At 35.3% G+C, this 70,546-nt stretch overlaps 3 protein-coding genes across 3 annotated transcripts; 2 read left to right on the top strand and 1 right to left on the bottom strand.

The window, feature by feature from the left end:
- Positions 1-19,654: 19,654 nt before the first annotated feature.
- LOC130612495 (hydroxyacyl-coenzyme A dehydrogenase, mitochondrial-like) lies at positions 19,655-20,791 on the top strand. The gene has a single exon (XM_057433819.1). The coding sequence runs from the start codon at positions 19,726-19,728 to the stop codon at positions 20,722-20,724; it is 999 nt and encodes a 332-aa protein (XP_057289802.1). The 5' UTR covers positions 19,655-19,725; the 3' UTR covers positions 20,725-20,791.
- Positions 20,792-36,373: 15,582 nt separating this feature from the next.
- On the bottom strand, positions 36,374-53,601 carry LOC130612920 (protein FAM166B-like). Its single transcript, XM_057434252.1, has 7 exons — positions 53,598-53,601; positions 53,245-53,308; positions 53,084-53,090; positions 52,744-53,002; positions 48,066-48,365; positions 36,957-37,139; positions 36,374-36,493 (listed from the first exon to the last, which is right to left on the bottom strand). The coding sequence occupies exons 1-7, from the start codon at positions 53,599-53,601 to the stop codon at positions 36,414-36,416; spliced, it is 897 nt and encodes a 298-aa protein (XP_057290235.1). The 3' UTR covers positions 36,374-36,413.
- A 2,044-nt stretch (positions 53,602-55,645) lies between these two features.
- On the top strand, positions 55,646-69,467 carry LOC130662390 (putative ammonium transporter 1). The gene is made up of 9 exons (XM_057461250.1): positions 55,646-55,869; positions 65,140-65,229; positions 65,437-65,679; positions 65,898-65,992; positions 66,107-66,235; positions 66,638-66,835; positions 67,100-67,238; positions 68,428-68,640; positions 68,792-69,467. The coding sequence occupies exons 1-9, from the start codon at positions 55,851-55,853 to the stop codon at positions 69,019-69,021; spliced, it is 1,356 nt and encodes a 451-aa protein (XP_057317233.1). The 5' UTR covers positions 55,646-55,850; the 3' UTR covers positions 69,022-69,467.
- The last annotated feature ends 1,079 nt before the right edge of the window (positions 69,468-70,546 follow it).

The raw sequence follows: 70,546 nt of genomic DNA, 5'->3' as shown, positions 1-70,546 counted from the left end.
TCTACAGATCTCGATCTTCTACGTTTTATCTTTGGTGCCAAGCAAGAGCTTTGTTTATTTCTTTTCCCAAGTTATTGTTATCTTCTTCGATATCTGACAATTCGGATGTGTCAAAATGTTTAGAGACGAATCTGTTGGCTCTATCAATTTGAGACTTCCATGTCAATTTTCTAATTCTAAACCACTAGGTTCAAAACCTCTGCTATTTTCGCCACTCAGACGGTTAAACCATTTAGCGCCTAATCGAGCTGAGTCTGATGCATCAGCAATACTACAGGAGCCGAGAGTAGTCTTGTATAAAGTTTGTTGAAGAGAGGTTTTGAATCTGGATTTGACCAGATAAGTGACCAAAGGATAAAAAAAAATTACTACCCTTTTTTGGTTCATGGTCATATTTCTGCCATTATTGGTCAAAGGTCAATGTAATTTTATTTTTTTCAAAAAGTATTGTGTCCGAAGTAGCTTTATATAAAACAATTTGATAAAATATTTCCGTAGCGAGTTCTATTGACTATTTGAATGTTTTTAATCGTTTGAGTTATCCATTATAATGGGAGGTACGCGTGCGGTGGTCGTAAACAAGTGTTAAAAAAAGGTTTCGATTCATTTACACTTTATGTAAACGCTTAGTTACTTGTTTAGTCAACATGAATTGAGAAAGCATTAGTTCACATATTATTAAAGATAGAAATATTGACTTAAGGAAACGTATTGTATCTCAGTAACAGAAAGACAGTAAGGGTGATAGTAAGCTAACCAGTACTGAAAATGGAAGAAAAAGAATTATTGAAGCAAGTGGAAATGAATGACGGTGAATTAAATGGAGTAATAGAACGGTCATTACCAAGTGTAAAATAAAACTTGAACGGTGGTTTTAGAAAAGGCTATAGTTCACAGCATGTGTTATTACACATGCTGCACGATTGGCATAGGGGATTTAGGGATTAAATCAGGGAAAATATGTGGCAGCCGTTTTAATGGATTTGAGTAAAGCATTGACCAGGAATTACTTCTTGCAAAGATGCATGCCTATGGTTTCTCAAATCAAGCTCTAAATGTCATTCGTAGTTACCTCACTAGTCGTAAGCAAAGGGTAGGATTAGGTGGCAAATATAGCTCATGGCTTGATCTGTTCATTGGTGTGCCTCAGGGCTCAACTATTGGGCCTTTGCTTTTTAATATTTATTTGAACGACCTCGTGCTAGATTTTAGTGATAATGACGTGAGCATATGCAACTATGCTGATGACAATACACTTTATGCATCGTTATGAGTATGCTAATGTAAGGATTTATCAAACTGATGTTGACATGTAAAAATGCGTGTTTGGCGCCACCTGCTTCTTATATCGCAATTCTGTATATAAAGGAGGTTATTTACCTTAGTGAATTGAAATATCAAGTAACGATATTGCGAGCATTGTTTATACCGCTGACGGAAAAGTATTTAATTATATGCTTTTCACATTGGCTGCTCACTTCTTCATGGTTATGCAAACTGAAGAATTTATCAAACTGTAATTTATCTTGCAAAATGTCTGATCTATCTCTCCTAGATCTATCTTAAAACGTTAATTCATCAGATCTAGAGGATGCTTGCATAGTTAATACTGACTCCATAAATGCAAAGTATTTCATCTTACTTTATCCCCATTTTTCTCATAGGTTTTGTTAAATATGTGATTGGTAGCTTAAATTTGTGAACTCCTTGCATTTCTTACAAAATTCTTTGTTTGTCTGCATCTGTTTGTCAACTTGAAATTCTGCACTAAATGTTCTGTCGCATATTTTAGATTATGAAAAAGTCAAGTAAAAGAATTAATTTTCCCGGAAAATTAATTTACGCAAATTTCTCAAATTTCTGTCAAATTGTTAGAAAATAGTTGACACTAAAGATATGATGGTCGTTATTCTGTTTACACTAAACCTTCGCATTGGAGAGGGCATGCAAGTACAGGTAAATTAAAGTCGTAAAGAAAGGCAACCTAGAAATCGATATAATTAATATTTAAATTGTAACTATCTTTTTTTATGCCTCTTACATAAAAACTGTTAGAAAATGGTATAAATTGAGAATGTCATGAAATTTCCTTTTTCGTAAAATTTACAAAATTCAATTCTTGCGACATATCAGGACTTGCGAAATCTAACTCCCGTGGAAATTAATTCCCTTAAGTTAGTGATGAAAATACCAATGTTGGAAGTGCTTGGTCTTCCGCAAAGGTATTGAAAAACTATCGAGATTTGTATCGTTTAAATTAAATTATGACAAGATATTAAGCTATGACAAGATTTCTTTTTGTTTTTTTAGGACAATGTGTTGTCGGATAGATAACTCCATTTATGAACAATTCAGTATCACTGACTAATAAATTAAACTCAAATCTACAAAACTGTGTTCATTCCATTCTAATGTCATTGATTTTTTAACAGGATAAAGAATTTCAAACATTCCATTATGGACTAGTTATTTCATGTATTTACAAAGAAATTTGTTCAATTATACATACATTTACAACGTGCAACTTGTACAACGCCCCTCCAACAGCTAATTCAATTCGCAGTAATCTAGACTAATTTTAACGCATTTACTCTACGGAAACAAAAGTCAATGGATGAACATTGACGAAAGTTCCAAAGTTCCGTAGCAAAATAATGACTGACAATAAAAGTAAAGACGACAAAATAGTAGTGTGTAGTAAGTTTACCTAGAAGGATAATAAATAAGGCGTCAAGGTATTTATTATCCATTTTATGTAAATATTGGTTTATTAAGGCACGTAGTCTAAAGCAGCTAACAGCAAAACTTTTGTAAATTAGCACATGTTAATTAACGCAATTTAGCCTATTTTTGTATGTAGCATGTATAGCTCTCAGAATTTCAATTTTTTATTACACAGGCAAACAACATTTTATATAAAGTATAGTAGATTATATTCCAACCTGCACATATTCAAAATTTTAAGTTATATGAAAAGATTGTATTTCCCGCTAAATTTATTAACAGAATTTAACGTAAATGTCCCTCGGTTATTTGAAGTTTCAGTTACTCAAGGCTGTTATCTTATGTCCCTGGACCCAATACTCACCCAGTTATTGAAAATTTAAAGCAAAAATAAGGTTTTTTAATTTCAAAAAGATGAAAATATTCGTCCTGTTCATCAAAATATAACTATGTACAAAGCAACCTTTTCAACACTTAATAATTTCTTCATTTCTAGAAAAATAGAGAAAACAAGGAATTCTTATTCTTTGTCATGACCAAGATTTATAGCTTTTTCTGTGACTTTCACTATGCAAATATTCAGGGGATCTAATTTGACAATGTAAAATATAGTCTCTGCGTATTTTCCACTTGTTACTTTTGGTAAGTGCCCCACTACATTCTCTTTCTCATCTATAACAACCCCGGCGGTAAACACTACTGTGAAACAAAAAAAGCCAGCTTTAATAAAAGATTTTTTAAGCCTTCATAAGTTGTTTTTGATATTATTATTAGTTAAAACAGTACAGTAGTATCTAAATATGTCTTTTTTTTATAAACACCTCCAATTTCAGTTATTCGAAGCAAATTCTTATCGCCCGTGGGGCTTTGATTAACCTCGAGTCTACTGCGCGATATTGTAAAAGTGTTTCACTTGTAGTTTTAATTTTACAGATGGAAAGTGACGATGTCAAGTTTCTGCAGTGCTTTAATAAAGAATAACAGAAAAAAAACAGAAAAAGTGTTCCCTGACATAACTGTGTAAAAATATTATGTATAAAACTTTAAGAACAGGAAAAGTTTTTTTTAAGAAATACATTGCTATTTCTGAGCCAATCTTTCAGGTTCATGAAAGCCTTTTTGGCATCGTATGACTTTTTATGGCATATAATACATTTGGAATAACTAAAATGTAGACGCTAAAGCCTTTAAGATCACTAACTTTAACGATAAAAGGCTTGTCCTTCCGCCGAAACTAATACTTACTTTTTATTTTGAGGCAACGAGTATTAATTACTGCTACTTTTTGGGAAAGTGTAGCTGATTTTTGCCTTTTACTCACGCAAGCATCGGCTTAGATTCTGAACGCTTTTTTAAACACTTGAATGCGGGCGCCGATATAAAGATAAGGTTTGGTTGTACCATACTGATATAACTTCTCTTTCGTAACCTGTCCGTAAACAGTTTTTTAGTTTTGGTAATAATCACTGCAGTTCGCGGTGTTGTCCCTTGCCATCGCTTGTCCTGTTCAATTTTTTTGGTCCCCCTTTAACTGTTTGGTTAAGAGCTATTTTTATGTATAAATTTGACAAAAAAAGATCAAATTAGGAAAATTGTTATTCGAAGGTATTTCTATCGTGGGAATTTGTTGTGTTCCCATCCATAATTTCATTTTGCACTTTTTTGTGATTCAGAAAGAGGGCACCAGCCACTTGTAAGCTACACGTTTGTGAATTAATTTATTTTTGCATAAAAATCCAACTCTTGAATTAGCCAGGACTAGGAGTTTCTTTAATTTTTTCAGCAAATGTATACTTAATAAAATATTTTAGTGAAACGTATAAAAAACCTCACTGATATTATAAAGCAAATCAACAATACTTATTAAACCAACCAAAAGCCTTTTATTCATTCGCCATATATGGGCTACACATAGAGACAAAATAAATTTTCTCCATGGCCTACAATACTATTGCATGCTGATTGCATTCACGTATTCTTTACCATTTAGATTTTACACTTTACGGTATTATAAGTCAAGTAAAATAAATCTGCAGTGAAACCGTTGCGAACACAAAGAACACGTTAGCGGCTAATAAAAAAACCACGTGTTTGGTCGTCTTTTAATTCTACAATTTCCGTCACAACAAAGTTTTTTCATGTGTTTTCAGAATTACATTTTTCTTGCGGCCAAAGATCTAAAATAAAAACTGCAAAACCTCCAAAATAAGTTTTAACGGAATATTTTAGTTAGTAGTTACTCAGAAGTATATGTTAACAAAAAACAAAACATAAAAAAGAAAAAGAAAATGTAAAGTTTTTTTTTCAGGTTCCGCTAAACCCACGTTTTAACACACGTAGAAATTTATAGTGTTTATGGCTAAAATAAAGCAAAAGAAAGCAAAGTAAGGAAGTTTGTTGGCCTTGTAGTAGATGTGATGAATATATGACAGACTAAAAACACTTTTATTTTTCAAAACTTTCGGTTCCGCTAAAGCCACAATTTTACAAGTGTGTTTGTTAAAAATTTGTGGTTTAGCGGCACCAAAATAAATCACTTTTAAATACTTTGAAACGCTATTTTAAGGTCATAGCAGCAATAAATTTACCGGCACCAAATTTGGTGCCGATAAAATGGTTGGTGCCGCTAAGGCGGTGTTTATACACACTTTGGTGCCGGTAAATACACGTTGGTGAAAACAAACAAACAAACAAACAAACAAACAAACAAACAAACAAACAAACAAACAAACAAACAAACAATAGTAATCGACTTAATATTCAAGATAACCTATCGTGGAAGTTGTGAAAAACACTACTACTTCAAATATCATCATTAAATTGGAGAAAATATATTCATTATTTGGAGAAAGTTTGTATGGAAACTGGGCCTTGAAATATACACTATCAAAGCCAAACATATTACACCCAATTATCCACAAGCAAATAGTGTAGTAGAAAGATTCATGAGAGTTATCAAGAAAACCATCAGAACAGCATTTTACGACAACAAAATCTGGGTAAAAGAATTAAACAGAATGTTATTAAATTACAGAACAGCAACACACATGGTAACTGGTCAAGCGCCTTCCAGTTTACTGTTCAACAGATCCATCAATAACAATCTACTATTCATCGATCAGCCAAAACATCCATCAGATCCAGCAGTGAGAAATCGACAGAAAGCTCTCGACAAAAAAAACGAAAAAATGGTTCGATGAGAAAAAGAAAGCAATCGAATGTGACGTAGCTATCGACGACGAGAAGAGAGAGAAGAATGCTGATAAAACCAAGTTGAAATTACAAAACAATTTTTAAAGTTATTGACACCAATTATACCATGGTCACAGTGATAAGTGTGAGAGAAAATAAATATACAAGAAATATTACGTACGTATGTGAAAAAAGTACAATCACCTAACCAGAAAAACCAGCAGAATTACCTCTCACAAATGACAAACTAGAAAGAAAGAAGCATCCATTACGGAACAGCCAGAAAATTTATGGGCACAACTGAAATTAAGATAACAGTTACACATTTTTACATGATTTTGTGTGGACATTATTATATGTACATATTACTGGACAAGTCGATTTATGTTTTTAAGTAGCACATGGGAGGTGTTATTCTCTATGTTTAGTAATGTGGTTCGTGAGTCTGTTTTTTTATATTGTGTGTCACGTGTTAGTAAACCTGTATCTTTGTATGTAGAGTTAGTTTATATTTAGCATATGATACGTAAGACAGCACTAAGTATTCTCTGTGTGAAGTTCCATAATAGTGTCCAGGCAGCGTTGTAATAGTGAAGATGAGTCGATGTTCACAAGTTTGCACGGATACTCCAGATGGAGTGTCAAAAGGAGCAGGTCTAAGGCGAGAGATTGGTCACGAATGTTCCCAGATCTGTCTCAGAACATACAAACATATATTCAGAAATTAGTCTGCCCTTCTCTTTACTTCCTTGTTTTTTTCCATAGGATACAAACGTCAAAAAATAAAAACTGGGTTTGAATTCTAACAATAGTATCCCCTCCCCCCAATTTAAGGTTGAGGGTAGTAGCTGCCTGTGCTGAGCGAGTCTCCAGTAAGGCAACATTGATACAGGGGAGAGGGGATGGAGAACCCTTATTTTGACTTATTTTTGGAGTTGTCTCAACATATTTTGTGGAGGGTTGTAGCTAAACTAACTTGTAATAAATTATAATGTAACCAGCTAATTAAACAGCACATCTTCTTTACCAAACTTTAAAGACGCTTACTTTCCTGCAGCAAGATAGTTTTTCTTCTGAATTTAACGCGTGAGACTGTTCCGTACGATGTCATTCACTGTACGAAGTGGGGTTTTTTTGCCGTAGCGCCGCGCTTTTTGAGATCAAGGAGGATATAGAAAAAAATCACAAATTGAATTGATTTTGTTTTTTTCCTAACAGAATGTAGTTAGTTTTAAAATTAAAAATAACAAAATAATAGCAGTTAGTTTATACTTAATGCGAGGCTGAGAAGTCTGAGACTCGTTAGGTGATATTTTACATAGAATTACGATCGCTACAAATGGATTGTTGGTTTTTTTTCCAGGCTTTTCTTAGGATTTTTGACGCTTCTTTTTCGACACTATACCGAATCATTTTTCGCCTGCATAAAAAAATATTTTGCAACATTAAACAAAAGACAATGCGAAAATATAACATAACATAGAAATAATAAACCATGAAGTCTGTGAATGACAAACCTTAAAGTCTGAGGAATAAACTATATCTCGTATTATAACGGATGCCTCGCATCCAGTTTTCTTAGTACTCTGAATAAGTGTTCTCGTCCGTTCGAATACGTACAATGGGGTTCCGTTAAATGTCAGCTGTTTATATTTTCCGTTGTCTATGTCTTCATATTGGATCTTGTGATTTGCGATGTTTATTTTTTCTAAGATAAATTTGAAACAATATACCTAATACCTATACCTAAAATATACATAATAAAGTAAAAGGTTTTATTGTTCTCAGGAATATACTTAAAGTATAGACGTTGTACTCACCCGTGTCGAATAGCTTATCTTTTTATAGATGGTTGATAGTGGCACTCGGTGTTAATTTCTTGTTTTGAAATGATTTCCTCTGCTTTTGCAAGTGAGTTATTGTAAATGACAGTGGTTGTTGAGAAGAGCAATCCCCATTAGACTTTTGATCTTCAGTGGAGCCTGTTAAGCATATACAAACAAAAATATGATACTGGGATAAGGGAGTCAGATTCAATTCCCGAATTTATCAATGTAGTAGAAATATTCGCGCCATGCGTTTAGGAGAAAGTAACTTTCATTTCATTAATTAATTCTTTCGCGATAGCTATTTAAAATTTTTCATCACTCAAAAAAAGAAGTTTTATAGGACCATTTTTTTCCTAATGTAACATAAGAGGACGCAATTTTTTTACAGTTCTAAACTTACCTAACGAGATTGAATTATGATTAACCTCCGTTATCTGGAAAAGAAAAACATTTAGTTGGTAAAAAACATTCAATCAGTGAAAATGGAAACCAGAACAAGTACTGACAATAACAGATAATAACAAAAACTGTACTCTCATTAAGATGGCAGTAACCCTTTCTTAGTTTAGCATAATGAAGATCGTCTTAAATTTCTACATAATGCGCCATCTTTGTTGTTATTAACGTTTCTCTTTAATAATTACGTAATTTCTTTCTGTACAATTTCGCAAGCGCGTAGACTTAGGGGGGATTTTCACGAAGCGAATTGACCGGCGAATTCGACGGCGAATTGTGTCTGAGCATGCGCAGTTTTGTTTGTTATGATTTTGCATCGAAATATTAGCTTCGCTGAAAAGTAGAAACAGTTCCTACTTTTTCGCGGCTAAAGGTTTCGCTGCAAGTTTTAGACCAATCAGAACGCGGTTAACCAATGTAAACAATGAATTCGGCGTCTAATTTATTTTGTCGTGAAAATTTAAAAGCGAATTCGCATCGAATTCGCCGTGTTCAATTCGCTTCGTGAAAATCTCCTTTAAGGCGGTGATACACGATCCGATTAATCGAATTCGATTTGTCGAAATTATATTGAGCATTAGAATAAAATTGAAACTTAACATGTGGCAAGGAGATGATACACGATCCAATTAATCGAATTCGATTTATCCGGTTCCGCTAAAGCCACAATTTTACAAGTGTGTTTGTTAAAAATTTGTGGTTTAGCGGCACCAAAATAAATCACTTTTAAATACTTTGAAACGCTATTTTAAGGTCATAGCAGCAATAAATTTACCGGCACCAAATTTGGTGCCGATAAAATGGTTGGTGCCGCTAAGGCGGTGTTTATACACACTTTGGTGCCGGTAAATACACGTTGGTGAAAACAAACAAACAAACAAACAAACAAACAAACAAACAAACAAACAAACAAACAAACAATAGTAATCGACTTAATATTCAAGATAACCTATCGTGGAAGTTGTGAAAAACACTACTACTTCAAATATCATCATTAAATTGGAGAAAATATATTCATTATTTGGAGAAAGTTTGTATGGAAACTGGGCCTTGAAATATACAGTATCAAAGCCAAACATATTACACCCAATTATCCACAAGCAAATAGTGTAGTAGAAAGATTCATGAGAGTTATCAAGAAAACCATCAGAACAGCATTTTACGACAACAAAATCTGGGTAAAAGAATTAAACAGAATGTTATTAAATTACAGAACAGCAACACACATGGTAACTGGTCAAGCGCCTTCCAGTTTACTGTTCAACAGATCCATCAATAACAATCTACTATTCATCGATCAGCCAAAACATCCATCAGATCCAGCAGTGAGAAATCGACAGAAAGCTCTCGACAAAAAAAACGAAAAAATGGTTCGATGAGAAAAAGAAAGCAATCGAATGTGACGTAGCTATCGACGACGAGAAGAGAGAGAAGAATGCTGATAAAACCAAGTTGAAATTACAAAACAATTTTTAAAGTTATTGACACCAATTATACCATGGTCACAGTGATAAGTGTGAGAGAAAATAAATATACAAGAAATATTACGTACGTATGTGAAAAAAGTACAATCACCTAACCAGAAAAACCAGCAGAATTACCTCTCACAAATGACAAACTAGAAAGAAAGAAGCATCCATTACGGAACAGCCAGAAAATTTATGGGCACAACTGAAATTAAGATAACAGTTACACATTTTTACATGATTTTGTGTGGACATTATTATATGTACATATTACTGGACAAGTCGATTTATGTTTTTAAGTAGCACATGGGAGGTGTTATTCTCTATGTTTAGTAATGTGGTTCGTGAGTCTGTTTTTTTATATTGTGTGTCACGTGTTAGTAAACCTGTATCTTTGTATGTAGAGTTAGTTTATATTTAGCATATGATACGTAAGACAGCACTAAGTATTCTCTGTGTGAAGTTCCATAATAGTGTCCAGGCAGCGTTGTAATAGTGAAGATGAGTCGATGTTCACAAGTTTGCACGGATACTCCAGATGGAGTGTCAAAAGGAGCAGGTCTAAGGCGAGAGATTGGTCACGAATGTTCCCAGATCTGTCTCAGAACATACAAACATATATTCAGAAATTAGTCTGCCCTTCTCTTTACTTCCTTGTTTTTTTCCATAGGATACAAACGTCAAAAAATAAAAACTGGGTTTGAATTCTAACAATAGTATCCCCTCCCCCCAATTTAAGGTTGAGGGTAGTAGCTGCCTGTGCTGAGCGAGTCTCCAGTAAGGCAACATTGATACAGGGGAGAGGGGATGGAGAACCCTTATTTTGACTTATTTTTGGAGTTGTCTCAACATATTTTGTGGAGGGTTGTAGCTAAACTAACTTGTAATAAATTATAATGTAACCAGCTAATTAAACAGCACATCTTCTTTACCAAACTTTAAAGACGCTTACTTTCCTGCAGCAAGATAGTTTTTCTTCTGAATTTAACGCGTGAGACTGTTCCGTACGATGTCATTCACTGTACGAAGTGGGGTTTTTTTGCCGTAGCGCCGCGCTTTTTGAGATCAAGGAGGATATAGAAAAAAATCACAAATTGAATTGATTTTGTTTTTTTCCTAACAGAATGTAGTTAGTTTTAAAATTAAAAATAACAAAATAATAGCAGTAAGTTTATACTTAATGCGAGGCTGAGAAGTCTGAGACTCGTTAGGTGATATTTTACATAGAATTACGATCGCTACAAATGGATTGTTGGTTTTTTTTCCAGGCTTTTCTTAGGATTTTTGACGCTTCTTTTTCGACACTATACCGAATCATTTTTCGCCTGCATAAAAAAATATTTTGCAACATTAAACAAAAGACAATGCGAAAATATAACATAACATAGAAATAATAAACCATGAAGTCTGTGAATGACAAACCTTAAAGTCTGAGGAATAAACTATATCTCGTATTATAACGGATGCCTCGCATCCAGTTTTCTTAGTACTCTGAATAAGTGTTCTCGTCCGTTCGAATACGTACAATGGGGTTCCGTTAAATGTCAGCTGTTTATATTTTCCGTTGTCTATGTCTTCATATTGGATCTTGTGATTTGCGATGTTTATTTTTTCTAAGATAAATTTGAAACAATATACCTAATACCTATACCTAAAATATACATAATAAAGTAAAAGGTTTTATTGTTCTCAGGAATATACTTAAAGTATAGACGTTGTACTCACCCGTGTCGAATAGCTTATCTTTTTATAGATGGTTGATAGTGGCACTCGGTGTTAATTTCTTGTTTTGAAATGATTTCCTCTGCTTTTGCAAGTGAGTTATTGTAAATGACAGTGGTTGTTGAGAAGAGCAATCCCCATTAGACTTTTGATCTTCAGTGGAGCCTGTTAAGCATATACAAACAAAAATATGATACTGGGATAAGGGAGTCAGATTCAATTCCCGAATTTATCAATGTAGTAGAAATATTCGCGCCATGCGTTTAGGAGAAAGTAACTTTCATTTCATTAATTAATTCTTTCGCGATAGCTATTTAAAATTTTTCATCACTCAAAAAAAGAAGTTTTATAGGACCATTTTTTTCCTAATGTAACATAAGAGGACGCAATTTTTTTACAGTTCTAAACTTACCTAACGAGATTGAATTATGATTAACCTCCGTTATCTGGAAAAGAAAAACATTTAGTTGGTAAAAAACATTCAATCAGTGAAAATGGAAACCAGAACAAGTACTGACAATAACAGATAATAACAAAAACTGTACTCTCATTAAGATGGCAGTAACCCTTTCTTAGTTTAGCATAATGAAGATCGTCTTAAATTTCTACATAATGCGCCATCTTTGTTGTTATTAACGTTTCTCTTTAATAATTACGTAATTTCTTTCTGTACAATTTCGCAAGCGCGTAGACTTAGGGGGGATTTTCACGAAGCGAATTGACCGGCGAATTCGACGGCGAATTGTGTCTGAGCATGCGCAGTTTTGTTTGTTATGATTTTGCATCGAAATATTAGCTTCGCTGAAAAGTAGAAACAGTTCCTACTTTTTCGCGGCTAAAGGTTTCGCTGCAAGTTTTAGACCAATCAGAACGCGGTTAACCAATGTAAACAATGAATTCGGCGTCTAATTTATTTTGTCGTGAAAATTTAAAAGCGAATTCGCATCGAATTCGCCGTGTTCAATTCGCTTCGTGAAAATCTCCTTTAAGGCGGTGATACACGATCCGATTAATCGAATTCGATTTGTCGAAATTATATTGAGCATTAGAATAAAATTGAAACTTAACATGTGGCAAGGAGATGATACACGATCCAATTAATCGAATTCGATTTATCGAAATTATATTGAACAATAATAAAAAACTGAACAGATTTTTGATAATTTACTTTCGATAAAATGTCTTTAGAGAGTGAAGACAGAGTTGAACTCGCTGCTTTTACAGTTATTATTATAACAACTAAAATTTTACGAAAACGTTAGAAACTGAGTGTGTTATTTGTTACTTTTCTGTTAATAAGCTTCATTCACTGATAAAAATCTCGTTAATTTCTGTTTTATCCTTTTTTGACGACATGATGTTTTTAAAGTTCCTCTACAAATGTTTATTTTTTATATAGAAACTCACATTTTTTTAAAATCAAATTCGTCAAAACTCAGCATGCCGAAAGCATACGATTTTTACATGATACACGATCCAATTATTCGAATTCGACTAATCGAATTCGATTAATCGGATCGTGAATCACCGCCTTTAGACTATATATTCGGCAGAACTAATTAATTATTTATGAATTTTATTTTAAAGAGGAATTGTTGAGGCTGAAAATTTTTGGTGAAAGGTAATAGTAATTTAGCAATAAAATCGGGACAAGTTTGTTAATTATGCAAAAAAAAAAAATTCCGAATTTTAGAAGGGTACTGCCACCTAAAGAAGAAGAAGAAGAAGAAGAAGAAGAAGAAGAAGAAGAAGAAGAAGAAGAAGAAGAAGAAGAAGAAGAAGAAGAAGAAGAAGAAGAAGAAGAAGAAGAAGAAGAAGAAGAAGAAGAAGAAGAAGAAGAAGAAGAAGAAGAAGAAGAAGAAGAAGAAGAAGAAGAAGAAGAAGAAGAAGAAGAAGAAGAAGAAGAAGAAGAAGAAGAAGAAGAAGAAGAAGAAGAAGAAGAAGAAGAAGAAGAAGAAGAAGAAGAAGAAGAAGAAGAAGAAGAAGAAGAAGAAGAAGAAGAAGAAGAAGAAGAAGAAGAAGAAGAAGAAGAAGAAGAAGAAGAAGAAGAAGAAGAAGAAGAAGAAGAAGAAGAAGAAGAAGAAGAAGAAGAAGAAGAAGAAGAAGAAGAAGAAGAAGCTTGGGTAGAAGATAGCCCGCTGGGATCGATATCTATGAAGGTGATTCACATCATGCCAGCCCTTTTACTCCAAAAACCAAGCAAAACCTCCAAAACCAGAGACCATGTAAAAGCTCTGGAAAGAAGACTGCGTTTATGGCATAGAGGGGAGATTAATGCGTTGGTGAATGAGGCAGAAACACTACAATCAAGACTGCCAAAAATTATGGAGAAGAAAACAATTGAAACAATCTCAAAACAGTTTAAGGAGAAAACGGAAAGAGGTGATGTGCATGGCGCAATCAAATTGCTTACAAACAATATGAGTGGAGGAGTGCTTCCATTAGACGATGCGACAATTGCAACACTGAAGGAGAAGCATCCCAATGGACAAAACACTAATGATTACAATCTACTGCATGGCCCTGCTCAACGCATCAATCCGATAATATTTGATGCTATTGATGAGCAAATGGTACTAAAATCTGCATTGGCAACACAAGGTGGTTCGGGTCCTTCTGGTTATGATGCTGATGGATGGAGAAGGCCGCTGACATCGAAAATGTATGGAGAGTGTGGCAAGGATTTACGATCGTCCATTGCAAATGTCACAAAGAAAATTTGCACCCAACAAATAAATGATCAATCGTTGCAGGGTTTTCTAGCTGCAAGGTTAGTACCACTTGACAAGCAACCAGGAGTCCGACCCATTGGGGTCGGGGAAGTGCTAAGGCGGATCTGTGGAAAGTTGGTTATGTCAATTGTTAAAGGAGATGTTATCATATCGGGGAGCAGGGTGCAGATGTGTTCTGGTCAAAAAGGAGGAAGTGAGGCTGCAATCCACTCGATGAGGAAAGCATTTGAAAGTGAAGGAGCTGAGGCGGTGATACTAGTAGATGCCGCCAATGCTTTCAATAACATTAATCGGAAAGCTCTACTTCACAATGTGCAAATATTGTGTCCAGAGTTCTCAAATTATGTCGTCAATTGTTATCGTGTGCCTGCCAGAACTTCGCTCTAATGAAGGGACCACTCAAGGAGACCCAATTGGCATGGCAGTTTATGCTATGGGAATTACACCACTCCTTAACATCATGTTGTCAACAATTGCTGATGTTCCAGATCAAATGGCAGCATTTGCGGACGATATTACATCAACAGGAAAATTGCAATCATTGAAGCAATGGTGGACCAATATTACAACAATCGGTCCACACTTTGGATACTTTCCCCAGCCAATGAAATCATGGCTAATTGTAAAAGAGGAACACTTTGATCTTGCCAAAACAGTGTTTGAAGGCACAAATATACAAATATCCAAAGATGGTGAGAGACATCTTGGTGCCGTTATTGGAAGTAAAACAGCCAAAGATCAATACTGCAAAAAGAGGGTCAAACACTGGTCTGATGAATTGACCTTGCTGACACAGATTGCAGTCACCCAGCCACAGGCGGCATATGCATGTTATGTGGGTGGCTTTCAGCATCGCTACTCGTACTTCATTCGAACGATACCTCAAATGGAAGATTACCTCCAACCAATTGAAGATATTTTGAGACATCAATTTATACCAGCCATCACTGGTGGGAAAGTCATAAACGACACAGAAAGAGATCTTCTGTCCCTCCCGCCTCGGATGGGCGGACTTGGTCTTAAAAATGTCTGTGAAATTGCACCGATCGAGCACGAGAATTCAAAGCAGTTTACATTTAAACTTCAGAATCAGATACTTGGCACCACTGAAAATGGGGAAATAAAATCAATTGCAATGATTAAAAGTGAGAAGAACCAACGAAATAAAGAGAAACTGGTGCGAGTCAGAGCCGAGTTGAATGAAGATCAAAAGAAAAAGAACGACTCCAATTGCCTAGTCGGTTCTTCAATCTGGTTAACAAATCTTCCAATCAAAGAGCTTGCGTACGATCTCAACAAAGAGCAGTTCCAGAATGCACTGCGTATTCGATATAACTGGACCCTACCTCGATTACCCACTGAATGTATCTGTGGAAGAAGTTTTGATGTTTCACATGCGCTGTCCTGTAAGAAAGGAGGGTTTGTGACATTAAGACATAATGAGATTCGCGACATAACAGCAAAGCTAATTGATGAGGTATGTGTCAATGTTCGAAGCGAACCAAGCTTGATGGCTCTAGATGGCAAGCAGTTTCAATATCGTACTGCCAATCGCAGCAGAGAAGCACGTTTGGACATCAGTGCTACTGGGTTCTGGACTCCTGGGTAAAGAGCATTTTTCGATATAAGGGTCTTTGACCTAAGTGCTCGAAGATACAGGGGTCTGGAGCTCAGCAAGTGCTTCAAAAGGAATGAAGATGAAAAGAAACGCCATTATAACGAGCGAGTAAACACCGTAGAATATGGGACCTTCAGTCCCCTTGTCTTCTCAACAAATGGAGGAATGGGTCGTGAGTGTGGAGCGTTTTACAAACGACTATCAGAGATGATTGCTGAAAAGCGGGATGTCACAGTTCAACAATCGACCAAATTCATAAGGTCGAAGATCTCATTCAGTTTGTTAAGATCAACTTTACTATGCATCAGAGGCGCACGCTCATTGTGGGGTAGGGAACCTGCAACAATCAATGACATTGAACTCTCCAATTCTCTTTCAAGGATTGTAGGCAGCGATTAATCAATAATCTATTCTGTGAAGAGATTTTAAAATTCAAAAACAATCAAAACACTCGAACAATCAGATTAAATAGACAGTAGTACAGTATTAAAAATAAATAAATTGTTGCTAAGAAAAAAAAAAAAAAAAAAAAAAAAAAAAATCGAGGAACTCTGGGTAATTTTGAAAAAATGTGGTTCTGCCTTATGATTTTCAGATATTTGCTGCTGATATCAGCATATTTTGGCCCTCGGGTGCCACACCTCCGTACATATAGGAGTTAAATAATCTTTAAGTTTCAGTTCATTAAAAGTTAGTTTTTTCATAGGTGCATGTCTATCTACACAGCCTTCGAGTCGCCATAAAAAATCATTCATTAAGTTATTGCTTTCACCTTCAATCTTCCAATTTTGAATTGAGATATTATCTCTAAAGGCATCTGCATCATAGTTTGAAAAGCCCCTTGAAAATACAATCTTTGGCTTAGAGTCTAGTTTTGAGCGATTTACAGAACCAAATTGGGAAAAGTGCTCTGATAGGGAGAAGTAAATGTTTCCACTACAGATTTTATCCCAGATATTATTGCTGAAAATATTATCAATTAAAGATGATGTTTGATTTTCTACCACCCTAGAGGAATGTTGAATAAGGGGAAGAAAGCTATAGCTACAGAGTAAGTTATAAAAATTAAGAAAGGAGCTAACTTTCTCTAGTTTTAAAAGATTTATGTTAAAGTCAACACAAATGTAAACTTCTTTATTTTCTTTGGCTAATTTCTTAAGAAGGACATGTTCCATATAAAAAATAAAATCGTCTAAATTTTGTCTAGGATGTCGGTAGATACAACCACAAATAATGTTTTTATTTATTTTGTTAGAGATCTCAATCCAAGTACTCTGGAACTGATCAGATTTAGCTCCGAGGTCATGTCTTGTAAAAGGTTTGTAAAGACTATTAACAAAAAGGAGTGTACCACCTTTAGTTTTGTTTGTTGGCGTAGAAAATATGTCATAACCGGCAATGGAAATGTTGGAAATAAATCCATCATTTTACTCAGATGTTTCTGAGATTGCAATGATATCAAGGGGTGAAGGACAGTCAGATAAAAATTGAAGTAAATTTTCAAACTTAGATTCAAGGCCATTGACGTTTGAGTGAAAGATATTCAGCTTATTTTTAGCATTAATATCATAAAGAGACTGGACAGTATGATAGTGACTGTTCATTAGACTAGGAATTTCTTCTACATCATCACCAATATTATCGTTAGGTTTGAACTGAAAATCAAGCTGGCTAGCATTAGACACTAGTTTAGGTTATGCAATTCTGAATTATCTAATAGGGTAAAAAAAATGTTTTCATAACGAAATTTTACGGCACACCAAAGGCAATACCAGCAGCTATTGTCAAGCTCATTTGTAGTTAGATCATTGTAGGTTTTTGGTGATGTCCCATCACATGTAATGTGACACCATTTATCACAAAGGTCACACTGAATAGCTTTTTGATTACGTAAAACATTCTTGTTGCAAACACTACAAGGCAATTTTACGTTATTAGTTGGATCTGGATTTAGGGAAGTGTTGTTAATTAACACCTCATTGATCCTGTCATTAGTCAGGCTCAGTTTGAGTTGAGAAGAATTAAAGGGCATTTAATTCAGCTGTTGTAGAAAAGAGAATAAGAACAATTGACAATTCTTAAATTGGTGTATAAAAATTGTAGATAGCCCAGCCCTGGTTAGTTAAATAAAGTTTCTAGCAAACACAAAATAAGAACTTTTGAAATTGTTTTTTATTATTATAGCTAGCTATTTGGCGATTCGGTTCAGCTTTGTTGCCGTAGTGATGATTGACATTTTGCTTAATTGACGAATCGCATTTGTGCTACATCCGCCATTTTTAAAATTTCGCTTGGTGAAAACAAACCTAGTTCGTAGGGGGAAGAATGCTAAAAAATGTGGAAAGGAAAAAACAATTAGCTAACCAAAGGTAACCACAATAAAAATCTGTCTTGAAATGATGCTTAGCTATCTAGATTTTGCTCCAAAAAATTATCTTTGCTCAAACTTCCTAACATTGTTCTTTAGAACTCCAAAATGTGTTTAGCTCTGCACTCTCTTCACCTAAAAATACGGAAACTTTTCACCTCCAAAAAAATTTTTATGACGTCAAACCGAATCACCGAATAGGTAGTATATATCTGTTTAATGAGCTAAATTTTTTGGCTATACTAGTAGCTATATAAATCTTGAATGACATGCTAGCAATTTCTCTTTGATCAGCACTGTGATATTTTTAAGACAATATTAAAACTTGTGGTGTAACTAGCTACCAAATATAAGGTTTCTTTCTCTTTTGACTGCCAACTTTTCATGATGAGTGTACCCCCACAACTTGAAGCAATTAATAATCAAGTTTAAGTCTTGAACTTTCATAATATACACTCTTATGTCAATGTTGAGTGTCCTTCCTTTAAGTAATTTTAAAATCAATATATCGCACCAGTTTAAAAAGTGAAAATACAAAGGAAAAAGTGAATAATTCTCTGCGTGCTGCATTTTTTTCCTAGCAAATGCCTTACGCTCTGCGGGGGTATAAAAATTTGTCCCTACAAGCGCTTCGCTAGTGCCCAGACCTGCGCGGTATGAAACTCTACGACCTACCAATCGACTCTTGTAACTAATGTTTTCCTCTTCGTACAGTGGCGAATATCGTCAAAAAGAAACTTTCAAATAGACAAGATAATAAATTTCTTCTTTTTTTAATTTTATTTTCAAGAAAAGAAGTGCCCAACCTCCCACACAGTTATTTAATTTGTACGAAGTTAGTATGGTTCAAAAAAATTCAAGTTAAGTAGAGGAAGGTAGTTGGCCCAACCTCGTACACAGTTATAGTTGTACGAAGTTGGTTCAAATCAGAAAAATTCAAATAAAGTAGAAAAAGTACCTTTGGCCCAATCTCGTACACAGTTATTTAGGTTGTACAAAGTTCTTTTTAATTATTAGATGAAGGTCAAAAATTAAGATTCAGAGAATATTTAAGATATTATCATGCTTACTGAATGTATTAAACAATGTTTAGATATTCATTTCTGAACCAAATTGTTCGTTGCATAATTTTTGTATAGCGATTGTATTACCCATCTTCGTACAAAATTGCACATCTTCGTACAAGCGCGAAAAATGACGAGCCTCGTACAACCGGTCAATTTTGTACGGAGCAAGACAATAACAGTATGTTAGCTGCAATATTTGTACAAAATAAAGATCACGGCACTCGCGCAATCGACCAAGAGTTCCAAAGACGCAAGGGGCACTGCAGAGTCCTGCATGTTACTTATCGACTACGGACTTACCCCTTATACTTTCTTCCATGAGAATATAATGAAATACAACCTATCTTTTTCAACCAAACACTCGCGAAGAACACCTTATTTTTTTGGTAAACCTTTACTGGTGCAAATGCACCCCTAAATTCGCCCCTGTTAAGTGTGCCCCCCAAAACACACCGCGGGGATAATTCTGTAAAATTGTAGTTTTCAAGTTGTTAGTTGTTAAAATTTGTGAAGACTTTTCTTAGCTGCAGTTGCACATTTTATTATTTAAAATGTTGAGGCAATATATTCGTCCTTTTATCAGCGTATGTAACTTATATCAAAAGACACTTATTACGAGGAATTTAAGCATTACACCATGTCTGTTAAACAATGAAAATGAAGAGAAGGGTCAGATAAAGAATGTCACAATAGTAGGTGCAGGTATTATGGGTGCTGGAATAGCACAAGTGGCGGCACAGAATGATTTTAGTGTCACCATTGCTGATGTTGAGGATGAGTACCTCCAAAAATGCATGGTGATAATAAGAAAATCTTTGGACAGAATAACAAAAAAAAAGTTTCCTAGTGAGCCCAAGGGTTCTTCAAAATTTATTGATGATACAATGAGTAAAATTGCCACAATGCAAGATCCCGGCAAAGCTGCAATAGGTGCAGACCTTGTCATTGAGGCAATTACGGAAAATACATCAATTAAGCACTCACTGTACCGTGTCTTGGATGAAGCTGCTCCAGAAAAGTGTATTTTTGCCTCAAATACATCATCATTATCAATTTCAGATATTGCAAAAGCTACTTCAAGAAAAGATAGATTTGGTGGACTTCATTTTTTTAACCCTGTACCTATGATGAAACTTGTTGAAGTTATAAAAGCAGATGAAACATCCCAACAGACATTTGATGCTTTGTTTCAATTTGGAAAAGATCTTGGCAAAACACCTGTTTCGTGTCATGATACACCAGGATTTATTGTTAATCGTTTGTTGGTCCCCTACATGATGGAAGCAATACGATTCGTTGAACGTGGACATGCTACGGCAAAAGATATTGACACTGCCATGAAATTAGGAGCTGGTTATCCAATGGGTCCCTTTGAACTGGCTGATTATGTTGGATTGGACACAACAAAGTTTATCATTGATGGTTGGCATGCGAAGGAACCTGAAAATGCCCTCTTTAATCCAAGTCAAACTTTAAATAAGTTAGTTGCTGAAGGAAAATTTGGAAGGAAGAATGGAGAAGGATTTTATAAGTATAGCAATGGGAAGTAAATACACTCTTCCAGAAAACTTTGATGTGCCTTTTTTGATTAAATATATTTTTTGATTCTCGTGTTTACATTTCATGTGCTATATTTATTTACACTAAGATGCACTAAGATGCTTTAAAACATTCCTTAGGAGTAGGAGGACCTCTTAATTTAAGGTTGAGCTCTCTTTATGTTTTTTAACTCAAATAAACCAGCCATTCCAAACAAGATGCTATGTGATGACTTTTTTGAAATTTCATGAAATTTTTAGATTTGCTTTTCAACAAATCAGATTCATGCGATTTTAGTGAACTTTAAATATGTATATATAAACATAAGTATTTACTTGTTCAACAGCATTGAGATTTTTTGTTTTACTTTTTAAATGAATTTTTCTAACCCTGTAAGCTACATTAAGGTCTTTTCCAAAAAAAAATTTTTTTTTTATCTTTTTCTTATATATAGCTTTTTAATGACATACCAAAATCTGTAAAATTTCTATCCCAAATACGTTAGAATTGGGAAATATTTTTCTCCGAACAAACCCACTATGAGCGAATTATTGCCCCCAGAACTAAAAAATAAGGTGTTAGAAAGTATATATATATGATATAAAAATCCAGCAATGAATATTTTAAAAAAATGTGATAGCATATTATGGGCAAGACTGTGTTGAACTAATGGCTTATTAACCGTTTAGCCGGTCTATACAGGAAAATATAGACTAAGGTCATGATGTCATGGACCAAACACAAGTGACAGAGGTACTAGCTGATTTGTAAATTCTTAACGAATCAATATTTTGTGACCACTGTGTTGGGCGACATAAAGTTCGGGGACATTTGCATCCAGAAGCTTTCCAATCAATGTTTTTTTAACCAAATGATTTGCCACTTTTCTGCCAATATTTTGTAGCTTTTGACTGTTGTCCTGCTATGAATTTGTCGATTTCATTTAAATCGTCCAATAAATTAAGTCTTCCAGACAAAAACAAGGAGTAATTGACATTTTTCTACCACTTTTAATTAACTTTGCTTTGTTTTTGTTTTAATGTCGGTTAATACGGCGTCACTGGTCATGTAGAAAAAAAAACAATTAAATTTTCCGAGAACGTTTGAATAAATGTAAACATTCGAAAATACTCAGCAGTGGAGTAATAAAACAAGATATGAATTTGATTACTTAGTTCCCAGTACTTTTGTCACCTAAACTTGCCTTTTCTATCGGAGTTTTTCTTCATTGCCTTGGGATCCCGAGGTACTTTTACAAGTTTGAAAGATTTTCATAAGAAATTCCCAATGACATATTCACTTTTTGTTAAAAGTTCATGTAACCCCAGATATCGTTTTTTAAATATTTGTTTTTCTTGCCGCCTTGATGGCCGCTTCGTTCTTCTTGTTCGTTAAAAATTTCAGACTAGCTCCAGTCTATGTTAGCGGCACGTGACCCAGTGCCGGATACAGGAATTTAAACAAGTTAGTCCAATTTTTTACAAAGTCATTAAGAAACGGGCGTAGTCCAATTTTTTACAAAGTCATTAAGAAACGGGCGTTTTTTACTTAGCAAATAAAATCCCATTTTAGAATACATTAACCCTATTCGGTCCGGGGTTTTTTAGCAGAGTGCCCCATAGTTGTTCTCTTTAATATTAACAATATGCAGCCCTAGACGTTCAATTCCATCCTCTAAATCCTCATCAGTCTCGCTTCTTGCAAATGTACCCCATGCCTTTTCGCCTGACGCTACCCTGTTTAAAAGCCCTTCATCGGTTTTATATTCAAACCTCTCGTAGTATACTCCATCTCGATACCTAAAATTGTCCAGGCAGGTAGGACAATAACCAGTCACAGACGCTGCCTTGATACAACAGTGTAGCACAGGTACCTGAATATTTTAGTTCACTGCGAATTGATTTTTTTGTACATAGGCTTCCATCTCTTTGATATTTCAATACCTTATATCTCGAAGCTAAAAGGGTCAAAAATGATATCCCATAGGGAGGGGTTGGTAACCCACTACTAAATGAGGCCTTTGATGCTATATGATGTGGGTAGTCATGAGGATTTTCCCTCTTCCAAGGGGAAGGATGGCACTCCCACCCTCCTCGCATACCTGATCGGGGGCCCATCCAACCAATATATGATGTGAGGCTAATTCTACTACCTACAAGAGTAGTAGAATTAGCGCCCGCTTACAAGATATCATTCCGCGAGCTCTAAGAGATGTTCATGCGTGTAGTGTTCACCAAGCCTAAAATGTCTGACCCTCTCCGGGTTTACCTCGATGCATCCACGTTCTCGAAGCCAATTGTATTGGACAATAGAATTCGAGGTCTCTGCCAGTACCACAATCTCACCCTTGGGGTAGTTAACAAGTTTGTTCCGTATTTTTTGCGCTACATACCCCTGTTGACCACAGATGGCCAGGTATGGCCAGGGATCGTCGTTGTTCTCTGGATAATTACCATACTGTTATCCTTTCCAGGATCTTCGAGGTAGGGCACGGCACGTTACTGTAGCTCCCCTATGTCACCCCCCCCAGTACCACGAGCTGTTTGTCTCTATCGTCTGAGTCATCTTCAAGGAGCACCATGGCAATATCCTCAACCTCGAGGGCTTGACGCTGCTCCTTGAGTCCATCTTGTAATTTCTCAACACCTTTTTGAGCTAACCATTTGATTAGTTTTACTGCCCTAGGTTTCCTAGAACGGTGCGTGATTTCAAGGGCTCCTCCTAGCGTGATGAAGATGTCATGCTGGTTTTTTCCTCCTTCTAGCATACCTGACCGAGTGTAGTCGCCGACTACACCCAGTATACCCTCTATTTCTCCCCTTGTCATATGGCGATCAAGGCCATTCTGTCTAGCGTTTGAATACATAGGAATCTCTCCAGATCGGCTTTTTTGGACGGAGGCCGGTTCAATGGGAGAGATCTTGTGCACCTCGAAGAACTCTTAGGTCCTTACATAACTCGTTTTTGTCCTTAGGGACAAAAAGGAGTTTTATCGGACACTCTATTTAGGCTTCGGCACGTTACTTGCGGGTAACCACCCTTTCTTGACGACTATTTCACGACTACCTGCTGCGAAGTACGCCACCATCTTGAGGACATCATTGGTATCCATTTTTGTAGATGGGCGTGAAATACCCAAGAACTTTTTACCTGCTAGGACATAGGAAAAGGTGAAACTAAGGTCCACGACAGTTTCGTACAACATTTCTAGGGTCTCTTCTTCTTTTGGGGTTACGTTTGCGTGAGGTGTTGCCATTTATTATAGCATTTCAATATGTGGCTGAGTTTTGCCCTGTTTCCTCTGCTGAGGCTCTGGGGTCGCCGGCTTGTTAGATTTTCCATCATTTTTGCCTCTACCAAACTTGTACGAAACGCCTACTCCTATCCCCAATATGGCAAGCGTACCTACACCGTACATGTAGACTGACTGCACGGACCCAAAAGAGGTTTTGACTGTAGGCTCTACAGCACCCTCTTGTTGTTTCATTTCTTCCTTCCTCTTCCTCATCAGTGCAGCCAACTTGTGTCCTTGGGTCACACGCCCCAGATGCTTTACCGGTTTTGTGATGACTCTCTCTTCTTGTTTCTGTTCTTCTTCACTCATTTACATTACAGCACCGTTCGAGGTTGTTTCTCCTCCACCTCCTCCTCTTTTTTCTTACCCATATGTCGTGCTGTGTGGCCAAACACTAAGAGGGGTGCTAAACATTTGCCCAGCGTGGAGTACACGAGAATACCCAGGTCTCCCATGGTATCTCGGATAACGGGTTCCTCGTTGATGTCCCTTTGAAGATCGTCAATGTTGTCGATGTCCACAAAATTGGCCACCAGATTAGTATATACATGGAACGCGTGGGTACTTAAAGCTTTCGCGGTATTCTCACCCTTCTCCTGAAGCTCACGTTGTACGTACTTGGCATGTACCTTTTCTACCGCCTCATCAGGAGCCTAGTCAATGAACCCTTTTGTACATTTTTTCGGAAAAGTGCCCCTTTCCTTTCCTCAGGGCTTCCTTCAATGCTTGGCGTTTATCGATGGGTTTCTCTATCTGCTCGTAGGTTTCTGTAGAGGCGTCTTCGTCGAATACTTGTGCAAGATCTGACATCTTTCTTAATAGTCTTTTGTAACGAAACAGAACAAGAGCAATCATGGAATACGGTAGAAGTATAGCAAATAATAGACACACTTGCATGGCTTTATTACCGGGTGGACACCAGGCGGTAATGGCCACGGGCACGCGTTGTAACTTGATCAGTCTGTACAAGCCTTTTGTCGTCCAACTTATTCACCTTTTGGGTGTATATTTGATGGATCTTGTTCTGAATCAATACCTGGCTCTTGTAGACATCAACGCCCTCTTCCAGACATCGCCGATAGTCGTCAAAAGTGATGGACATCTTGGTCACCCACTTCTTTAAGCCCTTCGCTTTGCAATCACCGCCCTCTTTTGTAAGGCTCTCATAGGCATATAGCTTAGCCCTTAGGGTGATGAACTCAGTCATGACCTTCCCCGCAAGCTCGTCTTTCATGAGGCCTACGACCTTCTTGTTTTTCCCTATAGGGAGAGGCCTGTTATCATCCTTGCTATACGCCGACGTATCGAAGCGTTTTTCGACATCTTGTGCAATGTCGCGGTAGAAGTCCTCCGTTCGTATGTGTGACATGTCCAATATGACCTGCCCTATATACGTGTGTATAGGGCAGGTCATATTGGCTTGTTCATCTTGACCTCGGTCTTGCCCATCTCTACACCTAGGCGGTGTTTACTGAACCGGCTTCCACCCTTGAAATTCGGCCTCATCACGAGTTTCGTGTGCTTGTCCTCGTTGGTAACCAGCTGAATGTTGCGAAGATTCTTAATATTCTCCATCGTCTTGCCAAACACCGAGAGGTTCATAAGTTTGTAGAAGTCCTTTTCAAACTTGTTTTTGGTAGCCGTCCTCAGCCTCGTGTTGTGATCGATTTACCCATTCAACGATGCCTTCTAGTTGAATTGAATGACCCTATGGACCTTCTTCAGCTCAAGCCCATGTTTTATAGCCTCGTTAAGAGCTCTGATATGTACCACATACCTCCGCTTGTTTTCCAAATTTGGTACCAGTTTCTCGACTTTGTGGACCGTCGTGCGGTCCGGTAGAAACGGTCTTGACACATCATCGCCCACCCGTATAGGTTGTTGGCATCCAAATACTGCAGGTAGGAGGATTCAACCTCTGGATCGTATTGGTTTCCCATGTACTTATTGTTAGCCTTGGCATGCTGGTGTACAGCTTTGGTTATACCTCTTCTTATATCCTTCTCATACCCTTCTCAAACATCAGAAGCATGTTGCGATCTGTGAGGAGCTCTACCCTGATTCCGGTATACTTGAGTGCCGCCTTCCATGCCAGGCCGGGTGCACTGTAAAAGTGCGCAGGATCAAGCTTATAGTTTGTTAGAAATACACCCCGGAATGTTTCAAACACGTCGGCCAATTGCACGACGTCCGTGGTCAGGTAGACATCGTGATAGTCGCCCATAGTGACTACATCACCCTCCGGGGCAATACAATTCCATACCTTTTTCGCGTATTTGTAGTCCCTGTTACTGATACCCTTCATATTCAGCTTGCTGTAAAATGCCTCCTTGGGGGGTAGTTCCGACTCTTCAAATCGTCCATGTACTCTTAAGGGTATACACCTGTTCTCAGCATTAGCCTGAATACGTCTTCGTTGTCGATGAATTTGGCCATGGATGGTACGTTTGCCTTTACCTGGCCCTGGTTTAATTGCTTGGCGGTATTAGAGTTGCAATTTTTACACCAGAATTTTGCCATGTATTCGGCATCTATGCTCTGGAATTCCAGACAGGTATCTGCACACTGGTGACATTTCATACCGGCGGCATTCGTTCCAATGAGGTTGATTGCCAGTTTATCCAGCCTTGAGGCCATAAATCTACAGCTACCGATGAACCGAGTCTCTATGGTCTTATGCGTTTCACCATCACCATATCCCATGCCTGTAAGCGGCACCTTGATTTTAACATTAAAACTGATATATTTTTCAGTATTCTCAGCGATGCATCCAATGTCCCGGGTGTCATACTTTTCACCCAGTTTCCGGATAAACAGGTGCGCATCTCTTCCCGAGAGATTGTGAAATATCACAGGTATATGGCTATGTATCTTATACTTCAAATTACAGCTATTATGGGCCGCACCTGTATACAGCCCCGTTTAATGGCAATGGTCTCGAACCTTGCGGTTATTCTCGCAGTCGTCAAAGGGTTTCATGCAGATATTCCGTGGCCTCGTTATGTTCCCTCCTTAGCACCTCTGTCAGTTTCAGCATGGGTTGTTGCAGGTAGGTATAGTATATAACTTCATCCTCTAGGTGGTTCACGAACCGCATGACGCAATCCTCACCTCTGTAGACTGTTAGGGGATCTGATACATCCCCATAGTCAAAGGTACTGTAGCTACACCACCCCGATGGTACATGCTTACTAAGCTTTTTTGCACCCCTTGTCTCTTCTATCGGGATGAGTAGACTTTCAAAATCGGCATATATTGCAAAGGGTACCTTAAATTGCATCTGGCCATCCTTGTAGAATAACCATTTTCAGCCTCGCTTGGCGTCGTAATTTTAACAGCCTCATGGTCCCTGCAGTAGCCATAATACTTGTCCCTCGATGTGACTGTAGGAAAGGCCTGGAAGCAGTTCGGGCAAAAGTGCATTGCATTCCTATTCTTCGAGGTCTCCTTGCCTAGGAGTCGTGATAGGCTCTTGACGGTCGTATAGTGGGTCTTTTTGTCATCTGTTATAAGCAGCAGGTTAACCTGCTTGCTACGCCTAATGTTGTATTCCGATCGCCTCAGGATATTGATCTTCTTTCCCGTTATGTATAGGACATTCACCGCAATCTCCTTATAATTATTCTCAAACTTATATATTTCCTTGATAGTCGTCGGGAACTCTATACCCTCCCAATTGTAGAGGTCTACGTAGGGTCCCATCTGAGATATTCGATTCGGGTTCCTCCTATCTCTTCATGATGTAGGCATGCGAAGACACCCCACTTGAAACACTCCTCGTCTTCATTCACTGGGTTAATGACGGCCTTCTTTGATGCTATCCATTTAGGTAGTTTATGTATGATGAACCCCTTGTTAGCCGCAACTTATGGAAGTCTACATCAAGGTGTATGATTCGACTAATCGTGAATCCGCTTTGGGGTAGTGCCGGATGTTCCACATGTGTTTTGATTTGAGCAAACATCCTATCCAGCACGTAGTCTACGTCACTACCCTGGAAGACTGAGGCCATATTACTATTGAACGCCTTCTTCACCTCAATGTATTCGTCGCTATCCTCCTCCGAGTTTGTTTTCTTCTTCCACTGGATCCATAGGGACAACTGTACCTTCGCAGATCCCATATCTTCTACCTGGTCATCAACCAATGTTTTCACGTTAGTTCGCATCATCCCCATATACCCGGCTACGTCGACTCCCCCTATACCCGGAATGCGGAAACTTCGAAGGGTCCTGTGAAGAGCATACTTATGTTCTTGAGGTGTATAGTCTTGCTCCGGCTGATCACATAGTTTTTGGATATCCTCGGGGTAGTCTTCCTCGGCCCCTTTTTCTACCTTTTCATGAAGTGTATGTCTCGTGTTGGCTGTCATATTATATAAGGCTGCATAGGTTCTCTTGGCTCCCTCTTTTATAGACTTTGGAACAGCGTCTACAAGCCAATTATACCACCCTTTCATCTTATCCCCACAACCGAACGATTTTTCAACAGTTCCTGTTTCTCGAAGAGGTCCATCTCGGATGGGGGTAATACCCAGTTGTGCCATTCCCGGATATATGATGACGTCATCACTATGCAGAGGGAGTTCCCTACTAGGTGTGCTAGAACTTTATTCATTTGGTGTATGATTTTGATATGTATGACTAAGCATGGACTATTAGGGACTTACTTTTGAATTCCATGACTCAACACCGCATGGTATTGGATTTGTTGGACTTGACTGGGCATGCGCGAGATGTGAGTGCGCGACTGTGCAAGAAGGAACATTTCTCTATCTCTCTTTGTTAGTATTATACTATTAGAATGTTAGGTTAAAACGATAGAACATGAAATAAAAAGTTACAGTATAATCTTAGTAAACACAATACTCTCCAATAAACTTTCGCGATTCGTGATTTTTGATATTCTTATAAAAAAGTGTCATATATTTCTTATGATAGAAAAGTGTTTTTTAACGATGTAATTTTCTTTCTAATGGTATGTAAAAACCTCTATCTACAAATTGGGTTCATCGTCAAAATCTCAAAACAGATGAAACACATTTCTTTGCTCGTCTTCTTCCGGCTCCCACGCATCGTCGTCATCGCCTTCTTCGCCAGTAACTCATTTATAAGCCATACATACATTTGAAACATCATCGCTTTTGTATTTTAAAAATATATTTTTTATTAAAAATAAAATGATGAATATTCATCATCGCTTTTGTTTATTTCGAAGTTTATTTTAATCTCGTTCCCAGCGCCAGTTGTCTCTTTTTTTATCGGAGGGCGAGCCAAGTGAGGGCGAGTCAACAAATCTTTTAAAACCAGTAAATTTGTTTTAAATTTTATTGGATTAACTTTCGCGAATCGACAATTTAGAAAGTTTGTACTGAATAAACTTTCGTGAATGGCCATTCTTGAAAGTTTCACGAGACAAAGTTTCGCGAATAAGGACAAAAAACGCGAAATTCGCGAAAGTTTCTCCGCATAAAGTATATACTTCCAGAGATGTTTAGTGGTAAAATAGCCACGAAATATATATGCAAAGATGTTTTAAATAAAATTGTTGATTATGTTTCAATAAGTGACAGTAATCAGATACAAAAAGAATTAGATCAGCTGCTCTCCTCCCAATCCTGATTAAAATTTTGCCTCAAACAAATTTTCTGTGCCATGTCTCAATAAAACGTTTTTTTTTTAAAGCCACACATTTAAAAAAACAAAATTGGTAAAAAATACAGGTATAGTATATGTATGTGTCTCATTTTATATGTAATCTGCATAATGTAACCATACAGCAATAGGCTTTCAAAGGGTGTCATTTATGCCCAAGTATGTCTTACTGTAAGGGAAGAAAGTGCTTGCAGAAGAAACTTTTTTTGAAAATTTGCAAAAGTTTTTCACCACAAAGTGTTATTTCGCAGAACAGCAAAAGTTTCTTTCTGCAAACACTTTCTTCCCTAAAAGTATATATATATTAAAAGCTTTTATATTTATTAATAATGGTACTGGTACGGTTTGCCGTAAAAGCAAAGGAATTTCAGCTTTATGCCATCTATGCCATAAATAACATTTTTTTAAAATGTGTGGCTTTAAAAAAGCCGTTTATGATGGTGTTTGTAAAGCCTAACATTTCTCTGCAAATTGGAGGGAGTACTTGAATATTACTAAAGGTGGTTGCATATTTAATATTGCCCCAGCTATTGTCCAAATGTGGTCACATAGATCAGTATACTAAGCATTCTAAATTCATTTAATCTCCCCATCACTCTTTCTATGTGGATCCTTGCTCTAGCAACACGTTTACCATGATATACCTTTGATCGAGTAAACTGTCTCTTTTGACGAACAAATGGGGGCAAACACAGGTTACCTGATGTGATAAGAACAAATCTTGTACATTAAAATCTTTATTAAAAAGTACCATAAAATTAGGAGTGAATTTTGTGTCCATGAACATAAACCAGCATATGCAGGTGATATGTATGATATGGAACCAGATTTTGTGCAAAATATTAATTTTTTTAAGGTGTATGACTTTTATGTGTGCTATCAAAACCACTGACAGTATCAGGTGTTATAATTTCTTCTTTAACGTCTTCACTGGATGGTCCTATAGATGCTTTATTTTTTGTAGGTGTCGATATTTCGCCTAATTTTTGCTTTTTGGATGCACAAGGTAATGCCTGCCTGTCCTTTGGTTGTTTTCTTTTCCTAGCAGGCTCTTCATTATATCCTTTTTTGGGTTCTGTTCTTTTAAACATCTACGTAACCGAGTTACCCACAAATATCCAGTCTGAATCCATCCAGTACGCTGATGATATTATGTCGATGATATTTTTCGTACTATACAAAGTCTCGAATCCGACATCCAATCACTTTCGCAATGGTCAGTTGAAAACAGTCTTGTATTCAACAGTGATAAACTGAAAGCAATTATATTCTCCTCGTCCAGAATGAAACAAACAAAAGAGAAGAGCTACCTTATTCGATCCAGAGGTAGATCCATTCCACAAAAACAATCTGCAAAGCTACTAGGTGTAAAGTTCAATCAGCATCTAGCTTGGACAGAGTAAGTCAACTCTGTTCTCAAGTCAGCATATGGTACCCTTCGAGCACTTAAAAGTTTCAAACCGTTCACGCCGTATAAGGTACGTAAATCCTTAGCAGAAGCTCTCATCCTATCGATTCTCAACTATGGTAACGTTGTGTATGGACAATCTCCAATCTACCTTCAAACACGGTTACAGCGGCTTCAAAACTTTGCTGCTGGATACGTTCTTGGTCGTCACGCCAAGCTTCCTGAAGTATTGTCCCTCAATTGGTTGCCAGTTCGAGAAAACATTGATTTTAATGTCGTTAAACTGGTGTATCGTGCGATCAACGACGAGCTTTGGCCAGGTTACATCAAACTAAAAAACATTAGCCACAGGAGAACATTACGATCTAATGCTCAAGGTCCAATGATCGATCACACTAATGACTCGAAAACCTTCCAAAGCCAAGCGAAGATATTTAATGAACTTCCTTCGGCGGTCAGACAAATAAAAGAGAAAAATAGTTTTTATTCAAAAGCAAAACAATTTTATAGGGACAAAGCTCTTGCTCATGCATTATCAATTTGATTCTAACCTCTTCCTTTTTTGATTTTATTTTGCCAATCTTGTTTGATTTCTTTTTCAATGTTCCATTCTATTTCAGGTTTCAATATCAGCCTTTGTATTCGTACGCTCTTCATTCTACCTTAACGCGATTTTAAGTCAGTTTCTATGTACTCTTCACTTCTGATATTATCCGTTTTTAAACTAATATTTATTGATAATTTATCTAAATTGTATGTACTTATTCTTTTTATTTCTTTATTTGATTTTAGGGCGAAGAACCATTGTATAACATGGAACCCAATTTTATGTTTAATAATAATAATAATAATATAAAACATAACCAAAATACAAGAGCAAATGACAGGCGAAAAAGATTACCAAAATGCTTGATTATGCGCCCAAGTTTTATTCAGCTTTTGTTTTTTTTCTGGGAAGCCATTGCATTTATGTGTCACTTAACCGAAGTTGTTTTGCTCAAGGGACCGTAAAAAAGGTCCTGCTTATCCGGGGTCTTTTCTCTTAAGCGAAGTATTTTTGCTTGGATTTAGTAAGGAGGTTTAATGGACTGAGAAATTTGGTCCCAAATTAGTGAAAGTTCCATTTATCCAGGGTCCTCTTAATAACTTTCTTCTTACTTAGTTTGATGATTACACGTTCGCGCATTTGATATCACCAGCAACTTTTTAAACCCAACAAAAATAACCGCTGGAAAATAACAACCTGCACGGCAGAGAAAAATTTGAAAAGAATGAATGGTGACATGAATGAAATTTTTGTTTCACGCATGTCTGGAAATTTATAAACTTTTCTTTTGGTTTTTCTATGTCTGGGTATGATACATACACAGATGATAATCTTCAGAGCATAAACGTACAAGAGCCCTGGTGACGAGCTTATATGATATCTTCAACATTCCTGCCCTATTACCGGCTTAAGTAGACAACTAAAAATGACATGGATCATGCATATGGTGAGCAACAACTTTCATATTAAACAAAAATTAAACAAATTTAGAAGTTTCTTCATGAATGATTTTTAAATGTCTAGACATGTTTTTCTTTTTTCTTCCACACGAAACTTTTTTCGCAGTCACGAGAAAATCATACAGTTAGTTACATGAAAACGAAGCTTTCGGCCAAATTTAAAACGCCTGGGGGTTTTGAAGATATTATCTGTATATTATCTGTATATTATCTAAATAAATATTGCAGAGTAAAGCGCTAATTTACTCTGGTGAGTCCTCCGTGGGTCACAGAAAGAGAACACAGGTTTTATTATTTGTCAACTGATGGCTGTTTGTTTCGTGCTCGTTTCTGCTCGTTTCCTGGTGGTTTTTGGTGGTTTCTGCTCTTTTGTGGTCCTTTCCTGTTTTAGTAAGTACGTGTGTTTACCCTTTTTTGTTTCAAATTGTTGAATTCAATTTGTCAATTTGAAATTTTGGAAGTTAGATTATGTTCAACTTTTTGGATTTGTCACACAAAAGAATGACCAATCAGTTTCTTCAAAATGAAAAATTGCAACTAATTCGACTCCCCAAAAGAAATTCAAATTTGAGAATTTGAATCAAAAAAGGATAATAAAGGATTAAATTTGTTGAATTCAATATTTCAGCAAATTAAATCCTGTATTGTTCACAGGTTTCAAAATCATGTATCGCCTGCTTAATATGTTACTTGAATCCGTGACCTAAAAGAATCCGTGACCTAAAAGGGACATTTAATTTTCATTTTAAAATGAAAACAAATTTCTTTTTTTTTTATCAATTTTTCTTTTTTAATTCAATACAAAAAGAAAATTTCAACTCAATTTTTGTTTTTCGTTTGCAAATCAAAAAACAAAAAAGGGACTTCATATTTTGGCAAAAAAGTACCCTCTCCTTCGCAGACGTTTTTCATCTACAAACCCAAGGATTACTTTGGGTCATTTGGTGCTAAAAATCCCAAAATGTAATATCAATTTCCAAATTTTTGATTTTTAATAGAATTTCAAATTTGAAAATTAAATCAAATTTCGTTTAAATCAAGAATTGAAATTCAAGTTCAATTTTTGATTTTTGATTTGAATCAAAAATTGAAATTCAAGTTCAATTGTTAATTGTGATTAAAATAGAAATTTAAAAATCAAATTAAATTTTTGATTGTTGAGTTAAATTAAAAATTGAAAATCAACTTTGATTATTAAATTAAATTAAAAAAGGAAATTCGATTTTATTTTTTTTTCTGAAGAATAATCACCTTTTTATTATAATTAGCGGACAAGGATTTACGCAACTAATAATACGTCTACTTACAATGAAGAAAGGTCTTTACACCTAGCTTAAACCGTGGGCCAGTTTTTAAACTTTTTGCGAAAGGCACAAATTTTGTTAAGAACAATTTATATTTAGGTATCAGTGCGTCTTCTCTAGTGGTTTTGGGGTGCAGCTTTTGCTTGTCCAACTCTATTATGGCTAACACGTATATTGTCTCTATTAGCAATATTCCCGGTCATCATTTTCTTCTCATACGTTGGACCAACCGTAAATAAATAAATTTGGTCAATGTCAGTGTAATAAAAGAGTGAATAACAGAGTTCATTTATAGAGACGCTGTTTTATTCAAGGAAATGAAAATTATATATAACTGAAGTAAATGTAATAATGTCTTATACATACTTTTGGAACTGCCGTTGCTACAATGTGTTCTAAATAGGCTTGTGAAACTCTTGGCGACAATCCATTTTCTTTACAATACCGTTTTATTGACTTCACGGAATAACCTCTTTCTCCTGAAGATATATTGTTTATCTCTTCATAAGTTTTTTTTTAGGAAAAAAAATAATTTCTTCAGTAAAAATTTTATTCATGTCTGTTTCTGTGGTAAGACAAACATTATTTAACTGTATCCTACGAATGCTATACAACACTTTACACTTCACGTCAATTGATCTGATAGGCCAGAATTATCACATGACTTGTCACATGATTTGTTAGTCTTTTAGGCATTTATGAGTTAAAAAATTTCAATTTTCTATTTAAACCAAAATTGTCAATTGAACTTGAATTTCATTTTTTGATTCAAATCAAAAATCAAAAATTAAAATTAAAATTCAATTTTTAATTTAAACGAAATTTGATTTAATTTTAAATTTAAAATTCTCTTAAAAATCAGAAATTTAGAAATTGATATTACATTTTGGGATTTTTAGCACCAAATGACCCAAAGTAATCCTTGGGTTCGTGGGAAGAAAAACGTCTGCGAAGGAGAGCGTACTTTTTCGCCAAAATAAGAAGTTTCTTTTTTCATTTGAAAACGAAAAACGAAAATTGAGTTGAAATTTTCTTTTTGTATTGAATTAAAAAAGAAAAATTGATAAAAAAATTAAAATTTGTTTTCATTTTAAAATGAAAATTGAATGTCCCTTTTAGGTCACGGATTTACTTGTTTGAATATAACATATACACAGAGGTATATATATAATATACCTTCTGTATCCCATGGCATTGATTTGTATCTTTTTAATAAATTCCCTTGTCAAATTAAAGAGGCAAAGAAACAGTCGTACATACTAAAAAGGGTAACACCCGAGAACAAGCTAGAACAACCTGGAACGATCTAGAATAACCTAGAACAACCTGAGAACAAGATAGAACAACCTAGAACAAGCTAAAACAACCTAAGAAATATAACAACCAAAAATATAAGACTATCTCTGTATCGATTCTGTAAATAAATCTGGGTTTCTAGCAAGAATATTTCCGCCATGTTTCCCGCTCGCCAAGTTATGGGGGATTCCCTTAGTTTAGTACAACAACAGCATTAACCGTCCCAGTATTTTTACCCCTAAAGTGCGTCCAACATTAGCATTTAGCTAGACCAATAGCTAGTTATTGCATTTCTTTATTATATTGAATTTTACCATTTTATGTGAGCCCCCGGTCTGACGACGATACAGTTCGCTGAATCAAGGAAATCGACTTCTTTCTGCCTTGCTACATTCAAAATGTTTGAAATGAATGGAAAGAAGGAAAAATATTATATTTTTTTCTTCATTTAAATCAGTTTTCAGAACATAGAGCGTTTACGCTATTCCGCACAGAATTCTCATTTCATTCGCTGCCGGTTCTCCGGTTGTTCTTTTCGTTTACTGTCAACTCTCTCATTGTTCTGTGAAACTGGTGGTTATACCTGGTCTTAGGGTAAAACGCTGTCATTTAAAAACAACAACAATGAATGGAAACCAGGTCACCCCTTTTGTACCGAGATGTCGAAAACACACATTCGATACCCATTTCATTACTAAGCACCAGGAAAGTCTTTTAAAACAGTTTTAGTTAAATGGTGTCTTCTGATGATGAAGATTTGAAGCACCTATCATCAACCAAAAGCAAATCTCTGGCCACGTTGCTATTACGACTATTCCTCGTCATTAGTGACCCTGTCATTCCAGGCTATTAATCGCTGCCTTCTGGCTCCGCGAAACATAGGAGATCGCGTTTAAATTTTTTGTCGAAGAGCTATATACAGCAGCAAAACTACCTCGACGGTCCCACTGACGTATCTTTTCGTTATTCATTCAGCAGATGTTACAATCACGGCCCTTCTTACGCTTGAATTTTTTTTGTACACCAACCAGTCTATTATAATAATAGACTACTTCCGTTTTTTGCCTGTGTGTGACTTTTGAAATGAGGATGTTTTTGTATCTCATTTGTTTGCCGACAAAATTTCTTTTTTGACATTATTCCATTAGTTAGACGTCATTAACTTGAGGATTTTGTTTCTCCGAAAAAAAAAATTGCTTTAAGAAGAAAAATATTTTCAAGTCAAATGAAAATTATCTTAGTGGGAACAGCTAACATTCTTCGGAACTGCATTTGTTGTGCTGTGACCAAATGTCCGTCCATACCGGAATTTCTCACCTATAATAAAATATTTTTTACTTTCTTAACGAAATGCGGCAGTCTTTTGGGTTCACATGAAAGTTTTTTATTAATTTTGTCACAGCAACCTAGGAGAAAGCAGAAGCGGATACTTGTGTGCCATAGCGCATGTAGTTATTTTACGCCGAAAATTATTTTCTTGGACAACAATCTAGTGGAATAGAAACGAATAACGTGTAAAGATAATTTAATCATTAATGTAAAAATTAGAATTAGAACTTGGAAGTATGGAAAAGGCGTTCATTAGCGACTTGAATGGCCGTTCTAGCAATACTCGCATTTTAAAAGCAAATTGAAACACATAGAGAGACTGAGCTAAGGCCGGTTGGACGCGGGTCAAAATTCCTCGTATGAGCACATCTTAGAGTAGGCAGCAAAAAAACTCGCTTAATTATAGTAGCATATATATAGTAGCATATCATTATTTTATACAATATCCTACCTGGAACATGTCCGGTGTAATGCGGCACCATACCAGAGTCCTTATAATAAATCGGTTTGGTGTCGATGTAAACACTTTCGGGACGTTTCAATACAATGGGTGCCTTGGAGACAACCTTAGCTTCTGCAAAAACATTTGTAAAATCACACAAAGCTTGATTGGTGACATTAGGATATCCCATACCTAAAAGTTAGACGTTTAAGAAAAGTTATTTTTCCGTTATTGTGAACAGGAAAGCGTGACCAAGCGTAGGAAGTAGGTCCTACTAAATGATACTACTGTCATACTTTGATCACAATGACAACTCATACAAAATACCTTATCGGACAAAAAAATGTCGGACAAAAGTGACGAAATTTTGTCTGACGAAATATTTTGTCTAAACGTAGCTGGTGGAAATTTTGGTCATGTGTGATACAAAAAAATATCACCCAAAGAAAATTATGGAATAAGGCGAAAAAAACAAAAATTTTGAAAACTATATCATTTTTTACATCTAAAAGGATCTTCCACTTTTTCATATATATATTGAGCGTTTTTGACAGCCTCAGTAATTCCTACAGCATCGAATCCCTGTGGAATCTTTTTATGGCTGTGTGCATAAATGTTCATATAGCTGGACAATCCATTATGCATGTAGCGGTTTCAGATCCGACAACTTGGAGAAAATTTTAATGTCAGTTGGAGCCATGCTTTGATTAAGTTGCTTTGTCAATAAATTGGAAAACGATTCATTGTACAGATTGTGGATGAATGATTTTGCTGCTTTGTTAACGCTGATGCCCAACGGCTGAAATTTATTGCTCAAATTGTGTGAAACAATAACTATTTCACAATGGTTTTCTGCACAGAGTTCCTTAAGTGTATTATTGTCTTTAAATATATCCATGATTATTAGAGAATACTGCTCCTTTAGATATCCCATTTCTTTTTTGGCCTTCGATAGGTAAGGAAAGATAATTTGTTTGAAAAACTTGATCGACTTCTCAGTGTTTGACCAGTGGTTTTTTGTAAGCTGACTGAGAACGACTTGGGAAATTCAAATTTTGGTAGAGAGCGCTTAGTTGTTTATTTGTAAATGAGTTGGCAGAAATTTAACCTTAAGAAAAACAGCAAATGTTTCGGTGATTTGCCCTTTATCGTCAACACCCTTAATCGGAACGTCCTTGGCACCTTTGAAACTGAACTGAAGGGAAGACATACGAAAGTAGTGTTTGATCCAAATTTAAGACTAAGGATTCAGGAACATCGTGTTCCATGATGACAGTTCAGATCGACTTTTGGAAGGTAAACTTCTCGTCAGCAAGGAATTTCAATGATTTTGCCAGTTTTCCCTTTTCTTTTGCTCCAATTTAATTTTTCAAGCACTCCTCCTGCCTAAGGATTAGTAAGCTTCAAATTTCCACCGTATTCCTTTAAAACATTTAGATTGTTTGCTTTGACGACACCTTTCGCAATGTGCAGAATAAGTCTTCTGTTGATTACTCCTCCCGCTGCCTCGTGCCAATTGCAATGTTTTCCGTCCAAAAAATTGGGTCTACCTGCTGTTTTAAATGTTTTAAGGTCACCAGGTTTGCATTTGTTCTTCCAGGAATTTGCAGTTGTCCGATTGAAGGTATATTTGGTATACTTTAAAGAAAACTTTTTAATTGCTGCAGCTGTTCCATTAACCAATGCACATGAACCAACTTCCTTTCTTATAGTTGCAGGTTTTCTGGTAACTCTCCCGTTGACTACAAAAGCTTCAATTTCTTTCGCAACAAGTTTTAATACAACATTTGTAACATCTTGAATGGCAGGTTTAACTTCAACATCGTTGCTTTTATCAGAAGTTGATTTTCACGCTTCTTCAAACATGAAGGAAACGTTTCCTTATACATCATTCCAAGACTTCAAAAATATGCACTTGAAGAAATAAATTTTCAATTGTCTTTTACCAAAAAAACCCCACAAACAACACGTTTTTAGACAATACAATGTTCGGTGTTAAAAAAATTAAACAAACACCGACCATCACGATAACTTTAAAAACATTTAGAAGTGTAGTTCCGTTACGATGCGCTATTCTTGCGTGATTTGTTTACTATTGCAATAGAACACATTTGCTTTACGACTTGCCTGCAAGGATAAGAAATTTTAGAGAAAAATTGCGTATAGATTCAAGCAACAGTTGCAACTCGCGGATACCATGTGTACACAAACGTCATTCGGAGTAATGTTAAAAAAGGCGACCTTGTTTCCCTTGAAATCGAGGAAGATAATACGTCCAAGAAAATCGATCCATATTGTTGTGCTATCAAAGCAATGGTTGGAAAGATTTCACTACAACTAAAAACTGTAGGACATGTTCCGAGAAATATCAAGACATGTATTCTTCTTTTCAAAAGAGGGGAGCGGGAAAATAGATGGGTTTGTACATTCCACTCAATACCAACCGTCACCTATTCCCACAGGTGGTTTAGAAATCCTCTTGATGTTGACATTTAAGAGCCCGATGTTTTTGACACATAAAAAAATGAAGCAGTTCATAACATCTTTGTGTCCGTATGATTATTGTTATAGCGAATACACACTACAATGGAGTATACGCTATACGATGGAGAGCATGTCGAAAACAAATACGAAAGAAGAACTGTAAATATTATTATATTTGAGAATAGATTATGTTGAACACACGTGTCCTCAGTTTTTAACATTGGCGACGAGAAATTATATTTTTAACGAAAGATCCTAAACAACAGCAGAAATTTACTTCATTATCAGAAGAACTTAATCTTGGTGTAATTCGTGTGTATTACAAACTATGGCTATTTCAACTTTAAACCTTCCAACTTTTCCAAAGTTTGATACGGATGATTTTACTACAATCTCAACTCGATGGGAAAAATATAAGAAACGTTTTTTAAACTTGTGCGTCGCTCTGAACGTTGAAGAAGACAAGCAGAAATTAGCCTTATTGCTTAATTACATTGGTGAAGAGGCGTATGACATATACGACAATCTTTTACCAGGTACAGATGAAACGTTTGCAAACGCCATTACAATATTTGATGGATATTTTTCACCTAAGAAAAACATCGATTATGAAGTGTATGCATTTAGAAAACTAAAACAACAACCCGACGAAAACATTCATCAGTTTTGTTTTACATACGGTTGAAACAGCAGGCGAATAAATGTGACTTTGGAACAAATTTGGACAAAGAGCTTAAACAAAAAATTGTGTTATCTACTCATAACAGCAAAATTCGTAAACACGCATTTAAGAATACAGCAATTAGTTTAGCAGACTTATTGATTTATGGAAAACATTTGGAGGATGCAGATCAACAAGCCGATGATGTAGAGCGTTCAATGAATCCACAGGAAGAAATTAACCGACTTACAAAGAAACTGGAAACACTCAGAGGTAAGAACTTGTCGAGCAGAGGGAATAGCAGTAGCCGAAAAGATAACTATAAAACATGCTATAGATGTGGGAACGACTACCCACATTCTCAGGCATGTCCGGCCGAAGGGAAAGAATGTAATAAATGCCACAAGATCGGTCATTTTGCCCGTTGCTGCAAAAGTAGTGCTAGGGGTCCGATATTTCGAGGAAGGCGCTTAGTGAACAACAATACGGCTACTTCTGATTCCTCTGACTCTGGTGCTGAAAATGTGAACAGTTTACATCTATTTATGTTATCTACCGCGGGGAATGCTAACAACAACAACAATAACTGTATTGCTAGTGTCCGTTCTAATTCAAATACACTATGAGTCAAAAGAATAGTGAGATCAAAGATTATGCGTCAGTAAATTCTATAGAAAGATTTTATACAAAAGCGAAGGTAGAAGGGGTCACACCCACACGATTTTTAATAGATACCGGTTCTGCTTTGAATATTTTGAACACAAAAACATTTCACAAAGTGAACGAAAATTGTGGCGGGAAACTTCGCTTACAAAAGACAGCCACCAAGGTGATCACATACGGCTCGAACGAACCCAAATTAAAAGTCCTCGGAAAAATTAACCTCGTTATCGAAAATAAGCACCGCCTTAGAACAAAAGATTTTTATGTAATTAACACTGACCACAAAAATCTTTTAAACGGCAAAACTTCCCTCGAATTAAAATTAATAATTATGCCGAAGGATGACGTGATTCCTCAAAAGAAACCAGATAAATCTAGAAACACAAACAATGCAGCATATAAGATTAACGTTGAAACAAAAAAACAGCACGAGGGAGAGCAAAACAAAACATGCCCAAAAAGTTCAACCACCTACTAGATTACGTGCGTTGATTGAAGTTTACAAAGAGAAGATTTTTAGCTATAAGATCGGCAAATTTACGGATTATAAGGTCAAACTACATATCGACGAGAAAGTGACACCGGTCACACAGGCGGAACGACGTATCCCATTTGCACTAAGACAGAAAGTGAAAGCAGAGATAGAAAAATTACAGCAACAAGATATTATAGAGGAAGTTAAGGGACAACCGACGCCGTGGGTCAACTCAATTGTTGTCGTACCCAAGGGCAATAACGGTATTTACATATGTCTCGACATGAGATGCGCAAACAGAGCGATAGTAAGAACACGTTATCCCACGCCTACTGTTGACGACCTACTTGTAAAACTTAAGGACAGCAAACACTTTACTAAACTAGACCTTAACGCAGCATTCAACCAGTTAGAACTAGACGAGTCTTGCAGATATATAACAGCGTTCCGCACACAAGACAAAATTATGCAGTACAAACGATTAATATTTGGTGCAAATAGTGCTTCAGAGGAACTACAACATACGATCCAATCAATACTTTCAGACATAAACGGTGCAGACAATATTGCCGATGACATACTAGTTTACGCAATAACGACAGAAGAACATGACAGAATCTTGACACAAGTGTTTAAGACACTATCGGATAAGGGAATAACATTAAACCTACACAAATGCTTGTTTGACCAACATAACCTTGAGTATTTCGGCTATGTGTTTTTAGCAGAGGGGATGAGACCAAGTCCGACAAAAATTAAGAGAGTCTTTTAAACGTCAACCGACCTACAGACGTCAAATCATTAGGAAGCTTTTTGGGGATGATTAATTATTTAAAAAGATTCATTCCGAACTACAGTACCATTACTTATCCTCTCCGACGTTGAACGCGAAAAGATGTGAAATTTGAGTGGAATACAGAATGCCAAGAAGCGTTTGTAACTTTGACAACAACATTATCCGAAAAGTCGTGTCTGTCATACTTTGACGAAAACAAAGAAACACTCTTGTTCTGCGATGCAAGCCCAGTGGGAATTTCAGCGATCCTACTTCAAAAAAATTGTAAGAAAAATGACATAGATGTGATATCTTATTCTTTAAGATCACTTACGCAACCGGAAATGAATTACTCCCAGATAGAACGGGAATGTTTAGCAGCGACTTATGCATGTGAAAAAAACAATTTGTACCTCTACGGAAAGCACTTCACACTTTTTAGCGACAACAAAGCATTAGTAAATATACTGAACAATCCCAAATCAACACCGCCCCCGCGAATTGAACGAATGATGTTGCGACTACAGAGGTACAACTTTAAAACAGATTACGTCAGTTCTGCAGATAACATATGTGACTACCTAAGCCGAAATCCAACGTCTATTGGCACAGATACAAAATACATCGAAAAACACGTTAATTTTCTCACGTCGTACGCAACACCAAACGCTTTAGACATTAATGATATAAAAACCGCCACACTAGCTGACCCAGCATTAAAACAATTGATATTAATCATTAGCACAAACAAATGGCGACATCTGGAAGAAGCTCCAGAATCAGACGAAAAAAGCTATTAAAACACTTCCACAAAATAAAAGATTCCTTAACCTTGAATTCAGAACAGAATCTAATACTGAAGGACAAACGAATTGTATTACCAAGAATATACCACCGTACAGTATTGTTTTAACAGAAACGATTTTCCTGCTTTGCAACATCCGCACTGCTTTTTCTTACTTCCCTGAGATTTATTTAAACAGTACGTTTTGAACACTTCTTCATTTATCGTTGGATAATTATGCTCATCGCTGTTCCATTTGGCAGTGACAGGGGGGATATGTAGTGGGTCTAAGCTACAGTTAAATTTGTATTGTCTTTTTCACTTTGCTTTCAGCCTTTCATAAAGTTTTGGATATAGGCAGAATTTTCTTAGTTTTATTTTCATGTCATCTGTAGTACCAGAGCAATGTTGGCCTATTTCTTTTAATTTTTCCATGCATTCCTCACGAGTCAACGAAGAAACGGTTTCTTGGTTCATTTTTATAACAAAATTTCAAATTTTAAAGCATAAATAGTTGCATTTTAATTTACAAGTAAGCGAGGTAGTCAACTAGTTACAGTTGTTTACACTTAAAGCTACCATTTTGATTATTTTTTTCCCGACAACGCGGGAAGTCACTGCCTGACCGCGTTACATGAATGAGGCTAATTATTGATTACTTATAGGAAGTTTGGTGAAGATATTTGGACTTTAGATCAGTTTTTAAATTTTTTTAATGAGGAACTGAGGGCTAAGGAAAATTGTGTTCTTCCCTCTGCGGAGAAGCGCGATCGGAAGCCTGAAGTTCCTTCGTCTGCTAAAAATTTACACGTGCAAGGTTTTGAGCATCGTGACTCATTCATTCACAAATGTGTCTATTGTTTGAAGAAACACCGGTCTTCTCAATGCCATCAGATCAAAGAAGCGAATGATAGAATTAATGTTTTGAAAAGATATTCTAAGTGTTTTCTTTGTTTAAAAAATGGTCACCTGGCGAGAGATTGCACATCTAAGTATGTTTGCCGAAAGTGTAATGGTAAACATCATATCTCTATTTGTCGCCAAGATAACGAGAAGCCTGGAAACAAGGGTGATGAAAGTGTTGCTAATCACATCGGCGTTTCCCAGGAAATTTTGCTTCAAACAGCTAGAGCTAAGGTCTCAAATAATGAATCGTCGCATGAGCTAACGACCCGTTTGTTATTCGATAGCGGTAGTCAACGCTCATATGTGACGAAAAGTCTTTGTGAAAAGCTGAACTTCAGGAAAATAAAGGTCCGAACGTATAATTTTACGAACGTTTGGACAAACGGATAGCGTTGTTAAGTCGCTTGACGTTGTTGAAGTCTGCATAATATTTCTAAGGCTACGAAAATATACGATAATTCAAATAAATTGAAGTTAGCCGATAGCGATCTTGACTCTCCGGTTTTTCCTGGTGGTGTATTAATCGGAGTAGATTACTATCATAGATTTTTCACTGGAAAAACAATAAGAAATAAGGGTGGGCCTACTGCACTGGAATCTATACTAGGTTGGGTACTAAGTGGTCGTGTTTGTGCTCAAAGTGTTGAAGACGTGAATATTTCTTCAGCACATGTGATGCGGTGTTCTTTTGAAGAGGTGCCAGAAAAAGAATGTGCGTTGAGGCATGACTTAAACAGGTTTTGGCACCTTGAAAAAATAAACTCTAAGGAGGAGTGTGTTATTCATCACTTTGAGAAGGATATAAAGTTTAATGTAAGTAGATATGAAACTAAGTTGTCTTTTCGACCCGATCACGAGTTTCTGCCTAATAATCAGAAAACTTGTGTAGGTCGATTAAACCGTCTGAAAACCCGACTTGAAAAAGATAATTTATTGAATGAATACGATTCAATATATAAAGAGTACGAAAACAATGGCATCATAGAACGAGTACCCGAGGAGGAATTATATGTTAGCTCCGGGTCTGTTCATTATTTGCCACATAGACCTGTTGTCCGTGAAGACAGGCAAACGACTAAAGTCAGGGCTGTGTTTGATGCATCCTGTTCCAACGAAGGACCTTCCTTAAACGACTGTTTATATTCTGGACCTAATATGCTAGCTAAGATTTTCGATATTTTGCTAAGGTTCAGGTTAAATCCAATTGCCATCCTACCAGATATTAAACAAACTTTTTTGAACATAGAGATTCACAAGGATCACAGGGATTTTTTACGTTTTTTGTGGTACGAAAACTGTTCTGAGTCTGAGTACAGAATTATTATTTACGGGTTTTTGCGTCTAGTTTTTGGTCTAACTAGTAGTCCTTTTATATTGAACGGAACTATCAGACATTACTTAGGTAAGTATTTAGATTTTGAAAGAGAATTTGTCGAACAGTTTTTAAGAGATTTATACGTAGACGACACGACTTCTGGGTGTTGTAATATTGAACAAGGTAAATTATTTTATGATAAGTGTATGGCCATTATGTCTGCAGGAGGTTTTTGTCTAAGGAAATGGGTAACTAATAATAAGTCGTTGCAAGCTTATTTTGATCAGAAAGAAGAAGCGATGAGTGAAAAGGGTGAGAAGAAAGTGCTTGGAATGGCGTGGAATGTAGAACAAGATGAATTCATTATTAACTTCTCTGATGTTTTAAATTTAGCTGAAACTTTAGAGCCTACGAAGAGAAACATTCTCAAAGTAGCTGCGTCTTTTTTCGACCCGTTAGGTTTTATTTCGCCTGTTACTGCACGCGTTAAAACTATATTTCAGATGCTTTGCGAGGATAAATGCGCTTGGGATGAGTTGGCCTCATCCAATGTTCTTGTTGTGTGGAGTGCGTTTCTGACAGACATTAAGTTAATAAAGGAGTTAAGGATTGGTCGTTTTTGTTTTGTAAGGGTGAATGAAGGTGTTGAACGAGTGACGTTGCATGGGTTTTGTGACAGTTATTTGAGAGTATATTGCGCAGTTCTTTCTTTACAAATTAAAACTGCGATAGGCATTAAGGTACATTTTTTACCTGCAAAGACTAAAGTTGCGCCTATGAAAGAGATAGCAATACCGCGCTTAGAATTATTAGGTTGTGTTTTACTGGTCTACCTTATTAGCCAAGTTAAAGCTGGAATGTGTGAGAGGATTGTGTTTGATAAGATTAAGTGTTGGACGGATTCGGAGGTGGCCTTGTGCTGGATAAAAGGAAAGTCGAGAAGGTGGAAGCCCTGGGTAGAAAATCGAGTTGTAAAAATTAGAAAAGTTGTTGATTGTGACAAGTGGAGACATGTCGTTGGTGTGGTTAATCCGGCAGATATTGCGACGAGGGTTTGTGAAGTCAGAGATTTTGAAAGATGGTTTAGTGGTCCAGAGATGTTGCAAGAAAGTGAGTGTTTGCTTGATGATTTTGACGTTGAAAAGAAATTGTGTAGCTATGGCAGATGTTTCGGTCGAGTCACGAAAAACGGATCCGGTGCGAAATGTTGAGTTGAGAAATGATGTAATAAATAATAATAATAATAATAATAATAATAATAATAATAATAATAATAATAATAATAATAATAATAATAATAATAATAATAATAATAATAATAATAATAATAATAATAATAATAATAATAATAATAAGTTGTTCTTGTTTGTACGTGTTTGTTAACAATTTTAACAAAGAAAATCCTGCTAAAGTTTTAATTTTGCAAAAAAGCCAGTTTAAAAGTTTTCGTATATTTTGCAGAAAATAAACTCCTAAAAAACTCCATTTAGCCGAAACACGAAAGAAACCTTTTTTTAACAAAACTTTATACCTTTTTCAATTTTTTAAGAACGTGAATACGAAGTCTCTATAAAAGTAGCCGTATTTTCTTCAAAATGGTAGCTGGATCGATACTTTGTGATAAGGATTGGGATATGCGCGACCGGTGATAAGCTGAGGATATATAGGACGGATAAAACTGTAAATTTTCCACGGCCTAACGTCTAGTGTATTTATAAAATGAGCAGTGAAGCTGATAAATTTCACTCGACTCATGAAAAACAACTATATTGTTATAATGGTATAACCTTGGACCAAACTAGAACCAAACAAGGTTACGATCAATAAAACATATCAAGTCAGTGATCTCAATTTCTTTGAAAATTGGCTCAGGTTAAAAATGCAGACAAATCTAGGAAGCAAGTATTTATTGGTAATTAGCAGGGGCAATTATTCAGGTGGAGTTATCCTACGTGGGAATTGTCATGGGGCAATTATCCAGAGGGGGGGTAGTACGGGGCAATAATCCAGGGGGTAGAGGCAATTATCCAGGAGGGGGGGGTTATCTAGAACCTGGCTATCGTTATTAATTACACCATTTTAAAAAGCATTTACAACTTCAAGAAAATAATTCTTATGAAAACAACGCTTATGTGCACGCAGATAGGAAACACTCTTTTCAAGATAATGATGCACCCAATCTTATGAATTGACGTCATAGACCAGTCACGTATACCAATTCTTTTTTTAAGTGGGACCTATTCATTATAATATAAAACACGGTTCACACTAGGCGCTAATTAACGTTAACTAGCGCTAAATAACGCAAGAATTATTTTTTGTCTAGTGGGAACGTTTTTCTCTTTTAATTGTGCACTAGTTAGAGCTAGTTAGCTCCAGGGCTAAATATCAAATTTAGGATGGCGACAGATATTATTGGGGATACTTTTTTGGCCATGAATGACGTAACATTTTTAAATGAGGATGACATCTATCCCCCTAAATGACATGGCTTGCAGATGATGGCTGACCATTAAAATAGCAGTATTTAGCAATTTCTTTTGTTTTTCTTTGTTCTTTTGTTAAGGGCGACGAGCAAAAAAATCATTTGTCGCCAAATTTCGATTCTGTTATTGAAGTTATGAAAAAAATTGTGCCAACTTCGCCTTCTGAAAATATCTTTGACACAGATTTTAACAATGTTTGTTTTTGTTTTGCTTATTGTCCAACAGCAAACACTGTAGAGTGAGCTAATTTTCTTTTTATTTTGGAAATGCGTAAGTAGCGCTAGTGTTACGGCCTGCTAGTGTGAATGCTCACTATTGTTACAGCGCTAGTTAGCGCTAATTATGACGTAGTGTAGTGTAGTAACCGTGCTCAAGAGGATATGAAATAGTTTTATATCCCTCCCTAGTTATAAGTGAACAAGTGAACTAGATAGATTTGATAAAGTAATGCTTAGAGATGCTTGCCCTTTGTACTACACAAAACATTTAAAATTTCTTGTCAACTCTCAGCAGTGACGATCGAAAATGAAGTTATGTCAGAAATTGTTGTATGCATATTAAATTCCTACCAATAATTCCTCTAGATCGAGGAACGAAACCGGTATAGCCAGACATCATGTATTTTCGCGGGTCGTCATTTGGAAATGTGTACGGCGACAAAGAATGTTGAATTCCTTTTGGGAAATACATCCTTGTTTTTTCCATCACAGGTTTCAGTTGCTTTCTACTTTGCTGCGTTTGAATTATATTTCTTAGTCTTTGTTGCTGTTGATTGTATTTTTGCTGGTCTTCTTCCATCTGTGAAATAGCGTTACTGCTGAAAACTGCATATCGATCGCCAAAGTGATGTTGTCCCTTCGGAATATAACCTACAAAGAAGAGATTTCCTTTACAGAGTTTGGTGATTATTTCCCAAAAGATTCGCTTAACATTTTCGTGCTAGGGAGTTGGGTGATTTAGCCCCTCTTGTTCAACATTTTTTCATAACTTTTTATGTGTTTATAGTTACACCTTGATACTTTCTTACAACATTTATTTAGCTTAAATTGTCCATTTAATGTTTTGGGGATATCTTAGTATATATTTGTGAAAAAACAGCCATTGTGCTAATAAATGAAAGTAAAACTTAATAAAAGTAATAAAAACATTTTATTAGCCAAACTTTTCGGACATAATGTTGCCTGACGGTGTACATTATTTACAAAAAGCTTCGTTAATAAAAAGTTTTTAATAATTTTATTCGCTTTGTTTTTACTTTCATTTATTAGTATATATTGTTACATTCATTTTCTGTTTGTCACATTAGTGTGATTAAATACCAAGCAATTATACCAATATTTTTAGAATCTGCGATTTAAGATAACTTTTTCTTATTTTCGCAAATTTGATGATGATGTCATTAGCAAGAATGCTGACATAAGCAATGTGATTGACTAAGTTGATACTTATATACTTGTGGTAAGTCTCATGCCAAATACTCTCGCCAGTAGCATCGAGGAGCCTCCAAATAGCCAGCATGAATAAGGGGTCAATGTTTTCGTAAATTATGGTCTGTATTCCATCCCTAGTACCCGTATATAACCTTAGCAACACCTTGGCAGATGGTAAGCATCTTACAGTCTTAGAAGAATATCGGCAGTTTTCCAAATTATAGGTTATAGGTATATCTTTTTTCGCTGTTATATAAATGTTACAGGTTAAAATATCTTGTAATATATACAAAAATGACCGGAGCAAAAATAAGGCACAAATTGCCTTATCACTAAGCCCCGCTGTTAAGCAAAAAGAAAGAGAGAGTTAAAATAATACTTAATATAATAAAGCAATATTCTAACTATATATATTCCATAAAAAGAGTAGTTGAATTTACAGAGGTCTATGTGAGAGTGTGCATCTAAAAATATTTACAAATGTCTAAGATCAGTCGTTAATAATTTTGTTTTTACATTTTTCTTGAAAATATTAAGAGTTGAGTTTGTTTTAATATCATCAGATAAAAGTTTATTCCATAGGTATGGTCCCCCATATCTAAATTGAAAGCGTGCAAGATTTTAATAAAATCTTTGGCACTTGATAATTATTTTTTGAAAATGTAGTATCAAATTTATGTTGTATTGAACTAAGTTGGTTAGTAAACAATTTTGGTGTTATGTTTTGTTTCATCTTGTACATGAAAAGTAAAACTTGATGCACATTTAATTGATAAATGTTTCAAGCCCAATTTGAAGAAATAGGTGTTGTGTTTGTGCATATCTGTCTAAACCAAAAATTATGCAACAAGCATGTTTTTGTTTATTATACAACTTTTCTAATTTATTTACATTGTTACTTGCCCAGGATATATTACAATAATGTTAAGTAGCTGTGTATAAAAGAAAAATAAAGGTTTTTTAAGCAATGGAAATTTAAGTATCGTTTTACCATAATATCCCCAAATTTTTAGAGATTTTATTTTCAAGGGTTTGTATATGTTTATTCCATGTTAATGATTCGCCTAAAAGTACGCCAAGAAATTTTATTGTTTCTTCTCTCTTAATTTTTACGTTATTAATTTTAAGAGCTGGTAGTTTAAGTGGAATATCATCAGTTTTGTAACGGTTATAGAATAGAATAGTATGGGAGTAGAATATGTTAGTATGGGAGTTAAAAAGATTAGTATCGTCAGCAAATAGAATAAATCTCAACATTTTAGAGGAATTGTGTAAGTCGTTTATGTAGATTAAAAACAGTAAGGGTCCAAGAATGGATCCTTGTGGAACACAACACTTTATTAGTTGAAAGAGCGTCAATTTATCGTCGTATGCTATGCATTGTTTTCGGTTAGTCAAGTAATTTGTAAGCCATTTCAATTTGTTATTTTGCACACCGTAAGATCTTAGTTTGGATAAAAGAATATTATGATTTACAGTATCAAAAGCCTTTGAGAGATCAATGAATATCCCTAGTGCAAACAACCTTTTATTAAAGGATTCCGATAGTTCACTTACCAATTCTATGACTGCATGGTCCATCGAATGGTGCTTTTGGAAACCAAATTGTTTGTCATATAAAATATTATTTTGTACTAGATGGTCGTAGGACGGTTATACATTATTCTTTCAAGAATTTTCGAGAAAGATGGCAATACGGAAATAGGTCTATAATTAGTGACATCGGAGTTTTCTCCTGATTTAAATATTGGTGTCACTCTAGCATTTTTTAATTGATCTGGGAACTGTCCATACTTTAAGGAAAGACTAAAGATATAGAATAGAGATGGTTCAATAATATCATAACATCTTTTTACAATATTTACACTAATATCGTCAAGCCCTGGAGTTTTGTTTGGTTGTAATAATGAAAAAGCACTTCGCATTTCTTTTATGGTAAGTTCAGATTCACTCATTTGAGTATTGCAAGTATCTAAGTAAGAGCTGTGTGTTTTTGTGGAAGATGGAATTTTAGCAGCTAGTTTTGGTCCAACATTTATGTTGTCTTTGGTTTTTCCAATTATTTTTTTAATAACGCTCCATTTTTTCTTAGTATTTCCTATTGATTTCGCTATTTGATCTGCATAAAAATTCTTTTTTGTTCGCTTTTTAAGTTTTCAAAAATATTTTTATAGTTCTTGTATTTGTTTTCATTGGTGTAAGTTCTCTTTTTCAAAAACGCTTCATATAGTCGCTGCTTCTTTTTAGATGATTTAATGAGACCTTTAGTAAACCATGGGTTTTCTAAAGTGCTTGTCTTTATACTTACTCTTTTTTTAGGAAATGATTTCTCATAAAGATTAACAAACATGCTCAAAAAACATCGTACGCGCCATTTAAATTTTCAGTTTCACTTACCAGCTCCCAGTTTGCTTCTAAAAGAGATTGTCGAAACTTTTCTACGGAACATTCATTGATCTCTCGTTTAAAAATTGTCGGGGCAGATAACTTGTCAGGGAGAGACTCATCAGATAGTAAGAAGGTCGGGAAATGATCAGATACATCAGCTTCAATCACTCCAGTTTGATATTCGTTGTTATGAAAATTATTTGTGATTATGTTATCAATTATGGTAGCAGATGTCAAAGTCACTCTCGTAGGTTATTGTTGGAATAAGATTATGTTGAAGGAGCGTATCTACAAAGGTTTTTACGTCATTATTTGATGTATATTCAAGAATGTTTAAATTTAGATCTCCGGCAATGTAAATGTGCTTATTTAAGTGATCTAGTTTAGTGAGGTGTGATTTAAAGTGTCGTTTAAATTCTTTGAAGATTCCAGCAGGTTTTCTATACATAACAGTTGCAATTATATTTCTAGTTCAACGGTTAAGGATTCACAGTCGTCAGTATTTATACTCAAGTTACTTCTTAATTTATAATTAATAGAGTTGTGTATATAGAGACATGTACCACCACCAGTCCTATTTCCTGAACGTGGTTGATGTATTGACTTATAACCCGGAATGTTAAAATTTGAATTCGTTAGCATGTGTTCCTTGAGCCAGGTTTCTGTTACACAAATGATCTTAAAAGGTTGCATAACATTGTGTTCAAATTTTTAAAGTTTTTGCTTATACTTCTTGTGGTAATGTTAAGCAATGAAAATTTGTTTTTACATTTTGCAAGATGAGTTTTTGCTTCAATCGGAGAAAAATTAGTAGTTTCAATTTTCAGATTTTTAAAATAATTCAAGTCTGGATCAGTCATGTCGTTCAATGTTAAGTTAGACTTAAATATATCGAAAAAAGATGCGTTATAAAAAAATTACCTCTGTGTCAAAAATGCAATACGGTTAGTATTGCATTTTTGACACGGAGGTGTTAACTTAACAGGTAATAGCACAAAACTTTTAAAAAAATGTTTTTTTCGTCACATGTCCCAAACATTTGAACACATATCACATGCCTAACAAAGGTTACGCCTACAATCCCCCACAAAAATTATGAGACAAACTGATTTTTTTGCAAATTTTTGTCCCCCCCTCCCCCATTTCAAGGTTGAGGGTAGTAGCTGCCCGTGCTGAGCGAGTCTCCAGTAAGGCAACATAGATGCAGGGGGAGGGGATGGAAAACTCTTATTTTGACTTGTTTTTGGAGTTGTCTCAACATATTTTGTGGAGGGTTGTAATCAAAGAGGTGGCGGGCACTTTTTCCCCTCCCTTTTCAAGTGTAATAGGGCTTAAAGTTATGACGGTTACAGTATTATTATCAAGACCCTTCTAACGCTACAACATAAAAATTCACCCAAACTGCTGGCGTAAAGACCAAAAAGCAAACCTGTATATCCAGGTACCATTAAAGTTCCATACTTCTGATCGCCAAGATTTTTCCCTCTTGAAAGTGATAACTGATTTTGTTTTTCGATATTACACTTTGTTTCTGCTCTTGCATGTTCGAGGGGAGCAAGGACAGGGCGTTCAGATCTTGATATACCGGGGGCTGTCAAAAGTTTGTGCGTGGTTTTACCAAAGGTTTCTTTGATTTTGTATTTAAATTGGGGGCAATAACCGCAATATCTAAAAATAGTCAAAGAAAGCTCAATTTTAACAATCAGGCAATGATGTTAAAAAACACAAACATTTAGAATCAGGGAATTAACTTAAAATAGCTGGCTTACAGTTTCCCTGAGATGAAGCAAAAGCACAATTTTTTTTCTTAAAACCATGCTTTTATAACAAGTTGTACTTAGTTTTTCTTTTCTTTTTCGTTTAGAAAATTTTTCTATTCCACATTGATGTTGCCTAAACAAAGCCCGTAGTTGTCTAAACATTGACGTACCCTGGTATATGGTAAGGTTCAGCAGTTTCAAGCGAGCTTTCATCCAAACGCATCATTTTGCACCCTGTTAGTACAGTAGTGTGCTCCTCTCCAACGTGAAGTATTCCTAACTTAATTTGACGTCACTCAGCTATTAAATTACATCACGCACAAATGTTATCAATTGACGTCACAAGAACAATATGTTTCATTGCAGAAATTTTTTTATAACGGAGCGTACCAGTCTCGTTTCAAGAATAGAGAGATGATATCATATAGAAAAAATGCCTAAAATATCAATTCTATGCTGAACGTTAAGCACTAAGTATTGATTGAGCTTTTATAGTCTCGGCATGACCCGACCGGGATTATACCCATTATCTTCAGTGCTAGGAGTAAACTGTATCGCAAAGCTAACACTCGGTATCGATTAATAACGTTATTATGATCATTGTTATAATTCGTGTGTGTTTAAATCGTTCGCATTACCACTGCACGAAATGCTCGATTTTCGGACTTTTCTGTAAATGAAAATACCATGCTTTTTTGGCTAAATATTCCGAAAATGTGGTATTTTAATACTTTCTAAAGTTTTCTATTTTTTCACACAGAAAATATCAGAGTATATGATATTTTCTGCCAAATTCTGGTCCCGAAAACATGAAAAGAATATAGTCTTAGCGACAGCTATCAAACAATTGTTTTCTTCTGTGAACGCTCGATTCAATATAAACGACAATGAGAAACGCGATGCTGCTATTATAAAGTTTTTTAAAGAATGAAGGTAAATTAATAAATAACCAGGGTTCTTGCTGAAAAACATTTAAACTTTATAAAAGAGGGGTCGGGCTGTAAAACGTTTCTTCTTTAAAGTTAAGAAACATCAAGGCTGAAGTCAAAAAAAAGTTGCTTTTTTTATTTTGCGAGTATTCCTTCTTATAAACTTCCCGTTATCTAGCGTGGAACGATCTTACTTTAAATTTGCCACATATACGACATATGCAGTTATTCAACCTTCAAAATTTATAGCTTTTGTAGCAGTTAACAACGAAGATTTCATATCATAAGATTGCTTGGTGCGTCTATTTATTGAAAGGCGGGATTTAATTTGATGGGGACGAAAAGCTTTATTAAACTTACATAAAATAAAAAGTCACTCGTTGGTTTGTGTTTCTTACTTTGGACTATATATAGAAAATAAAAACTTGTTGTCTCACTTCTATATTTGGTAATTGTTGGAGACCCAATAGATTTAACGTGCAAAAGGCAGATTATTATATCCAATGGGAACCATGTCCGAGTGAATTGCAGTTCACACTTAAAACAAATTTTTGCTACTGTCGCCGGAGGTATTAATTGTAGCTAGACCCTGATTTTCAGTCAAAGCAATCAAGTTCTCCCGCAACAGATAGGAACGAACGCTAATTTAGTATGCTTGAAAATTAATAAATTTCTTTTTTGAAATGCATCCACAGGAACACCAGCTCCGGCGAAAACAAAGGGAATGGCGTCGCTCTCTGAAATGGCTTTTGAACGACAACAGCACTGACGATCTGGGATTATATTTTAAATTAAAACTTTATCAGAAAAGTATCCATTTATGGTTGCGTATTTCAGGAGCAGACATTTTACTAAGTCATCTTGGCCTGTTAAACACGAGTACTGGTAAAAATTGATTCCACTTAGGCACTTTTTTATATCCCAAAATGAGACACCCTAGTCGCGTGTTTTAAACAACAACAGTGTTAGCAGGGAAAAGAAGTTACCAATATCTTTAATGTTGTTAGTATCTGAGTGGAATAAGCACGTGTATGACTCAAAGATGCACGGACAATGAGTAATTCTGATTCTATTCTTATGAGTAAGAAAGATTTTATTGAATAGAGCAATGGGAATAGTATGATATTCATTGTTCGTTGAATAGTTGAGAAAGAATAAACATCTTAGACGTTTTTTCAAAGCCGAACGAAATCTTATTGTGAAGCCTACGCCACGATAGTTAATTTTTAATTGGTACTTAAAATTCATGGCTTTATAGTACCATTAAAAAAGATCACCATGGTAATGTTCTCCATCAACGTGCTTATTTTGCTATTAATTAGCATGACTTTATTGAGCTTTTGAGGCACGCGATTGAAAAAACCTGCGAGAGTAGCTTGGAATCTAAATATTCTAATATGTACTTGCAAATACACTTTTTAAGAAAGTTAACCTCAGTATGTTTTTGAAAATCCATGGTTTCAATATTTGATAACAAGGAAACTTAGCAGTTTCTTAGGCTCCGCAAAATCCATTATTGAACTAAATACTAATTACTTATAAATAGCGTATATAAATTTTAGAATTTTGCTTAAAAATAAATTGAAGCATTAAAAAATATCTGCGATGAAGTGTGATGCATAAAAATGTTGAGGATATAAGAGTTAAATGATGTGAAACGCTGAAGACATTGACTGACAATTTATAGAAAGAAAAACTTATCATTTTTATCAACAAAAGGATTAAATTTGAAACAAAACACACATTTTAACCGTGTGAGTCAGAAGCCTTAAGTGTAGTTATTATTTCTCGAGTTAGTGGTTGTATCATTTTATGTTATCGCCAGCATTTAAGATTTACTAACAACGATGATAGGCTTTACACTTGGTGAGTTTTTTTTATTTTGTTGTATAATTTGTCATTAAATCATGAGCTAATTAGCTGGGTTTTTTTATATTCTAAAAGTTAAAGCAAAAGCTTGAAAAAACTGTTTACTTAATTTCACAAAGGAAAACCACGCTTTAAAAAAAGGTTTTTAAGATTTACTCAGTTTTCGGCTTAAGGTTACCTCCTGTGAAAAATCAAGTTGAGCTCATATAATAGAGCTTGAAAGGTTGTCTAGGAATTTGAATATATTTTTTAGAATTCTTGATTGGTTCTTTAGAATTTGGACTAAGAAGGTTTACTAATTATGCATGATGTCATGAAAATGCTCTGCAAGGGAGTTAATTTAACATTTTTGAAAAGCCATATAGCGTTAAAAATGTTTTCTGGCCGTTCACTTTGACGGGTTTTGAACATTTTACATAATTTTTTTTTATTTAGTTACCATAATTATGCTCAATGCATACTCATGACGTTACAATTTCGCATTATTAGCGCTACTTTTAAGACAAATATCTCGAGAACGGATAAAGATTTTTCAAAAAAAATTAAAGATTTCTAGACAACTTTCAAAGATCTTTCATATGAGCTCAACTTGATTTTTAGCGGGAGGGAACCTTCTAAGTTTTTTAAATTCTTTGAATCATATCAAACCTAAACTAACATATATTATAAAATAATTTTGCAGAAGGTTTGTGTAAATGCCTAAGTTTATCAGAACCAGGAGATTTGGATTCAACGTTTTTATTTTGTTCTTATATTTTAAGCATTTATCATTTGTTTTACATTACAAGTATCTTGCAACCTAAAATCTAAGTTTTCAAAAAAACACAATTGTAATTCTGCAGAAATGTCTATCCTAAAGTTTATGTCCCATATTTCTTTGCGGAAATTTCTTTGAAATGTTTCAAGCAGAATTGACGCAAAAAACATCTAGAATATTATTCATAAGTGTTTAGTTGAATATGTTCTTTCCTGAACCTGTGTTTAGGTTATTTTTCGTCCTTTAATTGTAAAAAAAGTATAGATAAAAAAAAGTGTAAAACCATCACTTAAACACCACCAGATCAAGGAGATGTCAAATCTGCCTGTGCCGCTTCATCTTTCTACATCATCATGTCATAGGTGTAAAAGAGCCGTGGAGACGAGGTGGCTAAACTTGAATTTACGCTCTTTTTGTAAGAATAAGAACATGAACCTTAGTTTTGGCTTAAAATTTAAGAACACGCATCATGCATCATTCAACCAAAGATATGTCGGGGCAAAATGCTCATTCATATGTGTGTACTTGTGAACAAGAAAATTTACTGGATTTTCATTGATTTATACAATTTCCGCCTCGATTTATTAAAAAAAAGTACCACTGGTAACCATTGACTCTGTTTGATCCCAGGTGATTTGTCATCTTCTGCTTTTAAAGAGAAAAAAGCAAGTCGGATATCACTTTGTGCAAACTTGATTACATCACTATTACGCTGACCTAAATTACTAATTGAAAAATGTAAAGATGTCAACAATAGCTAACTAATCATCTAATACTAGTTGTTATTCGAAGAGTAATTCTGATATGCTCTGATATAATACTAGTTGTTATTCGAAGAGTAATTCTGATATGCTCTGATTTCTTTTGACCTTTTATCAGGTCTATCTTTATTAATAGTTTTGTGAGTCATTGTGTTTAATATACATTTCGTTAATCTCCTCTGCCAAAAGCTTTGTGCAACTGACTGTTATTCTGTCCAGGGAATCTGTCCCCTTCCCGAGAGGTCTTATTAACCGTAAGGAAGTTAGCTTACACAGAATTAGCTGTGATTAGTACTGAAATCTGCCAAGCTAAAGGTAGAAATATATTTGAATCCAAGCTGAGACACTACTTTAATACGGTGTTCTCAAAACACACAAAATATATAAAAGATGACGACGGGAGTAGTTCCAAGTTAACCAACCTTCCAATTATGCAAATTATTATTATTATTAACAATTTCTTTTACATTGACGTGTAAAAAAAATAAAAAATTCTAGCTTCTCGGGAAAAGTCGCTAATTAAAGTCAATGAAGAAGGCAATTAATTTAGTTAATTTGACTTCTTTGCTTTGCATACCATCATCCTGAAATAAAGGATGGTTAGACTATAGCTTTTATTTTTGAGATCCTATATATTGCAAGGAAGTGGTATGCCAGAAAATTCGGGAAAAAAAACAACAAAAACAAACCGCAAAATGCTATAAATACTAAATAAAAGTCTGCCTGTCAAATAAAACCTAATCCATTAATATACGGTTTGCACAACCTACAAGGGCAACTTTCTGGATTCCATTTCTTAATTTTTGACTTAAACTCTTGTAACGTTTCAGATGTTTTTATATTTGATGGTATCATCTGCCACAATTTTGGCGCGAAATTTGAGATAATTTCAGTGCCATAAGTAGACGTTTTTGCTGTGCGATAGCAAAGTTCTCTTTCATTTCTCAAATTATAAGTGCTACTACGGAACAGAAAAATATCACTTATTATATCAGGTGAGAGTTTGTTTTTAGCTTTATATATTTCTATAGCTAGTGTTTCAAGATTTTTTTCATGTATCGTTTTTGATTTATCTCTATGTAACAGTTCCTTAAATGTTGATGTATGGTCACAATAGATTATTCGAAGTGCTCTTACATGCAGATTATTAATTCTGTTATTCAGTGTTCTATTGTGGAACATCCATATCAAAGGACAGTAACTGAATTGAGAGGTAACAAAAGCCTTCATAATAACTCTTCTTTTTTGAGTATCCATGTAAGGTGCAACACGCGCTAACGCATGTAGTTTTTGGCTGGTTTTTTGACATAAGTCCGTTACATGCAAATCAAATTTTAATTTCCGATCAATTTTTATCACTAACAATTTCTGTTGGTCACTGTTTTCAATGTACGTGTCTCCAACGACAGCTTTTGTATCAAGTGGTAAGCTAGAAAGAAGATGGCTCTTTGCTTCATTGGCTTTCATACCGTTTTCAGCAAACCATATAAACATTCTTTTTGCTGTTTTTTCAAGGTCTTCTACAACTTGATTTTTATCAGACCCATACGTATATGGGGTGTTGTCATCTGCGTAGCTAGCTATATCAGTTTCAATCGTTATCAGAAATAAATCTATCAGGAAAACGTTGAAGAGTAGTGGGCCTAAAATAGACCCTTGTGGCACACCAAATAAGATGTCCAGTAACGTAATAAATGAGTTGTTTATTTTAACTCTTTGTTTCCGGCCAGTTAAATAGCTATGTATTAATCTCAAAGCATCCTTGTCAAACCCATAAGCGTGCAATTTAGCAATAAGTAAATCGTGATTTATACAGTCAAAAGCTTTAGACAAGTCTGTCAATAACGCTGCGTAAGATCCTTTATTATCTAGGCTTTTTTTACATTTTTCGATCATTGCTATAAGGCATTGCTGCGTACTAAAACATCTCCGAAAACCACACTGCTGCTTGTTAAAAATAGGTTGAAAAAAAGCTTCAATTTGTTCGTATAAGCATTTTTCGAATATCTTAGAGATATTAGGCAGTATACTGACCGGGCGGTAGTTACACTTGTCCGTACGGTCCTCCTTTTTGAAAACTGGAATGACGTCTGCGTTCTTAAGGCTTTTTAGAAAATTGGATTAGTCGATGTTATAATTTATGCTATTGCACAAAACATTTCCAAAAATGTCAGAATTTTCCTGTATTATTTTCGTTGGAATGTCAGACTGCTGTGTAGTTTTATTTTTATCCAAATCTTTAATTTTTTTGTAACATCAGATAGGCTGACTCGTCTAAAAGAAAGCTTTTTACCAGACTCGCCATAAAACTGTTTGATTTTGACAACACTTGGATGATTAGCAAATTTCGATAACGAGGTCTCAATAGATTTATCATTAAAAATATTATCATTTTGTGGATTTTCATTTTAGCTTGATTCTAAGATTGGGAACAAGGTTGCAAAAATAATCATTGAAAATCGATGCTATTTCAAGGTCATCAGTGATAGTTTTTCCATTTTCAACTAATGTTATCAGCTCTTTGTTTTTGACTTTCTCAGTAAAGCAAGGTTTAACTGTGTTCCAGAATTTTTTATTATCTGTAACACTTTTAATCTCTAAATTGTTATAGTAGGTTTCTTTACTTTTTTGTACTAGATTGACACATTTATTTCTTTGCTTTTTAAAAGCAGTTTCATTTTCATCGCTTTTGTTTTTTAAGTATTTATTTCTTAGTCTAGATCTAATCATTATTGCCTTATTTAACTCTTTATTCATAAAAGGTGCTTGGTTGGTTCTCAAATATTTCGTTTTCTTTGGAGCATGTATATTAAGAGTGTTCATGACTTTGTTCAAAGATGCCTCAAGATCACAACCTAAGAAATCGGTTTCATTTAACGATTTAAAAAGGTCCCCCCGGAAAGTTTCATGGTCAAATTTTTTGTAGTCCCTATATTGTTGTATGTATGGTTTACCCTTTTTAAATTTAGTTTTCATAAAAATCACAGTCATCTTGTGGAAGTCAGATAAGCCTGTTTCCACAACATTAGTGTGTTGAAAGCTTGAAGATCTGTTAGTAAGGATCAAGTCGATGCAAGTTGGGTTGCATTGGCTTTTAAAACAAGTAGGCTCTTTTACAAGGTTATGCAAGCCATACATTTTTGCAAAATCAGAAAGTGGAATTTCGCTTGGTTCAGCATTGAAATCACCGATCACAAGAAGATTGTCATAAGTAGCAGAATGTTTAGCAAGTTCCTCTTCAATATATTGCAAATGTTTTTTCAAATTTTGTTTATGAGGGTTGTATACGCAACAGAGGAGCCACTTTTGTTTCCGCAGATTTATTTCCACTAATAAGTATTCTGCATGGTTTTGAAATTTACAGGTGTCGGGATGGAATATCTTGCCGTACATACAGCAGAATACCGCCACCGAAACAGTCTCGGTCTAGCCTGTATGGTTTGGTATAGCCATTGATAAAAAATTGTGCTGTGGGAAAAGAGTTGTCGATTTTAGACTCTGAGACCATCAAAATGTCAAGATTACCATCTACAGTCGCATAAAGCATCTCAAATTTGTTTCTTATTGAGTTGATATTTATATGCCCAATAGCTACTCTATGAAGGTTTTTAATGCGCAAGTTATTTAATCTCGTATGAGCGTTTAACTCGCAGGGAATAGAATTGGAACTTGCAAAACACTGTGCTGGCTCAGAGTTGTTATGACTTTGTTCGCAAATTTCAGAACACCATGAGGATACATAACTATCGTTAGTGTGATCATTGTGTAAAAAATTTGTAATTTGATTTTTATCCCCGTTTTCAAACACTTCTTTTTCAATTTCATTTGAAGTGCTTAACGAGGGTAAAAATCAGATTCTGTTTAGACCATCAACAAAATTTGAAGCCAAACGAGCCAAACCCCTACTATTCAAGTGAAGTTTACCTTGGTTGAGACAGTCTTGTTTCATATTGCTGTTATCAATAAATATTAAGTTTTTCGATTGACTTTCAATTCTTTGATTTGTGTCACTAATTTGTTTATTATAGTTGCCATCATATCTATTTACGATTCCAGAAATAAGGATTTCTATTTTCTTATCTTTATCAATTTCGCGAATTGTGTGGATAACATTCTTCAGCTTTTTTACTGTGCCAATCCCGTTCGTAATATCATTGGTTCCAGAGTGAATAATAATTGCATCCGGAAGTTTTCGTGAGTATGGCTTAACATGATTGACAATATCTTCAGTTGTAGCACCAGGCTGACAACGAATTCTAACAGAGTCTGTCTTTGATATTCTGTATGGTCGAATATGTTTTACGATTGAATCACCTACCACAATAATCTGTTTCCTTTCGTTTGATGTTATATTCCAATCAAGGTTTCTGTGTTCGTCGTGTGTACTTTTTTTGACGTCGTTAACATTTTTTTGATTTTTCTTTCGAGTTGTGATGTTAGCATCACCTAATTGATCATTTGAATTCACGAGAGTTGGCCAGTCATTATCTTTCTTTTGTGTGGAGATATCGACACTTAAAGGTTGGTTAATCGTTTCTTTTGTATTATCATAAGTTGTGAGTTTAACATTTTTAAAAGTTTTCGACTCCGTTGCCATAGTAATATTATTCTGTGAAGGCGTCTGTGCATTTTTTGTGATATAATTTTCATCAGTATTTTTTAAGAACAATCGCAGGATTTCGTCCTTAGAACTCAACTGCTCCCTCAGAAATTGAATTTCCTTTAATAGGTGATCAATAAGAACTTCATTCTTACCGTTAATGATTTTACTCACGTCTTTTAAAATTTCAAGCTTCAGTTCTCGTTTTTCTGATTCCAACAACTTTTTGTTAATTATTTTGTCAGTCGAGCTGATGAAATTTGCTGTATTAACTAAAGTGGGTGACATACATTGTTCAGTGAAGTCCATTGGATTCTTTTAAAGATTGTCTATAAGTTTTTCGATGTTAATACTGTCTGTGGATTCGTTCGATGTTACCTCCATCTTGCACGCACCGATGCACGAAATATATACGGTCGCCAAGAGATTAAGATAGGGGCAACTCTGTTGGATTTTTATTTTCCTGTTTTCTTATCCGCTGAAAATGTTTTTGTAACAACGGAGTTCGTAGTATAAAATAATACTAACTGTTGATTTCTCAGCAGCAACGCGCATCGTGTGTAAGCTTGTATTTCTAGCTCCTTTTTGATTGCTAATTAGTTCGTGCATAATATTTTTACAATGTCCGGTTACTAGAGAACTAAAAGAAAAGGTTTTTCTTTTCAAGTCACAACAGTGACTGCAGTCACTTAGAATTTGGCAGGAAGCTCGGTATGGGAAAAAATTTTGCAAGCGCTTTTTTTTGTAAATATGTAACATACTTGAAAATGCGAGATATTTTATCCGCGTTATTTTTATAGAACAAGCCAGATTGTCAGGCCTTCAATAAACAAAAGTTAGAATAAATTAACACTAATGCCTTACCCTCCTTTGTTTTCAAGTTTAATACACCTTTCCCGAATTTCATAAATTATATTAATTATGACGTCATCCAAAATGTTTCTGTGCTCTTCAAATAAGGATACTCAGATAGAATATTAAATTATCATGACAAAAATGGAGTTTTTAGAGCAATATAATATTCTGGTTGGATTTTATCCAGATTTGAAGAAAATAATTATTTTAAAAACGAGGCTATTCTTAAGAAACTCGGTTACATAAAGGGTTTGTCCGCAACTTTCAGCTCGGAATTGAGGCACCTAACGAATAACAATATTTACGAAATTAGGTAATTTGTTCTGCCTTTTGCTAAGGAATTTAGGGATAATAATCATTTTTAGTATCGACCTTTTCAATTGAGTTTGGCATAATTAGGAAATTCGGGAAAGGTCTATTGGCTGATATAATACCTATTCCAAACTAACAAAGATGGCAGCCTCATTTTCATGTTTAGTCACTAACAAAAATTGCGTTGTATTAGTTATTGCAACGTGCATTTTCCGTCCTAATAAATAGTTATAACCTACAAATGCTATTTAGTGGCAACATACTAAAATATAGTCAAAAAAAAGATAAAAAAAGTATTTTGTCTTGCAACAATGTGACTTATCAGCCTAAATTTTAGAAGCAATTACTGAAATTGCTTTCAATCACCCGATATAAACCTTTAATTTTCTATAGATTATTTTCTCAAGATATTTTACAATTTTCTATTTACAATTTTCGAATTATCGAATACTTCTTTATGTGTTATGATTATGGAAAACGAATCTTTTTCATAGTCTATTTTTTATGAGTAATGTTTTATGTCCATATATACAGTCTTCATTTACAATCTTCTTAAAGTAAGGCTTAAAAAATATATTTTTCGGTCAAAATTCTGCCTAAAATTATGTTCTGACAAAATCTCTATAAAGCGTACATTTCTATAAAGTGGACAATTTCTTTTGCACTGATAGAGTCCACTTTAGAGAGATTCAACTGTACTTAAGGGCGTAATTGGCCACCTGCTGGTGGTGTCAAGTTCCAATCAGAAATTACAAACCGAAAACCTTAGAGTAGGTTAATTATGCCCTTACACTACCTCCTATCCCAACCTGAATATGGTTAAAAGCGTTCTAGGCATCAGATGGCTGTGTATGATTTCGTAACTTTCATATTATTTATCAACAATAATTTAGGTTTTGCAAACAATTAAGAACCTCCTCCTTTTTGGTTTGATGTTTTTCTGAAAAAAAACCATCTACACTTCTACTTAATTTTTAAAGATTCGTACAAAGACGGGATACTTAGATAAGCATTTGAGTCAATAAAACATGATCTAGCTAAGTTTTAGCCTTGATGTCTCAAACAAATTTGTAATATTATCAATACGCGTATCAAATAAAACTGACTTCAGCTGTTTCACGTCTCGTTATTTTTTTTAAAGAGAAGTTTATACAAAAGATCTACAGAAACCATTAATCAAATCAAACCAAAATAACATTTGATAGTAATTACAATTAGTTATTTAATTAATTTTTTTATTTTGCAACGCTTTCCTCGCCTGAAAAACAAATGATACCATGGGGCGGGAGATTTCTAATATTGGTGGTTGCTTTATGACAAATCCACGCTAGTTCATTTTTGTTCCCAAAGCTCTTTAAGATAAACCTCGAAAACCTACTTTCGAGGTTTTATCGTAAAAACTGCTGCGGACGAGAATGTCGCTAGTTTAATTTAGCGCAACACAATGCTGACAGTTAAGTCTTCTTAAATTATATTAATTCGTTAACTGTTTTTTTTTTTGTCTTTTTCGCAATGTATCGTGTAGTATAACCTGCAGTTTAGGATTCAATCTAGTTCTAATTTGTAAGCAGAACCTTTTTCTAACGTATTAAATGAAGCGATGATGGCGGATAAGATATTTTAACTCTACAGAGAGCTGCTACCGATTTCAAAATTCGCAAATAAAATATGTCATAAATCACAATTTTTTTCCTCTTAAACATTTCCTTGGTGGTATTGTATATTGTGTAATGACGAACTTTCCAGAAGTGGACAAAAATTAAGTTGGCAAGCGAAAGATATCATCTTATAATACTAACTTATGCACAAATCGGAAAGTCAAAAAATGAACGAAAAATCACCACAGTGATGACATCTCGCAAACAACACAAATAATTGTTCCTGAAACACAATCTTACAATCTTTTAACTAGACGTCTGTAATTCTTCTCTCTTGCCGGTATTTTTAATCAGCGAAATAATCGACCATCATTTCTGTTTTAGCTGCTACTGGTGGCTTTATACTTCTCCATGCTTCACAATGTCAACCGAAGAACACCACATCTGTCGTGGTAGCTAACTTATTAAGTATCGGTATGTAAGCATATTTTGTTGAAAAATTACGGACAAATGGAGCAATCCATTAGTTCGCACTTTTCCTGAAATTATTTTTTGCTATTTTTTAAAGATTTGGCATGTAATGTTAACTATGATGACGTAAATATTGTAATAAGTGATGAAAGCCCAACACCCAAATATATTTCAGCTGTCAGACGCCACAATTTTTTTTTTGTTTTTTAGCTGTTGCAACTATATCTTTTTGGGGAGTGGGTTTTGCGTTCGCACTTGGTGAGAACAGTACAACGAACAGCAACTTTTTCCTGTCACACAGTCGTTTTTTCTTGTACGAAGCGACTTTGCAGGATTACGTGAACTTTGGGAACGAGGTTGTCGTACTTGGTCTGGTTATAGTTCTTGCTAACGGCGGGTTTATTGCTCGATTGAGACATTGGGTATATCCTCTTGTCAGCATTTTTGTTGCAGGTATATTGTTAAACATCGTTTCATGAATTTTAATGGATATTTTCTTGTAAGTAACCCATAAGAACACAAAACAATACACTGTCCATTCTTTCCTTTCACGAGTTTACTCAAAACTGCATAAAAATAGATAAAACAAACCTGATACATGACATGCATGAATTACGTGCGTACTCTTTTTTTATTCTTCAAGTAATTCTAATTCTGTCTTGATTTTTTAGGGTTTATATACCCTTGTACACGGCATTGGACTGGCCACATTGATGGTTGGTTGAAAGACGGCATCACAGTTGATAAGATAAAAATTGTGTATACGGTAAGGCAGCAATCATCAACACTTACTGTGCTATTATGACAAAAGACTGTTCTGAAGTTATTAGCCATCATAAATTATGAAGAACACGCTTTAGTTACTAACGTTTTGCTCTAGGATATGTACGGAGCGGCCTCAATTCACGTGTTTGGTGGGAGCGCTGCGCTGTTGGGAACCATTTTACTTGCTCCGAGACGAGACAGAGAAGCAAAAGGTTTCAAACCAGTTGGTGGAAACTTGATCCCAGTGAGTATTCAATATCTGACAACAATATTTCACCTGTGGTTAAACAATAGATTCTTAAATAGTATCTTGATAACATTCTGAGTCAAACAAACACAACAAAAGGACAATTAACAGAATATCCAATAAAATTGCCGCAGTAGTATTGTTTTGGTTCGTTGATTTCTCTCTTGGGTGCGAAGGTAGTCTAAGGCTTTCCAAGTTTATAAATTTACCGCTGTGTTGAACTTTTTAAATTTACTGCCTGTGTAGAATTTTTTTACCACATCGACCTTAAAGCACACTTTCTACAAACGTATGTCTTTAGAAGACGCAAAGCTTTCGGGACACACTTCAAGCATACCATGCACTACACCGAATAATTATTTTTTGTTTACTGTTTACATTTTTTTTATTTGCGCACAGTTAATATTAGCTGGTGGATCCTTGGCCCTTGTTGGGTTAATTGTGAAAAATGGTGGCATGACCGATGGTATCGCTCTGACCAATAACATATTAGCCGCACAGGCAGGTGCATTTACCGCTTACTTGTTGAAGAGAACAGGTTATTGTGGCGATCCATCCAGCACAAAGGCGTTGTTAAATGGCGCAATCGCTGGCGTGGTATGTTCTGTTTTTTTTACCGTCTTTGTAAAGGTGTATTAAGTTAACTTTGCTCATGGCTGCTTTAAGAACTGATGAGAGATACTATCAATACGTTAAAATTTTGATCCGCTCTAGATTTTATCTTACTTTGTGTTCAGAGTATATAAACCAGAAAGCTATTGTAATACACTATTAAATGAAGTATACATGCAATGTATATTGCTGATGAACTGGCCTTACACGCAATACACGTGTATAGTTTTGTGAGGTTTTGTGTTACAGGTTGGCGTTGCATGTATGCCAGAAAGATATCATGCATATGGAGCCTTTGTTGTTGGTCTTGTTGCAGCACTAGCATATGTAGGATGGAGTGCTTTGCTGCAGCTGTGTCACGTAGACGATCCCACGGATACAGTGGCTGGTAAATAGTTTGATTGTTTGCCACAAAGTGGTCTTGACGTTGAGATAAAGAGGGTTAAAGACGTATTTTCAATATAACAACTTATTCAAGGCTTAATTCTGTTTTATGCATATTTAAGATAAATTGTTCTTGGAAATAATACCTTATTCGTAAAAATTGGCGAGCATCTAATTTGGCGATGGACCAAATTGATTGTTTTGGCGAGCATTCTATTTGGCGATGGCAAAAATGTCTTAAATTTGGCGTGCATTTAATTCTGACCTAAATGAATGGGAAGATTTTCTTTTTTATGTAGCTTAAATTTTATCTTAAAACCTTTAAAGGATAGAAAAGATAAAAAAACATGCTTGATATTAAAACAAAAAGAGGTCATGTAGAATTTAGCCTAGTTTTCTTTGTCACATTGTCTGTAGAAGGGTTTAATTTTCATGTATTAAACTTGGCGAAAGATGAAAAAAGATTGGCGAGCATTTAATTTAGCGATTGATAAAAAAAAATTTGTCGAGCACTAAATTTAGCGATTTTGGACTAAAATCGCTAAATTAAGTGCTCGCCAAAATTTGTACGAATAGGAAGTACGAAAAAGTACGAAGTAAGAAGTGAAGTACAAATAAATAATATACTGTGTTGTTTGCAGCTTTTTTGTGCGTACATACATGTACTTTAAATTCACTAATTTTCGCAAAGAATAATTTTACCCATTTTGCGAAAATGTATCTCGCAAAAATTCCAGGAAAGGTCAACTTTGCGAAGATAAATCCTTGCGAAATTAATAGAAAGAACTTATTCGCTAAAATTAACTTCGCAAAACATTTGGAAAAGCAAAAAAAGAGATTTTTTTTCTCTGGCTAATGAATACAATCGCCAGCCTTTATGATATATATGAGCAAGTTCAATTAAAGGCTACCTTATCTCAATAAATTGGTCTAAAATAAATTAAAATAGATTCGTTAAAATAATTATTTGCAAAAAAGAATAAAACGGTTTCGACATTACTGCAATGCAAAAATTAATCTTCGTGTAAAGCATTTTGGGGACCTCACGAAAAATTGATCTTCCGAAAATTGAACAACCTAGTTAGTACACAAAACTAACTACCTTTTTGGACAAAAAACGGTGTGGTAAAAGCCGAAAAAAGATTCCTTTGATCACGTATACTTTTTGGCCTCAATTAATATTCGCTATTTAGTTCATCTCGGAGCTGGATTGTGGGCAGTCCTTGCTGGTCCAATTTTTGACAAGACAAATGGCTGTTTATACGACGGAGCAAAAGAAAACTTCCAAAAGTTCGGCTGGCATGTGTTGGGTGGAGTTGCTGTGTTTGTATGGACTGGTTTAACTGTTTTTATCGTGATGGTCATGTTTGTATGGACTCGGATTGCGAAATACAGTAACCAAGAAGGTAGGCGCAATGTTTTTTAAACGACTCGATTCATTTACTTAATTTTCTTTAGAAAAAATTTTAAAGATGGTACCGCTCATTCATGTAAAGCCAAGAAAACAGACCCTAAATCGCTTTTAGTTCACTTAAATTATCTTGACACTTTTTTTAGCTGTGCAACGAGGACTGGATGCTTATGAACACGAGCCTGCATATCCAGACCGAGAACAATACACACAAGATCAATACGATCAGGGAGTCGATGATTTGCTGCCATCAAGAGATAACAAAGGTTACTCAAATGGTTACGATAATCCGCATCGCGGTGTGTCGAGGCATAGTCAACAGCCAATCTCTTTAGATTATAGGAATGAACAGCAATGGAAAAATTCAAAATACTAGCCTACACGAGACCTAACTATAAAAAAATCTATAGACAAAAAGCGATCTACATAATAAATAAATTGGGCAACTTATGCAGGTTATTTTTATAGTTGATCTGCAACAGCCATATTATTATTGATGTTTAAAACGATAACAATTGAGGAATAAGGCTTTTCCCTCTTTTTGTCGAATTTAATCTAAAAATGTGACTGTGGCCATATATTTTCATATTTTTATGCACTCGTGTAGATGACATCTGAAATTTTGCAAAGCTATGTGTCTTAGTATAATTTCGTGGACAAATCCAGTTTTTTGTATACTTATTTGCTGTTTTAATTATTGGTTAGTTCATTATTATAATCTGTGTTAGTAACACACATTGAGTATACACCCCTGCACCAGACAATTTTTATATGACAAGAATTGCACTAAAATAGTCTTTGGTACAAGTTTGTTTTCACTAAGTATGCCATTTTGTTTATTCTCGTTACTTTTTAATCGCGACATCAATACGGGTCAAAATTTTTTTGGAAAATAGCCTTACGAGTACCAGTAATGATGCCATGTACATGGTCTGCAAAATAGAAAATTCTGGTCCTGAAACAACAAAGCTCTGACAACAAATCCTGGTATATATAAAGCATTTCTAAAGAAATTACTGCTGTTGGTTATGCTGACATCATTAAGTTATTGAACGATCGTGATAATGAGAAATACGAGAAAAACGTCAGCAAAACTTTTAAACCCTTTTATATCATTAACCGTTCATCAAGAGCACATGATATACATTTTATTAATCAGCGCTTTAAGCTCTACACAATAGAGGCAGCGTGAAAACAATTTTCTAAAAAACTTTTTAAGGACGGATTGCTGACGTCATTAAAATTCCAACGACACTTCTTTTCCATTGCTATTGTTATCATGCCTAGTTATTAATAAATGACTAGTTATTAATAAAAGTGAGTAAAAAAAGCAAATGAAGATCATTTGCAATTACTTTTTGAACCTACCTGGTACAGGTGAGGTAACATAACATCAGATGTGTCCATGGGTCCATCTGTTCATTACCAGTTTTTCTCAGAATTTATTCATTATTTTTTTCTGTTTTTATTTGCACAACGATAGAGAACAATTGACCCATTATGTGACAAAGTCAGTTTTTAGAGAATTTTTTTCCGGCCTAATAATGGCGGATTCGTTGGCAAAATGAGTTGAAAAGGTTCGAAAATGCCGATTTTCAAATTTTTCTAAGAATTGGATTCTTAGTTTTTCTGTAACCTCGTTCCCAGGGCATTTTGCCTTTTTAATGAACTTGACAGCCGGTCTTAAGTCCATGTTTTAAATCAAGTTTCGCTTGTTATTAGTTGCTACTTTTTAAAAAGAACAGCATGGGACACTCGTCACAACCCTGTCTTGATGTTACGGATGTAGCTTCGTTATAAAACAATTTAAATGTCTTAAGAAACGATATGCTAGCTGGTCCAACTCTATTTTACACCAAATCGAACCCGGCTTAATTTAGCAAAATGTTTTGATTCGACAA

The sequence above is a fragment of the Hydractinia symbiolongicarpus genome, chromosome 10 (assembly GCF_029227915.1).
Source record: "Hydractinia symbiolongicarpus strain clone_291-10 chromosome 10, HSymV2.1, whole genome shotgun sequence".
NCBI classification, from domain to species: Eukaryota; Metazoa; Cnidaria; class Hydrozoa; order Anthoathecata; family Hydractiniidae; genus Hydractinia; species Hydractinia symbiolongicarpus.
Note: the sequence above shows the minus strand (reverse complement) of the source record. Positions and strands in the feature narration are given on the sequence as shown.

Coding starts and splice junctions, on each gene's coding strand:
- LOC130612920 (XM_057434252.1), bottom strand. Junction 48,366..52,743: donor AATGGTACCTGGATATACAG/GTTTGCTTTTTG, acceptor TCTTCTTTGTAG/GTTATATTCCGAAGGGACAA. Junction 37,140..48,065: donor TCGATCTAGAGGAATTATTG/GTAGGAATTTAA, acceptor TCTAACTTTTAG/GTATGGGATATCCTAATGTC.
- LOC130612495 (XM_057433819.1), top strand. CDS start 19,726: ATGTTGAGGCAATATATTCGTCCTTTTATCAGCGTATGTAACTTATAT.
- LOC130662390 (XM_057461250.1), top strand. Junction 65,230..65,436: donor AGCTAACTTATTAAGTATCG/GTATGTAAGCAT, acceptor TTTGTTTTTTAG/CTGTTGCAACTATATCTTTT. Junction 66,236..66,637: donor TTGGTGGAAACTTGATCCCA/GTGAGTATTCAA, acceptor ATTTGCGCACAG/TTAATATTAGCTGGTGGATC.